The sequence below is a fragment of the Strix uralensis genome, chromosome 8 (genome assembly GCF_047716275.1).
Source record: "Strix uralensis isolate ZFMK-TIS-50842 chromosome 8, bStrUra1, whole genome shotgun sequence".
Taxonomy (NCBI): domain Eukaryota; kingdom Metazoa; phylum Chordata; class Aves; order Strigiformes; family Strigidae; genus Strix; species Strix uralensis.
The window spans coordinates 26,393,755-26,465,843 of NC_133979.1; positions in this window are offsets into that span (position 1 = coordinate 26,393,755).

Consider the following 72,089-nt stretch of genomic DNA (forward strand, 5'->3'; position numbering starts at 1 on the left):
CTGTGCTAGCACATTTTAGAGTTCAGGTGAGTCACAACGTAAACCTGAAGAAATATAAGAACAACTCAGATTACATCTGGCAAATATAATCTGCATTCAAACCCGAAAAGAAAAGATGTATTAATTCCTGACATGGCAAATTCAAATTTAGGAAGCCAGCAACATAAGGACAGTAACATTTGCAGTACTATCAATTTTTAAAAGACTTTCTGACTGCATTTATTAGCCACATAAACAGAACAAGATTTTGTATTCTTACAAATTATCAGCTAAACTGTGTTTTGTTTGCTTGTTGGTAGGTTGATTAGATTCAGCTTCCCTTCCAAGGATTCCAGAAATATTTTCCACGTATAAACTAAGAACTACTTATTCAAAATTAATTATAATAAAACTATTAGCCATGGAGTAAGGTATTTTTATATGCATAACATCCAGATGATAAATATTTTTTCAGAAGTTTTCAAAATAACATTTACCTTTAAAAAGCACACCCCGCAAATACACAGCAGTCCCGATCACTGTTTTCACATTCAGTTTTCAATCTAGAGCAATTCTAACATACTCACTGCAATTTCTGTGAGTTCACATCACAGTAACTGAAATCAGAATCTGGATCAGTTTTTCTACTACAATTGTTCGTTCAGCTGGTCACACATTTGGAAGTAATTTCTAGTGCTTTAAAATAATGCCATATCTATCCATCTTTCTTTCCTGCCTCTCACAAAATGAGATGAAAATCTCTGTAGCTCAGAAAATGTACAATCCTGCAACTTCCTGTTTATTTTCAGAGATACATTATCCATACCATTCTTTTAACAGTTGAGCACATTTTTCCTACACTCACCTTTAACCAAGATACTTATAGCAGCTACCCATTTGAAATTAGAAGAGGTCAACCGCCATAATCTTATTTAGCTTGCTTGCTCATTTTATGTGATAAGAAGATTAGTTTCTAGTATTATCCCCCAGGGTGAAACATGGCTGAAGAAAGCAGTCAAGGAATTATCATGCATCTATTTAACATATTTGTAAAAATAATTCCATAAAGATTTTACAGCTAGACTGAAGATGTGATGAAGAAACACCCTATGCAACTTATGGCTAGTTAAAATGCACAAGGAAGACATCAGTGGAAACAAAGGCTTTCTTAAAAGAAAAAAATGTGCTAAGGAGGAAGTTAACTGGAACGTGCAGCATGCATACAACATTAAAGGCTCACATCTACCCATTTACCATTGCCCCTGCACTCCTTATGTAAGGGATCTTCCTACATAAGGGATCTTAGCATCTCATTTGTGCTATTCCTGCTTTTAAGATAGCACCGAAGAGGAGCTTGGTCTCTCAACTTCATTGAGGGTCTTATTACTTATTTTTCAGAAAGACATCTGGCAGTGTTTTCATAATTACCTAAGTTACAACATGCCAGAATAAATGTCTGTATGCAACTGTGGGTCCAGCATGCTGCAGTTAAGACTTCTTATGACTACACTGGAAGTTTTTGGGAAACAGCAGGAGATTCTGCAACTGCCTTAAAGATTTACATTAACATTAATGACTAACAACAATTAACTGAAATACCACCTAATAGCCAAAAGTCAGAATCAGTAAAGTATTGCAAAGGTAAACTGAGGAACTATGAAACTAAGATGTTAAGTTACTTACCATAACTAGCATCTGGAATTTCTAGAATCCCCCACACCTAGAACCTCCCCTCCCATGCACCTAGAAACCCACCCCTGCCCCCAGCACCTCGAGAGTTCCAGTTCAGATAGGAGCCCCCATACCACTAAGTTGTTGGCATTAGTCATCTCTCAGACCTGCTCCTTAGAGTTGAGTGATACATACTGGTAAACAAAGCTTAACACGTTCAGCGCTATTTGTTCAACACTACCATGTTGCTGACAATGTATTTAGAAAAACCATGTCCCCTCACAGCTGCTTTTTCCAAAATAAGTGTTTCTTGAATATTTCTTCCTTGCCTATTTCAGCAACTCATACAGCATAATCCAACAAATGTCTTACATCTGAGGAAACAATGTTACATTACTATTTTCATTTCAGACTCTTTTCAGCCATCCCTTTCAGTGCTTTCAGGGGATCACTGTAAGCGCAATAGCAAAAAAGGTCCAACTTCCTACAAAGTTCTGTTCCACCTCTTGCAAAGGAGTTAGCAAATTCCATGTTAAACACAAAATTTGCCATGAACTGGAGCTTTACCACTTTATCCACAGGAAAATAAAAAGGAAGAAAGCCAACAACTGAAAGACACCGTTCTGCAGGAATCTTTCATGTAACATCTTTGAATTGCCCCAAGAGAATTCCAGAAATAGCAGAGTATGTTGCACCCAAAAGAATAGAAGGGGTAACAGATAATGCATTTTAGGTGACACTACTGCTCTTCACATATATACCAGGAGAAAAGCTACAATTTCTGACCCCTTCAGAAGGCACTGAGCCATCTCTAACATTGGAATACTCTTCCTGGAAACATGTGTCTCCAGTTTACGGCCATTTTACTGAAATTAAATAAGGGCAAAATGTCAACTCCAGACCTGCTTTCTGTATTAGCTGTAACAGACATAAATAACGCCATCTCAAATAGTATAATTTTAATGGTATTAAACAGGTATAAAACCTACCCAACAGGAACAGATAAAAAGAGGAGTACTTCAGAAATTGAACTTATTCACAAGTGACTGTTGCTCAAACTGATAACTTTACAGCAAGGTTGATTGTTTAAACTGTGGTATTCCCTTTACAAGCTTAAATAACAGATCATGTTATTTACAACATGTGTACAACATATCATCTAGAAGAGTTTATGGGTTTTTTTAAAAATCATGTACAATCAGCATGCAAAATTAATAAGTGTTTTCTTTAATTCCAATGAAAGATTTTCTGTGCACCAGGAATTAATTTACAGCCTTAAAATCCATTTTGACAACCGCAATCATCACATGTACAGACCCCCAAAATATCCTACAGTCTGTGTGTCTGACTACACTATCTCAATACTGGAGATATGATACTCTCATCCAACAGCACCAATATCTCTTTTTGTGGAAGAATTTTTATTACTATATTATTCACCACCTGAGATTTGATTTTGTTGTCATTATGGTGGAGGAACAAAGACTCTGCACAATTGACAGATAAAATTTTACCACAAGTAATTTTTTTCCATGTTTCAGAATCCACTAACAGTGCCCTACGGAAAAGTCCTGTGGAAGCAATGATTCATATTAATCTGGCTTTTGCTATTGCTGTTCTGAAGGATACCTCTTTCAACTAACTTTACCAATTAACTTGGCATAAAATAATGAAGCAACACCACAGACAATCACTCCAACGCATACGAGAAAGCAAAAAAAAGCCTATTGTTATTCACAATTGGTGTTCAGGCAAAAAATACGTGACAGCTCAGGTTGAAAACAGTACAAAACCTGAAAAACTCAGTAATTCAAAAGGACTTTGAAGTGAGTGAACTGCCAAGTCAGGATCTTATTCAGCAAGATACCGGAATACATGCCTAACTTCAAACATATAAGTAGGCCAGCTTGACTTTTTTGCATTATGGTACCTTTATATAAAAAAAATGCAAACGAGAATTAGATACATCTACTTCAAAGAGCCTGCTCCTGAAATTGTAGTCTGACATAGTTAAGTACATAACTGAATTCCACACACTTTTACTACATATGAAGCACTAGATAGGTACTGCCTTATACTCAAGTTCCAGGCATGGTTATTTTGCATTATTTCTTATAACCATTTACGCATTTCTGGACCTCTCAGAAGATCACAGGTTTCCGTATCACCAATGAATAAGCCCAAGTTATTGATGAAGTAATATGATATTACATTTCCACAAAGCTCTAGAACAGAAAAAAACCCCAACTAGTTAAGAAAGAGAAAGCGCAGAAAATATATACGAATAATCGTAATCACGTGCTGCTGTTTGGAAAGATGCTCGCTTTTATAAAGCACAATCTTTACATTTGACAAAAGTTTAGAAAACAATAGCAATACCTAGGATATTACGAAGCAGAGCTCCAACTGGTAAAAATTGATTTTGTGGATCTGTGCAAGTAATGCCAGCTGTTAACGTGCAACTGTGTCAAACTGCAATGAACAGGAGGATATTACTTCAGTTTACTAGAGGTTATGAATATTCGATAGAGACTGCTCCGCTATGTTAATGAGATCCTTAAGGGACACAAAAATAGATAGAAAGCTAGCTGAGGGTGGTATGTCAGCAATGCAGTCAACTTAAGCATAAGGTAGAATTTTCTCCTGAGTGCATAACAAAATGAGTTGCTTAGTACAAATAGTTCTATAAATTTGTAGACTGTTTTAAAGGATTTTGGCAGTAAGATGAGTTTACTAATGCCAGTAACTTCTGGAAAGTGTAGCATTGTAAGGTTGCTGATGGCATTACATTTCCCTCCTTTGTCACTGGCGAGGTTCTAGTGGGATTGCCTAATAAAGACTGTTGACATACAAATAACCTGATCTGGGAGTCTAGTCCATGCTTCACAGGATTTAGTAATTTCTCAGAAGTGTTGCAAGGACAGACTAGGTAATGAGAAGGTTAGAATAAATTAAAAGACAAAAGTACAAATTTCTGCATTACATAGACTGTGCATAAAAGGCAGGTAAGTTTTTGGGGAAAGACGACTGTTAATTTGAAAAAAACAACAGACTGCATGAATTACCTTACTTTGCATCCTGTTCTGCTATTTTTATAATGCTTTTACAAGTTTTACCATTCAAAAACCAATCAAAATAGTTCAGATTATAGAGTTTTATACTTGTATTTGAAAGAAATCATGTAAAATTACAACTGCCTTTCTCTTTATGCATTTTCAGTATATAAATGAACAGATGTCTTCATTTCTTTCCTGTATCACCATAACATTCCCTATATTATGTATTTGTAAGACACATACTAAACATTACAGATTTTTTTAACCATCATCATTTCTTACACTGCACATCAGGTTTTTCTTAGTCCTCCATTTATCTATCTTCCTATTCCTTCACAGTTTTCATTTATGCAGGTTTTTTTGGCACAATATAAGGGAAATTCTATCAGCCCTACAGATGCTGAGATTATACCTTTCAAAAGGGAAGTGCTTTTATTTATATTTATTTTTTTCTTTTTGTTTAAAACATAGTTCAAGTTAACATACATTTTCATTGAATGAAAATATTAACAAGGTAAAAGAACAAAAAAATACACAAGCCCAAAGAAATATCATTCCTAGAAGCCTTTGGGGAGGTTGGTATTTCAAATGAAGTGACCACAAGTGCCAGAGATGTAATTAAATTCTGTATCTAGCACACTACTGGCTGAAAATATACTGCAGGGCATTTTGCTATTCCATCAGGGGTTCACAACTTATATGTTTTCATTTCATTAGAAGCCCTCTCCGAAATGGTATTGCTGCCCAACCTTCAGACTTTTTTTGGGTTGCATTCTGGAACAGCTAACAACTTGAGCTTTGAGGTCAGGTCTGGAAGAAAAGGGGCAAATAATCACTGTTTTGATGATCAAGATGCTGATTTTCTACTGTGTATTTATAAAATATCATGAAATCTTCAGGAATTTGCTTTGATGATTAATACAAAAAGTTAAATTATGCTAAATTTGCTTCACTGAAATGTTTATTTAGTCTTTGAACTTCAAAAGCCTGTATTTGTTGTCTAATGCAAACTATATTTATGGAGAATTAGTTATGTATGGCTACTTTTAAAGAAGCTCGAGTGGAATATTCTGACTGGGTTCTGCTGTTGAATACAAGATAGAGGAAACAATAATGATGGCTGTCATATAATTGAATGAGAATGTTCAGCAGGTGGTTGTTTTGTCTGCAGTTATAACAATTCCAGGACTGAGGCCTTCAATAGCCAAAGCAGCTATAGATAAATCCTGACTTACAACAGATACAGCCTCACAATAGAGAAACCATAGATGATTGAAAATACCAGTTTCTATGTCATGAAGCTATGTTAGGCCATATTAATCACTATATATATTGTGAGACCATGTTCAGGAAGCTCAAAATTTCTGGATGTAAAAACAGAAGACACAAAACAAGATATCCTGATTGCCTCAAACCCACTATAAAAATCTGTGAACACTGCTATTAGTCCTAGATTTCAGGACATCAAGCAGCCTAGATTTCAAGCAGTCCAAGTAGAGTTGAGTCCAGAGTATGTTCTCTCCTCCCCAAGTTTATTTTTTTTTTATTTACTAGTATGCTACTTACCTTTTAAACCTGTATTCTGTTAAAACCAACTGAACTTAATGTGGAAATTATCAACAAAAAGCATCCAAACCTATTAGACAACTTCAATAGCATCTACTCTATTTTGACTTCAGGCAGATTCCAAACCCCACTCAAAGTTTTTCAAACTTTGCACAGTTGAAACAAACTTCTGAAGAGTTTGCAACAGAAGCAAGTCTCAGGATAACACAGCTCACAACCTCATTTAGAAAGTTGGGTGTTGCTGCAGGCTTGCAAGGAAACCAACACAGGCAGTGCTAAATAAAGAAGGAAGCTTGAAATACCAGTCTTACCCTTTAAGACTATGGGGAAGGGAGCAGAAATCAAGTCAAAGCCCTCTTTTTGATTAGCAAAACTAAAAGAAAAAAATCCTTAAGTCAGAAATAAGAGACAAAGCTGTATGAATTCACTATACATGTTAGGTAAGCTGAGGACATGAAATGTAATCAAACTCTTGCAAAATAAGCTCACAAATTAACCACATTATAACTGAAAAAAATGGGATGTGAGTAAGCTTTAGGGAAAGCTTCAAGTCAAACAGACTATAAAAGCAAGAAAAACACTATTTGCATGCATACACCATTCAAAATTCAATCCAGGTTAGAGGGAGCCTAAGTCATCCCTCAGCTGTCACTAACGTGAATTGCACAGCAATATTCGAAGTGTGAAAACAGCAGTATCTAGAAAGGAAAACAGCAGCAATAACCAGTATTTGCATCCATTTCACCATAAATTTTGGAAAGAAAAGGATCAGAAAGAAATACTTAGTTTCTAATGTTGAAATCCTTATAACTGAAACCTTTACAATATTGGAATACTTTTTCCCCATTCTGTTGCTTATGAGAAAACTAGGTGTTATTTGGCAATTAGAAGCAGGGGAGAGGAATTTGCTTCTTTTTCATTGGAAACCTGGAAAAATTTATAGAACCTTGAAGTTCTATAATATTTTTTGTTCTTTTAACTGACGATCTCTAGTTCAAATAATGTTATCACAATTCATGCATGGGATTAATATCTTGATGATCCTTATTAGGGCACATCATGATGCTATTTGATTGCACTACTGCCATTTTAGAACATTTGCCTAGAAGGTATGTATATCATTGCAATGTTTAGTGCTTTATAAATAGAAAATAATAAAGCTGTACTCCTATACCTTTATATATTTGTGTGCTGAGAAAGTATAACTGCCCAGCTCAACAGTAATCACATGTAACTGTTACCTCCTTCTCTCTCATTTCATTTGCACTATTATTCCAAGTGCTATTTTCTTCAGTCATCTAATGTACCTTTTTGTTCCCAATCTCAACCTTTTCTACCTGTTTGTACTGTTCTCCAGTATTAATCTTTTCTTCTCTATTTTTTGCAATGATGTTTAGACATCTGTCAGATCCCGTTCTTCTGTAATACTGCTTTGTATAGCAACAACATTTGTGCAGATTGTAGAAGAGAGGACAAGTTCTATTCTAAAGGCTGACTCACAGTCACAGAGTTAATATTTGTAGTCATATAAGGTGTTACTGATCCTGGCTCTTCATTGTTGCAAATGAGAACATGCTTTTTCATATTCTGCAGAGGTATGTGCTTTCAGTGATAGTGTGAGTTAATATGGTAAATGGAATCAGAGAAGCTGAGATACAGACATTATGCTGTCAGCCTGCTCTGTTACCACAGCAGTAACGAAGGGACAGGCTAGGCACCTGGATATTGGAACCTCTTGAATTCAGACTTGGCCATACTGGCAAGTTATATGGCTTAAGGCACCTGAAACACAATAAAGTTAGTCGAGAAACACTGGTGTAATTGACAGGAAAAGCTGGCCCAAATTCTATTTCTGCTGCCTTGTCTACCTGTAGAGATCATAAACTGTTGAATTATCACACATTTAACACTCACTGCAACTCAGAACCTTAGCATTAGTGCCATATTCTCTAGTGATATAAATGCTACAGTTCTGAGTTGACATTCAGCAACAGAACTATACCAGCTATAGACCTGTCATTTTATATCACCTCATTATGGTAAAGTTTGTTTTTAAATACCCCATGGATTGTACAAAACACGTCCACAGAGAATGTCTGGAAATAGTGAATTTCCTCCATTGCCAGCAAGAAGGCCCTACTGCAATGCAGTCCCCTTGCAACAAAAGAACTGTCAATGAACTGAAGCAAAATCTTCCTCTTTAACAATTTGTATTGCGCAAGTACTGTAAATGCAGTCTTGGGACTTTGGCTGGACTGTTGTGAACATGCCTGAGCTTCATTAAGGCTTGCAAAGAGCTGCTGCAGTGCTGTATTACTAATTCAGGTCTGGCAATAGTACTTTTGTCACTTACTTAATGTAAAGCTGCAGAGAAAAGGGACCATTCAGACTTCTGGTGGAAATGAAACAGCACCATTCAAACTTATTTCGCTTGCCGTTAACTGAGATAGTACTTCTCAAATTAGACATTAGTTAACAGAGGGTTTGTTCTGGCAGACTTTTATGACCTCAGCTCCTGCTACATACTTAAGTGTTAACTGAAACTTTGAGCACTGCTAAATACGGAACCAAACAGAAACTAGAAAGAGAAAGAACACAGGATAATGTTTAAGATCATCCTGATAGGATGGTATCGCAGTAGCATAAGATCAAGTTCAGTCAGCTAAGCCTAAAGGTTATTCTCAGGATCATTTAATAAGTGTTTGTCAAAACCTTTGATGCATCAGGATTGAAAACATTTATCACATCTTGGTAACTATTTTTATCATCATATACTTAGCCTATATTCAAACCAGAACTATGGTTGGAACAAGGAATGTGCTGTGTCATTATTCAAGAGATAATGGCTTGACCACAGTCCCACCCACTCGCACATACGTACTAAGATAAATACTACCCCAAGTTTGTACCTAACTTGGGAGGATGATAATCCGACACCAAATCGGAGGGACAGATTGACGGGTTTGTGCTCTCGCCCCCCCCACCCCCAGAAGGGATGCCTTTTGGTAAGATTTGAGCCCTCGGCTACGCCAAGTGATTACCCAGGAATTAAGTTTGTGTGATTGCAATAATTTTTCTTTTTGTGTGTAGTGTTATATAACCAACCCACAGTTTGTGCATTTATCATAGGTGATCTTAAAGAATCTGTAAATGTTGCATAAGAATAAACCGTACTATTCGTGAACCCGACGGCTTCTCCTGAATGCAACTGGACCTACAGCACATGGGCTGTTCGTGCATCTGGTGTCAGGCCTATAGTCACGGGTCCAACTCGCATACCTATTAAGAGATAAGTCCAGCTGCCCCTAGCCCCTCTGATCTCTGAGGATCAGCTAGAATGCAAGGGAATTCATCTCTTACCAAATTTAGCCTCACCTTAAACACAACAGAAGCAAAGTACCTGACTGTAAATCATAATGGCTTATTTCACACACAACTCTCCTACACAGACTCCATCACAGCTGGGCTAAATTACTGTTTCAAAAGTTGCAACTGCTAAATGATCAAGTGATCAGGCATACCAGTCCTTCATAAACAACAAAAATAGCAATCCCACCAAAGCTTTGATTGAGCTCAGAAGCCCACCTAGGTTTACATCCTAAAACTCACTTAATAAGCAGCCACTGACTACTGTTAATTAATCCTACCCTTTGCCCCAATCATTGTCAGTGATATTTTGTCCAGCAAACAAGATAAATTATCACCATTATAAGTCTACTAAACTGTTTTGCTGAATAAAATACCCATAATGGTAACTAGATTTGCTCTGTTTAAAGACACCTGACTTCTGTACACTATAAACACATTAGCTTCCAGTTTTCATTGAATATCCCTTGTTTCAATTTCAAACTATCATATTTTTAGAAAAATGTATCACAAATAAGAAAAAAAAATCTCAGTTTGCATCTACTTCTGGAATTCTATGTCTAATATATGATGTGAGTAGGAACAGGCAAGATCTTTATAAACAGATTCCCTTATATCATAATGAAACACTTATCCCATGTTAAAATCTTTCATTTATTCTCTACAGTAACAGCATGCACCAATAAATAACAGATTCTTTTTCTCTCTTATGTCAGTGTGCAAGGCAAGCACCCACAAATAGATCATCTGTTTTAATTTGATGTTTTCCTCCCTTCACATTCAGGCTACTCCTAAATATCAGAAAGGCAGGATGTAGACAAACCAAGATTTAAAGTACACTCGTGAGGCCCCGTGCAAACTGCAATGATGACTTCTGGAATAGTATTCCATAAACTCTCCTGCACCATTACCTTTCCCAGAGCATTTTGACTTTTGTTTCTGGAGACTCAGTGACACAAATAGGTGATTTCAAGCTGGCTGTTCTCACTATTACTAATGGATAATAGCAAGCTCTTAAGAAAAGAGCCTTAGGGATGAATGACAACACAGAGGTGCTGGGGTCAGTCACCAGAGTTTGCAATCTTGTCACATACAGCGGGCTGTTTTAACTCTATCCAAAACACAGTTCCTGAATATGCCAGATACAAGGAGTAGGAGTAAAACATGTTGATGAGGGCCAGAGCTTCTTTCATAACACAATGGGTGAAAGGACGCTTGATATCACGTATCTTGCAGTAAACATCTCTGCAATACAGTTTCAACATATTAAATAGAACTGAGCAAGAGCACTGTCAGAATACTCAGCAGCTATTACACTGGAGAAGATACAATAAAGAATGAACAATGCTATACTTGTTTCCTGCATCTTCCTGTACACGTAAGTCATCCTCTGCATCATCTTTTTTCTGCCTGAACCACCATCTTCCACTTTGTTTTGAGACTATCACCAGGGCCAACTCCTATTAGAGACAGCAATTTCTGCCTCCCTTTTTTGAAGGCAAAGATAAAGAAAATAAAACACACAGATTTGAGTCCCATTTCAAACTATAAGGAAGTTAAAAGTAACTATTGATGAACTAGCAAATAATGATATAGGAAAGGAAGTGGGACAATAACAAGCTGATATGTGACTTTGATATGACTGAAGCTGCTTGCATACGCATCGTATTTCATCTGTCTGCATCGAATCCAGTCCTTTAATCCTTTGGAGCATAGGAAATAAAATAGTCTGCAAAATGGCCCCACCTGCCATGCTCTGCATACTATCTTCTTCTATATGAGTGTATCATAGAATGGTTTCTGTTGGAAGGGACCTTCTGATGTTGGGGACCTTAGAGCTGGACAGAGGACTCCAGGTGGGGTCTCACGAGAGGAGAATAGAGGGGGAGAATCCCCTCCCTCAACCTGCTGGCCACACTTCTCTTGATGCAGCCCAGGATACAGTTGGCTTTTTCGGCTGCGAGTGCCCATTGCTGGCTCATAGTCAGTTTTCCATGTACTACTACTCCCAAGTCCTTCTCCACAGGCCTGCTCTCAATCCACTCCTCGCCCAGCCTGTATTTGTGCTTGGGAGAGCCTTGACCCATGTGCAGGACCCGGCACTTGGCCTTGCTGAACTTCATGAGGTTTGCATAGGCCCACCTCTCCAGCCTGTCCAGGTCCCTCTGGATGGCACATCCCTTCCCTCCAGCGTGTCGACCGCACCACACAGCTTGGTGTTGTCAGTAAACTTGCTGAGGGTGCACTCAATCCCACTGTCCATGACCCCAACAAAGATCTTAAACAGCACCGGTCCCAACACCAACCCATGAGGAACGCCACTCGTCACTGCTCTCCACTTGGACATTGAGCCATTGACCACAAGTCTTTTGAGTGTGACCATCCAGCCAATTCCTTATCCACTGAGTGGTCCATCTGTCAAATCCATGTCTCTCCAATTTACAGACAAGGATGTCATGCGGGACAGTATCAAAAGCTTTGCACAAGTCCAGGTAGATGATGTCACTTGCTCTTCCCTTATCCACCTACACTGTAACACCATCTTAGAGGGCCTCCAAATTTGTTAGGCACAATTTTCCTTTAGTGAAGCCATGTTGGCTGCCGCCAATCACTTCCTTATTTTCCATGTGCCCTAGCACAGTTTCCAGGAGGATCCGCTCCATGATCTTGCCGGGCACAGAGGTGAGACTGACTGGCCTGTAGTTCCCTGGGTCTTCCTTTCATTCCCTTTTTAATAACGGGGTTGTATTTCCCATTTTACAGTAGGTGGGAACTTCACCAGACTGTCACAACTTCTCAAATATGATGGATAGTGGCTTAGCTACTTCATCTGTTAATTTGCTCAGGATCCACGGATGCATCTCATCAGGTTCCATGGACTTGTGCACCTTCAGGTTCCTTAGATGGTCTTGAACCTGACCTTCTCCTACAGTGGGCGGTTCTTCCTTCTCCCAGTCCCAGCCTTTACCTTCTGCATCTTGGGTGGTGTGGCATTGCCAGTGAAGACAGGCAAAAAAATTGTTAGGTACCTCAGTCTTCTCTACCTCCCAGGTAACCAGGTCTCCTGTTACCATCCAGAGATGGTCCATGTTTTCTCTAGTCTTCCTTTTATCACTGACGTACCTATAGAAGCTTTTCTTGTTGCCCTTGACATCTCTGGCCAGATTTAATTCTGCCAGGGCTTTGCCCTTCCTAACCTGATCCCTGGCTACCCAGACAGTTTCTCTGTATCCCTCCCAGGCTATCTGTCCTTGCTTCCACCCTCTGTAGGCTTCCTTTTTGTGTTTGAGCCTGTGCAGGAGCTCCTTGTTCATCCATGCAGGCCTCCTGGTGGTCTTAGCAGACTTCCTCTTTGTCAGGATGCATCACTTCTGAGCTTGGAGGAGGTGATCCTTGAATATCAACCAGCTTTCTTGGACTCCTCTTCCCTCCAGGCCTTTATCCCACGCTACTCTGCCAAGCAGATTCCTGAAGAGGCCAAAGTTAGCCCATTATGTGCTATCCAATCACCCCTTCATCAAGTTCTAGCAAGATGTTAACTTCTAAAGTAAAGACAGACTAGGTAGACCCTTCCTGCAACCTCTGAGACAAAGCAGGTATTTTGTGAAACCCATCCCCAAAACCAAGATGACTCAGAGATCACCCAAAAGGGAGAGAGAGAGAAGTTAAGCTCCACCTCCTATGCATGCACCAACTGAGCTGTCTCCCAACACTCCCCTCCTCCATTCACACTCTTTATAAACTCTAGGGAAACAGGATAGCAGCATTTTCTAGAAACCGTGTGAACCAGATAAACCAGAGTCCTCCTCTCTCACACTCTAACCCAGCACTGTCTAAATAACAACTAAAATTTGTATACTGAACCCATAAGGTAAAACAGAGATTCAGGAACCCAAATTTTAAAATTTTGTACATCTTACTGACTGGCTTCAGCAGAAAGATAAAACAAAGAAGATTAAACCTGGTTTGGCACTATATATTTGAACTAGAACTGAGCAAATACATGATGGAAAATACACCAAATACACAGTTTTGAAGGACTTTTACAAAGGAAGACAGATGAAAACGATCTTGATTCTTCCTGTTGTTGCATGTTGTGGATTTTTATATTTAAATTCAATGCCTGGAAAGCAAAATGGTCAAAAAGAGTACTGTAAATGCACATGGAGAGGATAAAACTGATGAATTTTCTGTCAATCTATTTGCACATGTAACATATGGTATGCCAGGAAAATCCTGTTCAACATAATAGTCAGCTGAGCAACTATCTATGCTTTTTATCTGTTGCCTGCCATTTTATTTGTTCCCAGTTGTTATTCATCCATCTACCAGATGCATTTTGTCCGATGTTGCTCCTGGGATGATCCTTGTATCACTTTTTATTTTGCCTAGGTTTTCACCTTTACACTATTCATGTCTTGTCTCCCTGGATAATTTCTTAGAACTGCTCTAGCTGATAGTACTTACGCATGGTGATAGTGAAGACAAATCACAATATATCAATGAGTTTCATTAATGAAAAGCTTGCATTTGTTCTGTAAAGTGATTTCTGTCATATCTGGGGAAAAATATTCTCCATAACTAAAGAATGAATATTGATAGGTTGCTTATCAGAATCTTCATTTGAGAAGACTCTGCATTCAGACACTATTTCTTTCAGGATTGTGACTAAAGGCCATCTTTGAATCAAAAGAAATTCAGCACTAGAATACATAATACTCCTCAATACACAGATTCAGATGGTAAAAAGAAGTTAGCAATGGTTTAGACCACATGCTTTTTCATTGTTTCAGAGGTGTTCTAACTTGGATGTAACCAGATACAACTATCACAAACACTAGTTAACATTTAGTTGCACCATTTGAACTTCACTGTTGAAAGCTTAGAACTCTTACTGCCCTCCCCCCAAGCTCTCCCTAGTTCCTCACTTTATGAAGCAAATTAAAACTATGCACATTAATGCCTGGCATTTTGGCAAGAAAGCATTTTCACGTATCACAAACTGTTCGTGAACAAGAAGCTGTTTGTAAAGATGTCTCAACTCGAATGAGATGCCCTATGGGGGGGGAAGCGAAGCAAGCTCTGCAGAGGTAGGGTGCTGGGCCAGTTCCCTCCCCCTCCCTCCTGTTGTTGCCCAGAGACAGAACTTGCCTAACTACGCAGGTACAAGCCAGAGAAAATGGGAACCTTCTGGAACAACCTATTGCACATACGCGAGAAAAACTATATAAAGGCAATACCCCACGTGTGTCTTTGTTGACCCACCACCTATGGACCAAGCTGGCTACTCTGTTACAATGTGAGATCCAAGGGTGGTGATTTCTCCTTTTCCTATCCCCTCCTCCTCTCTTTCCTCTTTCTGCTCTCTCTCTTTCTTACATATATTCATGTGTATAAGTTTTGGAGGAGTTGAATTGCGATCGGTTGATCATTGACCGTCTCATTGTCAAAGCGCCTTTATTCATTCTCCAGACCATTATCAGTTGATTGTTGGCAAATTGTCTCCATTCACTTACTAAAGCAGTCAGTTAATAAAGTCACCAGCACAGCTGTTCCTCTGAGTCATTGTGGTGACTCAGCCCACCCTGCGGCTCTGCCGAGCAGAGACTGGCTCTTCCACGGGCATGCAGGTTCTTGGGGAATTCAAAAGATTCACACCCCTCGTAACCCACGGCCTGGGACGTGACATCATGGTAATATGGTCTATTCTTAGAAATACAAGCCACATGTATACATAATGCTTACAGACAGGGTTTTGTGGGCTTTTTGAAAACATTTATGCTTCACTGAGACCTTTCATTAAGCCTTTATCAGAAGGAAAGTGCCTAACCAAAATGCCTTTCCTATTTAGTCCACTATAAAGGTTCAACAGTCAATCATCAATAATTGCAGACATATAAAATATGATAAATTGTATTCAGCAATGTACCTCCAACTTAATAAATCTTGCAAATAATTTTGAACAGCCTTGTAAGTCTTTTGGAATGGCTGACATGATTGCACATGTTTAATGTTCATTTTTAGTATCTTCCCTTAGACTCTATTATCATTTGTCTATGCTTTCATATTTATTCAAAGAAAAGATAGGTACAAACTTTTAGGTTTTAGGTTTATGTCCAGAGATGACATCCCTGGTTTCTAACAACAAGTATGTAAGGTTTATGTCTGCCTTTTAAGTAGTGAGAAATCAGAACTCAGTGTATCTAATTTTGCCTGTGAATTTGTACACACCCTGGATGATTCTCTAAAATATGAAAACTTACTAGAAAAATGTAAAATATTTTCCTACATATAGAGCTGTAAAAATGTATTAATGCTTAGAAATGTTTGAAAAACTCATTTAAGAGTTGTACTCAAATTATTATAAACACTTTATTTAATAATTCAAACCTTCGTAAAAAGGTATTTGCATTTGACAAATGACAAATTTGAATCTGCAAAGAATGTACAGTAGAAATGCTGCAACAGTGGGATCTGAACAGCAAGGGAGATAGGCAAGGATCTACGAGGAAGAGATTGTACAGTTTTTCTTACATACTTTGTACTATAAAGTATGTACTTTTCTTACATATTATATAGGCATACAGATGTATAGCCCATTCACCAAGCAAGTTACTAGCTTATCTTAAACAGTGTAATTAATGATCTACAAAAATCAAGAAAGAAAGAACTACTAGGATGTTGTATTTAAAGAAAACCACATAAATGCATGACAGGCCTACGCGAATCAGTGGATGTTTGGTAATAGAAACATTATTGGCCAAACAACACGCCAAAAGAGAACAAAAATATGTAAGCCATAATATCATTTTATCTCTTGCTGGATTTTTGCACTCCCAACTCAGGGAGACAAGACAAAATTACTGACATGAATCCCAGGTGATTTCAATGAACTTAAATAAGAATGGCAGTGATTTACATCAACTGAGCATTTTTTCCACTGATTTGAGTAAGAGGTTAGCCAAGAGCAAACAAATCTGCCTCTTTTCAGTTAATTCATCCTTAATTAAGATGTATGAGATAGCACCTGACGGCACCCTGTATTATCCTTTCATGTGAATTTTGGCCTTAATAGTTCAGTTTTGAGTGCTGGAACAACCTATCTGATCTCCATGAGAACTCCTCTCCTCATTTGTCAAATTCAGTGCTTGTCTGACAGAACCAGCATAAGATATTCAATACACAATAATGACAAAAAGCAAACAGGTAGAGATTTATGAACATGCTATATTATTATGCTATTCTGCAAATTTGTACCTTGAATAGATTGTGCAGTCTGCCACAGCCACAAAGTCAAACCCAGAAAAAGTAAAAATTTGAATGATTAAAGGCACAGAACAGTCTCTACCGTGATCTAATCTGTATCTCTAGCTTGGAAAAAGACAACATTTTCTCGCAACAAATTTAAAACAGGGAAAAAAAATTACTTTATGCACAATTTCTCTGTAACTCATTTTGACTTAATATTCATGCAAGAACAAAAAAAACCCCACAAACAACTCTGCCTATAGCTATTAAGCACAATGATGAAAAATAAGATGCCTGATAGAGGAGGTTAGTTTGTTGGGACATGAGTGCTGTCCCCAAGGGCTCAGTTTTGGGGCCACTCCTGTTTAACATCTTTATTGATGATCTAGATGAGGGGATCGAGTGCACCCTCAGTAAGTTTGCAGATGACACCAAGCTGGGTGGGAGTGTTGATCTGCTCGAGGGTAGGGAGGCTCTGCAGAGAGACCTGGACAGGCTGGAGTGATGGGCTGAGGCCAACTCTGTGAGTTTCAATAAGGCCAAATGCCAGGTGCTGCACTTGGGCCACAACAACCCCCAGCAGCGCTACAGGCTTGAGGAGGAGTGGCTGGAGAGCTGCCAGTCAGAGAGGGACCTGGGGGTGTTGATTGACAGCCGGCTGATCATGAGCCAGCAGTGTGCCCAGGTAGCCAAGAAGGCCAATGGCATCCTGGCTTGTATCAGAAATAGTGTGGTCAGCAGGGACAGGGAAGTGATCTTACCCCTGTACTTGGCACTGGTGAGGCTGCACCTTGATTACTGTGTTCAGTTTTGGGCCCCTCACTACAAAAAGGACATTGAATTACTCGAGCGTGTCCAGAGAAGGGCAACGAAGCTGGTGAAGGGTCTGGAGCACATGTCGTACGAGGAGCGGCTGAGGGAACTGGGGGTGTTTAGTCTGGAGAAGAGGAGGCTGAGGGGAGACCTCATCACCCTCTACAACTACCTGAAAGGAGGTTGCAGAGAGCTGGGGATGAGCCTCTTTGACAAAGTAACAAGCGATAGGACAAGAGGGAATGGCCTCAAGTTGTGCCAGGGAAGGTTTAGACTGGATATTAGGAAGTATTTCTTTACAGAACGGGTTGTTGGGCGTTGAAATGGGCTGCCCAGGGAGGTGGTGGAGTCCCCATCCCTGGAGGTGTTTAAGAGTAGGGTCGACATAGCGCTGAGGGATATGGTGGAGTTGAGAACAGTGCTAGGTTAATGGTTGGACTAGATGATCTTCAAGGTCTTTTCCAACCTAGATGATTCTGTGATTCTGAGCCACATACTGTCCGAAGTAGAGAAACCAAAGCGCATTCTTGTTTATGTAACTGAAAGAAGACTTGACACAATGGACTTCCTTATATAGACTTGTTTTACACTTGATTAAATATCCAGAATAGAAAATTGAGGATTATTTTATTGACATGATCATTACATGACTATGTACCTCATTTAAAAATAATTGATTAGAGAAGATTCTTAACTGGAGTTGTTAAAAATCTCAAGAACTACCTTCCCACATACTCCTAACATTCTCACAAGTAATCTTCAAACCAACTGAGCACACCAGTTATTCAGTCTGGATATCAGCAAAGTTATGCTGGATATTACAAGGATCAGCATCTTGACTAGTGTCCAATTTGTTAGCAGTAGTACAGTTATTATTTGTAATTAACATGCATGAAGATAGATTTATTTCATTTTTACCATCCTGCAGTGCCCAAGATTCTCTCATCCATATTTTTTTTTTTTTTTTGTACAGTTTAAATCTTCAGGAAAATGTATTTTATGGATTCAGTGACAGGACTATAGAACACTATTCTGATCTTTTAGTCTAACTAAGGTTGGTCATTTTTACATTTGCAATCAATTAGTAGATGACATTTGTGCAAATACGAAGATAAAATACAAAGTCCAGTACTAGCTCTAGATAAATAAATAATTTTTCTGTTATAATACTGTCTAAAAATCTTAGCATTGTTTCCAATATTTAGCCACTATTTAAAAAGCCACCGCTTAACCGCAGATTTGGACTTTCTACTGCTGAGCTGTCTGGAAGGCTCTACACACTCATTCGTGGTTTCTGATAGACTGGGACCAATTAATAACGACTGATGGTGCTAAAAGTCTAAGAAATTCTAAAACAACTATGAAACCTTGGAGGGGTTCTTGTTATATGTAGATGTGTCAATTCTGGTTTAATTAGAATCTCTTGTTTCTGAAAATAATGGTATCGTTGATATTTTCTTGATATTTTACTATTAGTAGCTGAAAGTTTTGGTACTACTGTAAAAAGAAATAGGAAGAAATAATATTTACCTCAACTTCATCTAGAAAAAGTTGAAATTTCTTTTCCATTTAAGAGACCCTCTGCTAGCTAGCTGTAATTTTCAGATTCTACCTATTTCTATTTTATAAATAAAAAGGACCCTAGGAAACAAGGTCAGCTCTCCAGTAGTGTAGAATGAGCTGTGTTTCAAGATCATGCTAGGAAGTAGTTTCTGCTGAAACAGAAGCTTAATCAAAACGAAACCAAACTTTCCCCAATACAGTACTAAAGAAAAACCTTGTATTTACAAAACTTAAATTCTGAAATTTCACAAAAGAATGTTGAACAAGGACTTTGTTCCTACAAAAGTGCTGAAGAATATTTACCACAAGGCCATTTTTTTTTTTCATTTCAGATGTACAGACCTCATTTACTTTCTCCCATCACCACTTTAAGTGTCTTAACAAAGGTTACATCACAACCCATATTCCACAGCCCAGTGATAAAATTAATCAAGTCAAATAGAATATTTCTGTCTGGCACTTACATGAATCAAACCTGCTGCAAAACTAGTACCCCTATCCTCAAAACACATGTGAAACCTACACAGAACTCTCATCTGACTCTATGATTGCCTGTGGTTTACTTCACTTCTTTTCCCACTGAAATCAATGGCAAACAACTATTGACCATTTTGAATGCTATGAGGTTTTGGGTGTTTGGCTGTTTGTTTTTTTTGGTTGGGTTTTTTTTTTGTGTGTGTTTTTTGTTGTTTTTTTTTCTTCTCCTCCTATGACAAGTTGTTGTATTAAAAAAAAATCCCAGGTAAAGAAGTTGACAGGGTGAAGTCCATACTATTCCACTGACTAAACAGGTTTCCATTTGTTAGCATTCATAAAGCCCAACTCACCTTTTCATTTTCTGTCACTAGAATAAATTTTAAGATGTTTTGTGTGATATCCAGATATTTATTTTTCTTAATCTAATTTAAACATGCTTATATTTAGAAGGAGGGAGTATAAATATAATTTCAGGAGAGCCTGTTGTTTGTCTTGATCTAAAACGTGAAAATGTAACAGTAAGCATTATGGACATTTTGCATTGGCTACGTACTGTGCAGAAAAGGGTATCTTCTAGATATGCCATTCACTACAGCTCTGCATCTGAACTCCACTGAACTTCAAGGAATAATTCTAATAACTCCTAACTTCTTACAGGACAAAAGGCTTCCCTCTTTGTTGCAAGTTATTAGCACAGCTTTGTATAAACAGAACAAAAGCCCCTTCTTACGTACTTACCAGCTAGTGGAAGGTAACTTGACCTAATTATAAAGAGAAATCTCAACATTTTCATCAGCCATTAACGACAAAGAAGGCATCTTGGCATGATTAAAAGGAAAATTCAGCATGGCTACATTTGTAATTGTGTGCATGGACACATTTTTGGAAAATACTATACTACTGAATTTTAATAACAAACTGAGAACCAATTCCAGATTCAGGTGGCAAATATTGATCCTCTTTGACAACGAATGATACAGTAGAAAGAGTAAGTCATATTATTAGTTCATCTATAAAATAAACACGTAAAACACTAAACCCATAGAAGGGAGAAAAAGAGGAGAATAAAAGTGAATTTCTTGTACTCAAACATATTAAGATACCACTAGCAGCAGCAACTTCAGTGTAACTTGTCTCATTGAAGAATATGAATCACTGCAACTTGTCATTGCTTGATTTTGTGAGCCCAGTTACTCTCAGCTCAAGAAATGGGGGAAGACAACACACCCGTATAGAGTTATCAGTTTGATACAAAATGGTGATTTTTTTTTTCCTAACACATCAGTGATATTCATGAATTTAAACAAGGCTTTGAACTTGAGCTAGATCCAGATCTGCAACTGTGCACAGTCTTCATTCTTGTTTTCCATGCTGTGTGCATTTGTGTAACGACAGGCAAGAGTTGTACTGTTTACACAGAAGACACAGAAATAGCTTCTTCCATCACTTCATCTCTTGACCACTGCCTCCTTGCCTTCATTTCTTTCCAGGCTAGGACAATACTTTCTCTACACATCTATTTTTAAGGCCTTCTCACCAGGTTAGCAAGAACACTGGCAGAGATGCTTTTGGCCCAGTCAGTCAGGAGGATCCCATCCCTGCTCAACAGTAGTCAGCATAGACCGATGGGAATAGAATGGACAGAACACAATAGTTTCACCAAATTAAAAAGTTAATTTTAGCCTGCAAGGTACTGAATGTTCATTCTGAAGGACTATGCAACCTCTTTCATTAAGTCAAAAAGAAAAAATAAAATCATAGTTTATTGCAACACTAGTTTGCTCAGGACTGTAGTCTGATTTCCTATTAGATTTATTCAGTTTATTTCCCTTTGGCATATTCAACACAATTTTGCAAAGGAATAGAAACAATTTCCTTCAGATTCAAGGGACAGTGATGGAGGGGTAAGTAGAGGTTGGGAAACAGGAAGATTCCTATAATTTTCTGTAAGTTATCACTAAACAGCTTCGTATTTCCAATTTATTATGTTGTAAAAGAAATTCTGAGCTGTCATTTGTTATATTTTCTTGAAAACACTCAGATTTATAAGATCAGGCTGCAAATGCACCTATATTTCATTGACTAAGTCCTTCCAGCAGAGACACACAAGAGACATTTCCATGTATAAAGTTCCCAATAGTCAAACAAAGGGATAGCTGAAATAAAACCTCACTGGAATATCTTTCAACCCATAATTATAAGGATGCACTTCCAGATTATGAAGTATTCTTTAATGATGTCTGGGAGGAAGAGTGTAGGTATTGTGGACTGCTACTATTACACTGCAAGTATGGGTAGCACATACAAACTTAATTGGAAATCATTAAATGTCTAGCAAATAGATCACTAGGTACTCAACAGATTTCAGCATCTTGATAGCATCACGTAACTTGCACACAATGTAATTTGTGTAAGAATGTAGTAGAGGTGTTTTGTCTTCTAATTTTTGGTGTTTTTTCTGTGTGGTGGGTAGGAACAGCACCTTTAAAATCAACATACTCATGCAAGCAACACTGTTCTATGGATAGTATACTTTATTTCCTGTTATTGAAAGATTTATACATTTCTGTGTAGGTGTACTGGGTGTATGTGGCAAGGTTTTGGTAGCAGGGTTGGCTTTTGTGGGAAGAGGTCAGGGGCTGCCCCATGATGGACACAGCTGGCTCAAGCCAGTTCTGCAACGGGCCCGCTACAGGCCAAATGTGAGCCCATCAGCAATGTCTGTGGTGCTTCTGAAAACATATACAAGAGAAAAAATTAATAAATAAGAAAAAACCCGCTGTACAGAGAGAGGAGGGGGGAACAAAAAGAGCAAGAAACTGGAGAGGGATCACCAAGGTCAGAGAGGAGGAGGTGCTCCATAGTGCCAGAGCTTGTACACACTACAGCCTGTGGAACACCCCCCACGAAAGTATTAACTGCAGTACATAAAGGACTCCACATCAGAGCAGATAGAAGGAACTGCTATGTTGATTTGTGTAGAGGAAGAAACTTTTCAGCTTTTCCATGGTTTTCTTAAAAGTTCATGAAAAAATACCGTGCAGAGTCAAGAGGAAGGCTTCATATAACACTTACTGAAAGAAGAAATTCTCTAATTCATTAAGATGAAGACTTGTACATTCTTACAACAAACTGCATTTACCTAAAATTTTTAAGAGAAAGCTACAATAAACCAGCAAAAATTCCACAGAGTTAAACTGAGACAGGGCATTATTTTTATTAAAAAAAAAAAAAAAAAAAATCAAGCTGACCCTTGAAACTTCATTTTCTTTAATTTATTCATGTATTTGCTTCTAAACCTGTTAGAGGGCTGTTCAAACAGAACGGATTTGCTACTCAAAGGGGAATTAGTTTGGACAAGACTACCTAGCAACCCAGCAGCAGATCAGAAATAGAAGTTTTCAGGATACTATTCCTCAATTTCCACATTTAAAAATTGTTTAGTATCTTCCTTGCAAAGAGATTTAATATCTACCACCCAAACTACAACAAAAATCTATTGACACTATCATGATTAGCACTCTGGAGAACAAAAAAAAAAATTGGACTTCAGCCCTGTGTGCACCACCCAAAACTTTGATCCCTGTAGCAGAAATAAGAAAAAGTAGAGTACCTAAACTGAATGTCAAAACACTCAGACTTCTTTGGTATGTTCCTGCGCCACATGATCTACATAGGTCATCTGAACAAGTCAAGAGTCTACATATGAGACACATCAGCATTAAACCACTCTCCTACATGGCTGAAGACAGGGAGCTCTTTGCTATAGTGATTGTTTGGACATTCCAAGAATTACTTAGGACCTTGTCTGTAGTTACCATATTGTTCCTTGCTAATATGCAGGAAAAGACATAGGCCTGCCAAGGGTATTTAATGAAGACTATATATTGAAATAAACCCATAAAAGATGCTCTAGCATCCAAGGCCATGATGGTTTGCATTATCAAGTAACAACATGTTGGTGCTAAGTATTACTTTCACCTCAGTGAAACAGCTATAAAACCAAGATTTTTTTAGCATGCCTTTAAAGGGCTATTGGTATACCTAAAAGTGAGTCTGAAACTGAGTATATAACTGTGGATTTTGTACAATCTAGGACACATTAAATCACAGATTATTCTTGAGAGAGAACTGAAGGTCGTATTTCTGCCAGCTTCTTGTCTTCTGTCATTTCTGATTACCAATGCAGTATGTGTCAATGTTCAATAATGACTGTTGAAGTCTTCATGCTTGATAGTTTAGGATGTCATAATGAAAATACAAGCTTTATTAATCCTCTCATCAATAGAAGCCACAGGGTGTCTGTCACACTTCATTTATATGTGCCAAGAGTAAATAAACTGCAGCAAATGAAAACTGTGTTTATAAATACAGACAGATGTCAAGTGGTTTACATAGTTACCCATGCTGGTATTTCCTATTAAAGGTTTCCAAGCTTTATAAAAAGCTGAAAAACTGTCAGAGCTATACTTGAAGATATCTTTATTTACACAGATATTTTTATATTAATGCTGTATACAAATGAAATAAAAATACTATTAAATTAATGGCTAAGTAGGAAGAAATTAATATCTTTGTCTCAACGTTTACAAGTTATCCAGCTAGCAACTGGCTTGGGCAAATGATAACATTTTAGAATCTTCATTATTTTCAACAACAGGCACAATATGTAGACCCACCTATGAGTTAAAAAATCCAAGCACTTTATTTTAGGCACTCAGGTGAGAGATGGAAGATAGTCTGTTCAGAAATGCATCATGCAAGTTTGTACCAAGCATTTTACTTGACAAGTGATAATGACCGCTACTTTAACAGTACTGAAGAAAGTTCACTAAGATACAGAGCAGATTATACTAAAAGGCAAATTATGATTAGCTTACTTTACACATGGAAAGTTCAAAGCAAGGTGAGATGATATTAATTGCTTATATCCATGTGTTTTGCTCATGGATCAGTTTCTTGATTTGTAGCATAATGACGTTGGAAAAGCTTGTAGGAATCACTAGGGTCTTCACAGTAACAACTGATTCAGTGATAAAAACAGAAATCAAAATTGAATGTAATTGAATATTTCTAAGGTGAAGCACACAGGAAAAAGATAACTGCAATTTAATCTACACAATAACACCTGAACATTATCACTCAAAAGTGAGACTCAGGACCTGTTAGAATACATATTTCTACTGAAAAAAAGTGGTATCAGCAATAGTCAAAAAAGCAAACCAAACACTATTCACTGACACTATTTACAAAGAAACAGAGCACAAAAGAGGAGATGCAGTAATGCCATAATAAAAACCATGGAACACTTTCATTCTACCTGCTGTAGCAGCTTTGATTCTCTCACGAAAAACAAATAGTGAAAATGAAGCAGCTAAGAGAAGAATTACTTGGATGATCAGTGATAGGAAATGATTGCTATTGAATGAAAAATGAAATAAAATAGGATATTTTAGCCTGAGAAGAAATGACTGACAGAACAGCATGACAGAAATTTTATTAAAAAAAAATAAAATCGCAAATGGTCTTGGAAAAGGTTGTAAAGATTATTTGACCCCTCCCAAGTATAAGCACAAAAACAGAAGGCTGTAGATGCTGGAAGCTTAGGTGGGTTCAAAAAGTTTTTCAAGCAAACACTGAAGTGTAACCCATTGAGACCTAACATAAATATAAGAAAATCTGCTATTCACAGTCTCTAGAGACTGGGAACATTTTTTTGAAAGAATCAGTGTGTCCTACCCACATTCTTACATTTTTCACTGGGAATCATTGTTAGCACCTGCACAAGAAAGACCAGTGGGCTAGGGGAATGTTTACTTTAAAGAAGTAAGATTATTCTTATATTTAAATGCAATAAAATTTAAGATTCTTTCTGCAGGTTTCTTTAATGTTAAGAGGGATTATTAAAAAAAAAAAAAAAGTGAGAAAATGTTATAACACTTTTCAGGAAAATTCTCCCTAATAACTGAATTCCAAAAATTTTCTCAAAATCACTAGGGACAGCAAGTTTTACGCAACCCGAGTTCAACAACAATCACTTGAAGAAAACATGTTATTGGATTACTTTGTCTATGCAGAGCTAGAATCTAAATCTAGACTGAACATAGTACAAGTCCGGGAAAAGATTTCTTCATCCAAAGAACCAAGTCTTCATTCTCTTTCATGAATGTTTTTTCCTTTGTTTATACAGAAATATGCTGCTTCTGTTTTAGGTTAAAAAAATGTAAAAAGGGTGGCTTTATGATAAATACCACTCATTTGGTTGTCTCATCTCTCAGGAAACTTCTGGAGCATATAGTCTCTTACTCTTCAGTTCTTACATCCACAAAAGCAATGAGGAAAAGACAGCACATACACAAATGATGACAAGCTCACTTATATTAACACAGCCTAGAATTTGTTTCCTCTACTGATATTAAAACAGAACATAGCAGCAACCTTAAAACTGGTATTCTAGCATTCAAAAATCAAAATGAAGAGCTTTAATACACATCACATGTCTCCACATTACTGACTTATTTTCATTGGTTCAGATTGAAAAACAGTGCAGAGAAGTCTGGCAAAGAAAAACATAATGAAAAAACAGGAAGAGGAGAAGTGGACTGACAAATAAAAGAAGGAAAATATGGAAGATGGAAGTCAACTTTGCAGTATGGATCAATAAGACCTCATGAAATCAGAAAGTTCTGTCTTGTTAAGTTAAAGTCCAAGTGCTCAGTCCACAATTTGCTAAAGAAATCAGGACATAATGAAAAGGGAACCTTGGCAGATCAAGGAGGGAGATAATTCTGTGGCTCTCCGACAAAAACTAGGGCACCTGTTACTGTGACAGGGCATAAACTATACTGTAAAGCAGTTCTGTAGCTTCTCTGGGCTAGAGCCCTGCCCAAGATTCCAGTTAGTTAGTATATGCAAAATGGTCCCTGTGAAGAAAGACAGGCTGCTTACAGAAACATACTTGTCAGCTCAGACCAAATCATATGACATTGAATATGGCTGTATTTTGACTCTGCAGTGATCACATGTATTCTTAGCCAAAAGAATAAGCAGCAATCAGTGACAGTTAGCAAAAATATCACTGATATACATCCGGGCACAACAAAGCCATACATGAAACAACTGAAAAAGAAAGTTACCTTAAATGAGTAAAACATGCCACATAAAAATAATACCTATATGAATACACATTCTATTAAACTTGGGAATGTAGTATCAAATCATAGCTCAAATCCTAGTCTCATTGGTGATACAACATTGGTTTATTGATCAGATCAACACACTCCAGTGAGACTTTGTCTTACTGTCCAGCATCTCCAGTGAAGCTCAAGAAAGTGTTGTCAGGTGCAAGCGTTTGAATTTTTTGTAAGCTTTGTACTGAGATTGCCAGGCCTGCTAACAGAGGCCTCTTAGCTGTGTTTCATCTGAAATTTATTTCACCTGCCTCCTGCAGCTTTGCTTCACCTGGTCTAGCTGTAACAGCAGTTTTTCTAATTGAGCAGGTGTCTATCACTAATTTGTTTTACACTTATCTTTGTATAGTATCATGTTTTTTGATTCTTAACATTATGATGTAGTATAAAGAAATACAGTCCTGGTATGATAACAGAGGCTTTGAGAAACACAAGGAAGCATAGAGGAATACAAGCACGGGATGCCTCTAAGTGAAGCACAGGTTTGACACTGGAGGCCCAATGGCTAGAAACAACTCACATCAGTGGTTAAAGAAATGCAGAACTGAAAAAAAATGGTCTTAGGGGTAACAGAGAAAATAGTACCTAACATGTAAAAGGCATCATATAGAGTAAATTTGGATATACTATGGTGCTGCAGACCAACAAGGAAAGAGCAACATAAAAAAAGTGCATTAGCAAATGTATAAAAAGGCATATGTATATAAAGACTGAGAAAAAAAGAAATCATCAACACCATATTCCTCTCAGTGAAGGACTCCAGATACTGATGGCTTGCTCTAACACCTCCACTACCAACACCAGAATGAAACTGCTGATCTTAGGACTCAGAGGAGCAGGGCAAGGGTGCACATAACTTTAGGAGAAGGGCTAGAAAGTTACAAAATGCATATATAAAAATACCAAATGCATTAATAAGACTTTTTTTCCTGCATAGATGCATTCTCTCCCTTTCTGTAAGAGACCTAGACTAATAAATGTTTACCCTGTGAAAATTTCAGTACTAAAAAGAAATTCTTGACTTCACATATAATGAGTGTTTCCCTTTGCCTCTAAACAAGATTGAGTGTAACAGCTTATATGAAGTGAATAATTAGGAAATTATGAACAGAAGCTTAGACATTCTCTTTGTACAACAGTTAACAATTTTGATTAGCTGCTCAGAGCAACAGTTGTAAATTATCCTCATGATATCTTATTTCAGAACCATTTATTTCACAATTATCCTCAGCAGCACCTAATTAACTCCTGCTGTAGACATCTACTAAAGAGTCAACAGTTATTTGTAAATTTATATCAATTTTATGTTCTGACATCTGAAGTTTAAGAAAAATAAAAATATATTTTTACTGGAATAAACTTGGAATTAGCAATTAATTCAGGAAATCTGACACAATAAATGAGCTTTCTGCATCATTATTAATATAAATCAGACCTTTATAATATACCAAGTGACATCATCTATAAACCCATTGAAGTAAAACTTCTAAAATATTTTATGAAGTTTTGTTTACTTAAAGTGACTGCTGTTGGCATAACTACTAAGTAATTAGACTACATAAGTCAAATACAAAGATTTTAGCTTGTTTAGAACCAAGGAAAAGACAACTGTTAAAATATTTTAAATCTTACAGTAAAGATACAGAAAAGATTAGGGAAGACCAATAAAAACATTTGCAGTCAAACTTTTATTTTAAGAGCTTCTTTTGCATTCACATTCATCCTGTGTCTGTGAGATATTAAAACCAGTATTTCTGACGTCTTTAAGGAGGAGGAGAAAACCCCCAAAACATTGAAACACACAAAAGATGGCATTCCTTTTAAGAAAAAAACAAAAAAAAAAATCTAATTTAGGTGACTTTTGCTGCTGCTACTGTGCTTTTTCCAACTATCAAAAAAAATCTGTTGTGGATCTTCTCAGTCTTTTCCTACTGTGCTGTATTTTATGCCAGGCTCAGAATCTCAGACTGCATAATCTCTGATCTTTTGTATTCAGCGGATAATTGAAAAAAAAGGGCTCCTTTATAACACCTCTGTAACAGAGGAGGGTTTTTTTATACAATACATTCAAATGGTCAGTAATTTCAACAGCAGTTATATTTCAAATCTGTTGTTTCCTTGCTTTAAATGCAGACATACAGAACTAAAAAATCCTGTCTTAGACACAGCTATGTCACATAAATCACCAAATCAGAACCTGCTTTTTAACTACAGCCATTCACAAACACTCATAAGCTTTACATCTTCAGGTGGTAGCCTCTCCACCAAAGTAGTAAATATTTTTAACCCTTTCAATTTATTGATTGCTCTAGTTGTCCTAACATTAACAAAATGCTAGATGAAACTTTAATAACATGACAGAAAATCTTCTTTCACGTATTTTTAAATATACATGAGAAGACTTACCACATCAGGAAGCAGGAAAGGCAGAGCTGCTCCATAAGAAGGGACAGAGCCAGGATCTGCAGGCAACCCATGGGGCCTGGGCAGGGCAGACATCATGGGGAGCTACCAACACCCCTGGGCACAGGGAGAGGATGGAGCAGTTCAGGCAGCCTCATCCAGAGCAGCAGGAGCCAGGGTTGCAATGTGAATCTGAAGTTCACCCAGAATATGGTAGCTAGAGACAAGTATGAAGACATACCTACATACACTGTAGCTCTAGGAAAGGCTAACTGGCCAAGCACAAACATCAGTGGAGCTCCTGGCAGAGGGTGGGGCCAGGTGAGACTCATCAATATAATTAAGGTCCATTAGTGACCAGACTTACTGACTCTAGGGCTAAAAACACTCTTTTACCTTTAATTACATTTTTGTATTTCCTTTTTTTTGTTTCCTTTTAACAAGAATGGAGAATATATCTTCTCCTCACAAAATAACTTCTGTGTTAATAGAAATTATGTTGATGAATCAAAATATAACCTTACCTTACAATTATCAAGAAAAAGATCATAGTAAATCCTTAGTGAATATCAATGTGAAATCATTACACAAGCATCCACAATAAAGCATTATGATTACATCATAAAAGCATTTTAACTGTGATATTTTAATTAAAATGTACTCTAAAAATGGGGTAGATATTTCCAAGTTCCACTGTTAACACACTAGTGCCATAAATCACTTATTTCTTTAGTTGCTAACTAAAGATGTTTAAGTAGTTTTTGGGGGAATCACACACCTACTGTTTTCTAAATGTCTGGAAAATAAGAGTGTTTCAAAACCACCCAAGCTGAGAGATTTAGATATTTATTTTTGCAAAATATTTTTCCCATTTTTGTGCAACTAGGTGCAGAAATGTTTAGCATACTGACCTAGCCAGTGACGACTTGATGATATTGGACTTAGTACTATTTTTTGTCTCTATTGGCTGGACCTTGACATGTTACTTTCTCTCTCTGTTTCCTGATCTGTAAAATGGTAGAAATGGCACTAACTCTACTGTAAAACCAATAGAATGCACTCATAAACTTCCATACTGGATGTAATTATAACCTTAAATATAGATAATAACATTCTAGACCTACTGAAAGCAGTAACAAGTGTTCCACTAGCTTAAACTAAAGCCAGCATTTCATTTATCAAATCCATTATCAAATTCAGAAAAATACATATGTTTGTGTATAGATTCATCTGGACTAAATATAGTCCAGTTTTAATATTAAACCAGTTATAATACAAGACTATGAAAATAAGAGAAGTTTAACTGAAAATTATGTATAGTAGTAATTCAAAAAGCCACTTATAGATGGCATCTTTTTTCTTTAGTTAATATTCATATACTGACATAGACATACGTATACTGACAGAAGATACTAATTTTGCACAAAGACAAGAATAATCATGCTGTTGCACAATGATTTGTGTTTCTCATAATACTGAACAACAACTGTTTGTCACTGAATCTCTGTTAGGGAAACATAAGGACTCCAGTGAAAACTTGTGAACAACTAAGAGGAAATTTTACACCAAATTAGGGTCTTTCTCCCAAAAGCTAATTTATACGAGCTACACTTTCTGCCTTCAAACTGTGATTTATATGGCACTTTCAACAGGAGAATATTGTTCAAAGGAATAGATAAGATTTAGTTATGATGCTGATACTCTTTTTTCATCTTAAAAAGAATAAAATGGGAAAGATTTCTAGATAGGCATTAAAATTATGTGATTTTCACACAGGTATTACTATATTTTTCCAGGAATTCTGATTACTACAGGATATTGCATATTCAGGGCAACATTAACGAAAATCCATAGATGAAGACTAGAGTAAATCCATATATGTGCATATCTGGTGTTAGTTGGGGAGAAGCATGGTTTCTAAGACTAGAATTTATATTATTTTCCTGCTATTGTCAATTGATGTAACAGAGGGAATGGGATTGTAGACCCCTCCCTACCTCCTTTTCTGAGAGAGAAGAACGTCTGTTTTCATGCTTCTAGTAAATACACAGACAACAGTTCTTTCTGAACACCAAGAAAACAACTTAAGTCAGCACTGACTTTGTGATTAAGTCAGCTTTTCATTGACCCATGATTTAATAGGAGCTGATGTGTATGTTTGTCTTTCAGAGAGTCAGTTCTCTTCCAGACCTTTGTAACCAATCCAAATTTAATGGCTCTTTGCATATCCTTTTTATCCAGCACATTACATGTAAGATTTGTGTTTCCTTGCCTTCCAGACATATTGTTGTAATTAATAAAAGTTCAAATTAGATGCGTCTGTAATTTTAAAGGCAAGCTACATTTCAGGACAGTCTTTTCAGATTAGCTGACAATGAAAAATTTTTAGAAATACGGGATGGCTTGATAATAAACTTGAAACTAATTTTCAATTTTCTGTCCTGTCACTGATCAATTACATGACCATACAAGAATGATGTTATTTTGTATATCTTACATAATCTCATCTGAAATGGAAATTATAATACTTCCTTATTTCTTAGAATAAAGGGATAGTAGATAATTAACAGTGGTGAAGGTTTCAAGTGCTATAGCTAGGATGCAAGATCAGTCTAGATTTCTTGATTTCAATGAGAAATTGAGCAGGCTTGTCTATATCATTCCATTGAACTGGAAGCAAATTAGCCATACAAATGCATTACCAGAGTCTTAATTAGCTAAGGTATCTCACTGGGTTAATTCAACTATACTCATACAAACATATTTTTGTTTGTATTACAAATATTTCTGTATTTTGTGTTTTGTAAGAACACAGATTCAGGGATCTCTGTATCACATGCTGCACCCATATGATAGATACATCCTTTAATTTCTGTAGGACCTTCAACATGTAGAGTGATAGGACTAATGAAAATATACTCAGAATTCACAGTTCCCATACTATTATATATTTAAATAATTATAGTCTAAATTAATTTAGATATGAGACCAGCAATAAGAACAAGGACTCTTACCTACACCACATCCTACTGCAGAATGTAGTTTGCAGTGAGAACCTTATAGGATTCCCACTGAATTCAGTGAGTGCAAGATCAGGTTTTATGTGCGTGACATCTGCACAATAGAGGTATCTGCTGTGTAAACATGAATGTATGGAGAAGGAGACATTTGAAGCACTTCATCCTATTGTTTTTTTACAGAGGATTTTGTTTGGTATAATGCTAGAAAGGGTACAGTATACAAAATGGAGTAATTTATATCAAACTGCAGCATGACTGTAAGTTCCACACAGTAGGCTCCTATGTAAACTCTAATCTTAGGAACCTACTGGGATACAGGAAAAAGCTAATTAAAAAGATCAGTGTTTATCAAACTATGTCCAAATAAAGAATGTTAAGACACTGTAGACAACGAGAAGACAGCATAACAAGAGAGCTAGCTGATATGTGACTTAAACTAAAATAAAAGCAAATATGCTAATTTACATATGAATGCTGAGAACTGGGATTGATTACACTCCAGATGTTTCTGTTTTTCAGATTCAGCAGCAGAAGTCCCTGTTGCAAATGTCTTTATAACGAGCAGCACGTTACCACTCCCAAAGCAATATGTATCTTGGTCATGATGTCACAGTGTGGAAATGGAGAGTTTTTATTAGCACTCACTAGATTTGTGCACATAAACATGGAGAACCAAGAAGGGAAAACTAAACAACATTTCAGCTTCTTCTGCTGTGCATGGTCATGCAAATAATGAGCTATGGCTAGCATATACTTCACTTACAATAATCATCTTACTGTAAACAGGTTAAGGAAAAAAAAAGTTATATTTTAATATTTATTTACATTCAAATGCAATTTCTATGTGCCTCTCCTCTGGTTATGGCTTTAGTCCAGGTGTAAGATAACAGAGTACTTCATCCTGATTTTTCTTCTATGTTCAAAAGTATTATAAATAATATTAATGGTAGTAGAATTAAAATTGTATGCTGTCCTTAAATATTTCCTTTAATTTATATCAAGAAGCTAGGACTAAGTATCTTCATGTGTGCCATGCTAAACAAAAACAACAAACCACACCACCACCATCACCACTACCCACCCCCCCACCCCCTGTAAATAGTACATTAATTCATTAATCTTTAAAAGTGGACTGTCAGAATCACAGTATTTAATGCTAATTCTTAAATAATGCCAGTAATGATGGGTGAGATTTTGGATCCTGTTTTGTTCTCCGTTTTGTTACAATGCTATAAAGGGGTCTACTATTTGTAGAATGAGTATGACGAAAGGACCATTAATGAGATTTGCTCATCTTTTGGTGGTAAAAGGAGTTCTGGGCAGACAACTGCAAATAATGCCTACCTGCAGTCTACCCGCAGTGTACCTGCAGGAATATTTTAGCAGACGAGGTTAGCGAAGAAGTTAAAAAATATATTTACATATGAAACTTTCTGCATAAACTCCTATATAACAGTCCATGTACCCAGATGAGTGGCGAGGATGATCCCTGCCAAGCAAGTGAAAGAAAACACAGGAAATGGGTATAGCAAAGTATTACTACTATACTATAAGGTGAAATTAGCTTCAAAATCAGTGCTATAGAATTAAAAATACTGTATGGCACTCTAATGACATTCCTCTGCATCATAGTGAAATAAGAAAATTCTGCTTGCACTTGCACTGTTTGACTTTTGTTTTAAATAAAATCCCTCTCACTGCAGTAGTCCTCAGTGAAAGTCTATGGCAGTTTGTAGGAGTCCTTTTATTCACTTTGAAACCTTTGGCAAAGCTTATAAAACTAGTAAGTGTAGATTAGAATTATGTTAATTTGCAGTCCAAATACAAAGAGGATATGGAAGCTGTTCTAAATTTTTCTTCCTATACAGACAGGTAAGAATGATGTAGCTGTTCCACTAGTTTACCAGCCAGCAGATTTGAGCTAATGCACTAGATCAGGAAAATACACCATCAGATAGGAGACATTTGCAAATTTCTTCTCTGTCTGTACAACAGTGGAACAAAGACAGTGTAGTCCTGTATCAGAGGGGATGAACAGGATAATAATTTCACCTCTCAGAGAGGAAGTAAAACTCAAAAGAGTATTTGTGTCAGTAGTGTATACAAGCATCAAAACAAAAGCTACAGTCCCATTGCACTTTCTGCATGCTAGTTGTGGAATTTAGCGAAATTACAAAATGGACATATTCACATAGCAGGTACAAGGGAATATACAAGGGAATAAAAAAGAATATACAAGAATAAACAGGGGAATTCTACAGACCTCTCTAGATCAATAATCTCATGGCATTTTACACATGTTCATTTAACAGAAGTGACACCTCTGTAATTTTAAGCAGAGCTCTAGGTCAAGTAAATCCTTAATTTGCTATAGAGTGTTTAAACAGTAAATATTATTTTAACCCAATGGGAATATTTCCATAAACTTCAAAGAAAACAGAAAAGGAGCTCCAAAGCAGATAGGGGAAAGGGAGGTCACAGTATTAATAGAGCTGTTGTTTTGAAGTAGAAGAGGACATGTGTATGAATATACTTTTCTTTTACATTTCCTATTTTTAGTTTATTTCCACTTATAAATCAGGTTATGTTGTAATGCTATCTTTAGATGAATTAATATTTACTAAAATAAATCTCCACATATTCTTCTACTACCCCACCAACTTTTCCATATAAACTAAATCTTTATGAATTAAAGTAAGCAAGTTACTGAAATACTGTTTTTAGGCAACTACTACCAAAATTAAAAACATAGAGCGGGGGGGGTTTCTTCTTATTTTGGTGTCTTCTGCGTTTACCCAGCTCAGTGTTATTCACTCTGATCTAATAAATCTTGAAAAATTAAGCACTCTGTTAAATCATATTTCTTACAGTGAAAAATCTATAAAGCACACCCTGAAGAACTTGATTACAAGGCTAGATACAATGTCATTTCCAAAGAGGACAGCTGGAAAGCTCTGTCCAGAAATAGTGTACTGTATGATGGAAGCATCGCATTTAAAGACAGAGGCAGAAATAGACCTAGGTGTTTTACTTTTACAAGACAAAAATGTGTATCCCCTACAGCCCTGCAATTAGCCACTGTTTGACATGAATATCCTTAACGTTTTGAAATCTTTAGGACAGATCCTTGAGCAATCCCTGGAATTATCACACTCATCTCATCTCTTCCCAGAATTATAATGTGTCAGATCTTTATTCACTACAGAAAGGCAGAGGCAGTCCCTCCAGCCATCTTTCACACTAAGGGTGATGTAAGCATCTGAGTTGAAAAGAGGATTGAAGAAACATGGATCCCAGCTGGATATAACAGCTGGCCAGTACTGTACAATATGAAATTTAGAACTGAGAAAAGATGGAGCTAAGATATCAAATTGCTTGCACACTGATAATTCCCCGTGGTTAAATTACTCAGATTTTCCTTCGCAGGGGATAATTCCCTTGACATTGCACAAGGAGCGTAGCCATTTTTCTCACTCTGAGAATTTTAACCAAAAGCAGACCGCACCCAGATTCCCGTTCTAATGATCTCTATTATCGTGCCTACATATCTGGATGCAATGTGTTTATTTGTATACTCTGGATAGCACTTATCTGTTCATTACAAAACTCACTTTTCTTCCAGTCCCTTTTCTTCATCGGTCAGGGTACATTCTGCCTCTTTTTTCAAGACATTTGTAGATGCTTAGGCTGAAAAGCATACTGGTATCCTCCTAGGAAAGACACAAGTTTTTCTGTAGAAAGATTTGCTACTGTGTTATAAGCAAGGTAGGTTGCGTTTTACTTTACTAAATGTATGATTTCTGAATTAACCATTTCTATGCTCTCCTAAAACCTGGGAAAGGTCATTTAATCACCTCTAAAAAATCTTTATAGAATACTAAATAATTTTCTTCCTTCTTCTTAGACTTTATTTCTCCTTTCCTTCTGTACCAAAAACTTGGGAAGATTTTAACTTTGCCTTCCCATTTTTTCTATGTCCTTTTCCACGCCAGTGATCAAAAATTTTTTTTCTCCTTTTAACTCCCTATATCCACACACAAATCCACTACTTTTTAAGAGCTGAATTGTCCACAGGACCACACCAGTGAGAATATCTGTATCCAGATTTTAAACATAAACAAATAAAAAATCTAGCTAATTTTTGTGCCTTACTAGGTTATCTTGTGTGACACTGAGTAACAGAATACCTGTAACTGTATATATGATAAATATACATGTTTCAAATACTTTTATTTCTGCAGTCTAAGTAAATTTGAAAATTTGGGACAGAATTTAATTTTAAGTTCTGAAAAAGGGATTTTGAACTAGGAATTAATTTCATAACAGAAGTTCAAGTTTGCTGTTTTATTATTTTTTTATTTAATATAATTAATCTGTTTTGTTGGCACTGTTTTTCTATCTTGCTGGTTTGGTCACCTGATATAGCTGACAAAATCAGAGCCTAATAATGGATAGTATATAAAAATATCTGTAATATTAATTATTAATTACAGTGTGGCAGGGTTTAAAAGTTCTAGCTCTATTGCACTGGAGGCTTTATATTTTCTCATGACTTTACAGTATATGTAAATGACATATGAAATAAAACCCCCGACCGCCTAGAAAACATTAACATGGATCATAAGGAAACCAAAACACACCAAACAGCTTGCAATTCTGTATGTGTAAAAATAGCAATGTCTAGATAATGTTTCAATAATAAAAACAGGGATAAAGAAAAAGGTGTATTGCTTTACAATAAAAATAATGAAAAATATATTTGAAAGGTAAGTTACATGTTATCTTTGAAAGACATATGCATATACATATGTCTGAAAAATGGCAAATACATCATTTTCCCAGAAAATTAAGAACTAGCCAGAATCTGAGGTACTAAAATAATAAAATCTATATCACAAAGCGATACAGATTGCTTTGTGTTATTTATGCACACCCTATTTAGCAATCACAGAAGTACATATTTAACTTTATGTATATGCTTGATTTCATTCAGCTGTACAATACTTGAAGCGTATGTCACTTCAGCATCAATAAAACACACGCGTGTACCAAAAGATACCCTAAGTGTTTGCTGAGCCAAAAAAGAATTCAGATCATGCAAATGTCACATGGTCAGCATCAGAATAAAATTCACTGAACCAAGACATAGTTGGAAAAAATACAGAAATATAACGGGAATATTAAAATATGGGAATAACATACCTGTTCTACAAACTTCTCCTTCCTGATGGGCTTCTCTTCCCCATATCAAAGGATCTCTGTGCAAGCACAAGGGAAAACTTGCAAGAATAATTCTTTATTTGCAGGCTTTAGAAGATGTTGGGCATCTAGACTAGTGAATAACACCTACTAGGCTCTTCATAACTATCTAACTGAGCTATGTACCTAACTCCTCTTGGATACCAACTAATATATCGGAAACATGCTTTCATTTTGGAAAGCCCACATAAGCAGTTGTTCAGCTATTTCTGTTTGAAGAGGGTAGGCATTTGTTTCTGATAAGCATAAAAAGACGTAAATACTTATCTTCAGATTAAACCTTAGTCATCTTTATTCTTGGAGATATACTCAGTAAGAGATAAAACTTTTTGTCTTTGTTGTGTTTCATTTGATTGTTTTCTGCCTAAAGGCAGTTTTATAAAATGGTTTACATAACACTAGCTACTTGGGCAGAAATAAAAAAATAATTTTTATTTTATTTTTTTAAAGGGGTGACAAAGGGACTAAAGGAAATGGTGTGTAAATATTGTGTGTTCCCTTCCAGCATAATGCAAATGAATGATAAAAATTAATTCAGGATCTCTTGAGCTATAAAAAATGCCTAAGTATATGCATGTGAATATATAGGGATATATATTTTGTCCTGGAGTTGACTATATTAGAAAATTGCCATTTCAAATCTATTTCCTAGCCAGATTTTACAAAATAAAAATCCTGTGGTTTTTATTCCCCTCTTTTAGGATATCTTAAGTCAGAAATTATTCTACATTCCTATTCATAACAGAACTCCTGGGAGTTTTCCTTTCTAAATTCAGCATAACTGGTTGCCAGCAAAAGCCATTCAAAGATCAAAGACGAGACGCAGTCAGGACTACATCAAGCAGTTTATTTACTCCTTGAACCATTTGCAACAACAAAAGTTGGCACATACTGTAGAAGTTAGTATTGTTACATAATGCTTCTAAATTCTTTCTCTGCATGTCCTCTGTAAATCATCTGCACATTCAGATGTGGTAGCAAATTATTTTAACTGTTCTTGATGTTAAAGGGGGCATTAAAAGCTCCCTGAAAGCTTTACTTGTCAATGGCAAGTCTTAGCTCTATCAGTACAACTACATTTCTGTGAGCTAATAGAGCTTTAGACAGTACTAACCCCTCTTGAAGACTTTTGGTGTATTTTTCTTAACCTGTAGATGTGATAATTTATTTACTGTTGTAACTATTTTGAAGATTAAAAGAAGCTTTTAAAAAACACTTCTCTTTTCAGCAGTGAGTGACAGTTAACTAAGCAGACAAGTCAAAAGGAAATCAATAAAGACAACCTAAGGTCAGAAGTGAGGAAGTCAATGCTTGTACACAGTTAAAGCAACCTATCAGCAGCAGATGAAGTTAGAAGTAACACTGTAAGCAAACACTAGATTTTGCCTGTGTACTTTCTTCTTTCAAAAATACGCACAAGCAACTTGTCTGATTCACTCAGGAACAGCCAACCTTCACTGAGTAAAATCTACTCAGAAGTTAAAATATGTCCCTAAATTAACAGAGTATTATGGAAATACTTCCTTTTTTTCTGATCTAATTTCCATTAAAGTTACTGTAAAATAGAGATAAATCTGGTCGTATCAAATGAAAAATTTTTTATAATGCCATTCTTGTCTACTGCTCATTTTCAGTCATGAATATCAAGGATGTAAACTGATATTAAAAATTCAGTTTAAACAAAAAAGATATTTGTCAGAAATAGCCTGCATAGAAAAGTTTAGCTAGTTCTACCTTCTCTAAAAGAATAATGAAGGGAAAATTGGTGGAAGCAGAGCATTAGTGGGAATTTTGTCATACCTTTAATTCAGCTTTGGGTATGCTCAGTTTGCCTAAACTCCAAGAAGGTCAAGGACTAAGAATGCATGGATAGTATAGCACTAGATCCCTGTTAATTTACCCCAGATTGAAACAGATTTTACATTTGGAATTGTAGTGACACTTTTATCCTATTTAGGAAAGTGGAGAACAAACACATACCTGGTTAGAAAAAAGACATTATTATAACAACAAAAAAAGTACATATATAGTCACAGCCACTGTCTGGTCCTCTTTCAACACAGAACTAAGTGACCTGGGCTGCTTGATATTCCTAGGTGTAAATAAATTGACATCCAAAATAAGTCCAAAAATAAAGCAAAATATCTGAAAATATCAGAAATTGATATTCCAAAATAAGTCCAACAATAAAGCAAAATATCTGAAACTTTTGTGTAGTTAACATGACAAAATTCCACATAGAACTCTTCCTAATATAGGAATGGAAAGTTGCTCAAAGAGAAGATTGTTGCTTTGCTAATGTGTTTATCTTAAACAGTGGCAATACAGTTAATATTTCCAAGTCACTTTAGATTTGTTAAGAGCAAAATTCTTCAATATCAGTTTATTAAAAATTGATCGGTTGCTGAAGTTCAGGAACCATCGCAGAGAGTGGGTAGCAAAATTTCCCTTGTGCTTTACTGCCTATAAAAAAGCAATATAATTAAAATAATTTACTACTCCGTATCACCTGCAAGTGAACAGACTCTTTGGAAAGCTTTTCTTTCTGTTACTCAAAACAAATTTCCATTTGATATACACTGGTTTTCACATATTTCACTGGGACTGCCTCTAATTCATACTGATGTGAAAGTACACTTGCATTCCTTATTTGTAAAACTACATGAGGCTGGAAAACGTAAACATTTCCTATCACACACAACGTGAAGCAAATAAAGAGATGTCATTCTAATTTACACACATTACCAATGTACTACAACACTGTAAAGGTCATTACTATTTAAGCTCCCATGTTTATTTGGGTAGGGTTAGAATTAGTGAATTTCTTGGATAAGTTTTTTCATAGCCTTCCTTACTGCTGCGAGAAACAAAGTAGGAACTTGCTTCCCTTTGCCAGGTTGATTAAAGGTTTGCCCTTTCTTCATTCTGTTTCAGGTCTTGGTTACATGCCTACAGGGTGACTCCCTCAAGCAGAGCATCTTGATGCACTTACAGCATTGAGTGTACCAGAATTAGTAACTCAGATGACCCTACTGATTAAATCTGGGAACATAGATGGTTGTCATTGATTTTAGTACATCCACTATTTTATCCAAGGTCTCTATAAGCTGTCAAAAGTCTACAGCCACTGACTCAACAAAGATTAACCTATCTATTAGAAATATGAGTCTACCATAGGTGTCAAAAAAGACAAAATAAGCTAAGTTGAAGAGTTTTCCTCAAACTTTGCTTTATATATGCCATATCTTGTGATTCTCAGACCATTGGTAGGGTGTCATTCTCTTAGAGAGTTATTCTCACTAGTAAATTTCTGAGTATATATTATTGAAAAGTCTTTTGTAAAGATGTTTTTTCTAGGAAATAAAAAAGGCTATTGCAAAAGGGTACTAGTTTTAGTGACACACTTGAGCTAATGTCAAGCAGGTTAGCTAGAAGCAGCACAGTTCTCAGCAGGGCTAATTTACTTAAGCCAACCAAAGTGTCTTTTACCAAGCTAGCAAAACTATTTCTGTGTCCTCAGAGCTGGACACAGCACTGCAGGTGGGGTCTCAGGAGAGTGGAGTAGAGGGAGAGAATCCCTTCCCTCGACCTGCTGGCCACACTTCATGCAGCCCAGGATATGGTTGGCTTTCTGGGCTGTGAGCGCCCATTGCTGGCTCATGGTCAGTTTTCCATCCACCAACATCCCCAAGTCCTTCTCCACAAGGCTGCTCTCAATTCACTCCTTGCCCAGCCTGTATTTGTGTTTGGGTTTGCCCTGACCCACGTGCAGGACCTTGCACTTGGCTTTGTTGAACTTCATGAGGTTCGCACGGGCCCAGCTCTCCAGCCTGACCAAGTCCCTCTGGATGGCATCATCTGGAGGTGATCCTTGAATATTAACCAGCTTTCTTGGGTCCCTCTTCTCTCAGGTTTTTATCCCGTGCTAGTCTGCCAAGCAGGGATCTGCTTGGCATAGACCTGCTCGAGCAGGTCCAGAGGAGGCCACAAGGATGATCAGGGGACTGAAGCACCTCCCCTGTGAGGACAGGCTGAGGGAGTTGGGGTTGTTCAGCCTGGAGAAGAGAAGGCTCCAGGGAGACCTTATAGCTGCCTCCAAGTACTTAAAGGAAAGATGGGGAGGGACTCTTTATCAGGGAGTGTAGAGATAGAGACAGTTTTAAACTGAAAGGGGGTAGATTTAGATTAGACATGAGGCAGAAATTCTTTACGGTGAGGGTGGTGAGGCACTGGCACAGGTTGCCCAGAGAAGCTGTGGCTGCCCCCTCCCTGGCAGTGTTCAAGGCCAGGTTGGACGGGGCTTTGAGCAACCTGGTCTAGTGGAAGGTGTCCCTGCCCGTGGCAGGGGGGTTGGGACTAGATGAGCTTTAAGGTTGTTTCCAACCCAAACCACTCTATGATCCTCTGTGACACTACATGGGTGTGAATAAATGGATCTATAAGCAACCTGTAAAATAAAATATTTAAAGAGATAAAAAAGCCACCTTGAACTTAGCATCCAATTGTATCTGGTTTACTCTCAAATTTAAGTTAACCTTTCTGTAATTGGCAGTCATAAGTCTTATATTCCATCAGCCATTTCCCTTCATCTTAGAATTTCAGTCTGCTACCAACTATAAAGATTAAAAAAGAAATAATCTGTTGCTATTATTTCTTGTTCAATTTCAGTCCCATTTTGATTTTTAGTCATTCACAGGAGGTTTTCTAGACTTTTCTGAAACACATCTTGTAATAAATGCCCTTTTAATATTTTAATATGATAATTTGAATTCTGAAAATCTTTAACTGTTATTGTTCTGCTTTGTCTTGAAGTTAAAGAACTCTGAATCATATTTATTATAGCTGATTTTGGCAAGGTATTTCTTTCTTAAAATAGTATGTGTTCTTCCACGTAACAAAGCTATCTCAAAAATGTAGAATGACACTGTATTTTTAACAGCATCCTAATAGTAACTCCATAAACATAACTGTCAGATATTTCAAAGTGTTGGCCAGTGCTGTTTAATGTATTCCAGGTTGACAGTCAAGCTTACTGGGTAGAATATGACTTTGTACTGATAGTATAATTGCTCTGTAAGATTTGTTCAACTCTGCTTTGGTAAAGTACACATCTTGACTGAGCAAATTTAGACCAGTTCAGAAGGAAAGCTGCATTCATGGCTGAGTGCAGAAAACATGTGCTACAGCAGTACACTAGACAACCAGTGCTCTGTCACTTCATTGCATAAAGCATCAAAATTTTTTAAAGAAACAAAATGGCAAAGAATAAGAAACATGGCATTAATACATGCCTTTAAGCTGATACTTTTCTCCTTAACAACAGTATTTGATGCTTCACACCACATACAGAGATTAAAAATGAAGTGGTCAGACACATTCATTTTGAGGTCAGTAGGATTTTAATTACTCAGTATTTCCCTACATTAAGATCTAAACTTTATTCTAGCTTGCAGAGACAGGAAACAAGGTTTTCTGAATCATGTTCATCAAGAAAAGAATATACTGAAGATAATTACTGTGGATAAGACTGAAAAGATTATCCCTAACAAAAGCTCATGTAATAACCAAATTGTGAATCTCATTTTAATCTTTGGCATGTTTAATAATTTTTACTAGACTATGAAGTGACCTTGCAATCCTGTAGCTGCTGACATGGACACCCTCTGAAAAGAGAGCATTCACAAATGGAAGTAGTTATATAAAAATATATTTTACATATATTTTAAAAAATATTTTAAACTAATATTACTAATATTTTAAAAAAACTAATATTACTAATATTATTACCACTAATATTTAAACTAAACATATTTTAAACTAATAGCAATAGTATGACATTAAATTGATTTGCATTTAGAGATATCCGAAGTAAAATTCACGCTTATGCTTAGCAGTTTTTATAAATGGACACAAACTCTATAGAAACTTTCTTTACTATATTTAAATATATTCTTTTAATTCAAACAAGAATGACCATTTGAAGGAAGTGATCAGTTTTGTCTTCATTGTTATTTCTATATGTTAATCATATATTGCCTCCAAGTTTTCTTGGAACTTTAAGCTACGTAAGTTATTCTTTATCTTTTATTCTAATCTATTGCATACTTGTTGCACTGCTTAAAACTGCATGAGCAAGATATTTCTCTACCTAGACTTGTTGCAGGCAAGAAAGTCAAGAAAGTATTAGTTAATAGGCAGGTTTCTGAGCAGCAAATGCCTGATGCCATTTCTTTTTTACGGAATTTATTACCAACCATTACCTAATATGCCATGAAATCTCAGCAGTGCCCAAAATTATACTAGGAAAAATATTTTTCTTGGAGCTATGCTGAGTTAATCTACACAGCCGACGCAATAGACAGTTTGGTTACCAAAATCAGCCTTGTCTTGGCCAAATGGGAAGTCACGAAAAGACACTTTACCCTATAAGACAGCAAAACTCTCTAAACAATCCTGCATTCTGGTGCAGTGCCAATTTTCTCACTGAGCAAGAAAGCATAGCTGATTTAAAAGCCCTGAAATCAAGGCACCTGCATCAGAAATGAATTTGGATCAATATATAAATAAAAAACCTCAAGCCTCAATTCCACTTGATTTCTAATGAGATTTAGCATTAATAGACATTGAATTATTCATGCAGTGTCTTGAATCTGACTTTTGAGAACAAGAGAAATCTGCTCTCTACCTACTGCACAGAACTGCAGGAGTACTAGAATATGAGTCATTTGTCCATAGTTACAGTAAAGCATCAGCAGATTTCTAATTTCTTATTTGCAATTTTCATATGCTCAAACTTCCAACGCAAATGTAGAATCTGTCAGTGAAATTTTATTAAATAATAGCAACACAAATAAAGTTAGCACTATAAAGTGGTTTTTTTTTTTCAGATGAGGGCTACTTGTACTATCTCTGCTGCTTTCGGTACTATTTTCATCCATTCACACTGCCACTATTGCTTTGTATAGATAGCATGCTTCTTGTTCTGCAAGCATGCAACTTTATAAATACTTTCAAATCCTTTAGCAACTTTAATCTTACAACTCCAAACCCAATAGCCAGTTAGAGATTGTGTTACTTAATTTTCATATATGGTTGCTGTATTTGACACTTTCTTAGCTGAAAAGTAACAGAAAACTCTCTGTTCTAAAGCAAACAGCAAAGTAGTTTTTCATAACATTTTTTTTCACTCTTCCTCAGGCATCTGTATAATGTATGTGGCTCAAGATCAAAAACTGTCTTTTATAAAACCAAGCACTGTTATCCTCTGCTTTCCTTAACTTGATCTGGAGAAGGAAAATCTTTGTAAATTGTCCTGTTTACCTGCTGCTTCAATAATAGAATTTTCTGTTTCTGGGACACAAATACTGTGTCCACCTTTAATGACAAAGAAGCCAGATAGGAAACTACCCAATCTTCATCAGCATGACAGTGTGACAACTCATTCAGCTCAGGATCAGATGCTTGCAGAAGAATTTAAACTTTATTAAAGCTAATTAGAAAACAGATGAGTTGGTTAACAGGAGATTGTAGAGGCATGTATAAATAAGAAAGGATTTTTAAGAGCCAAGTCTTTGAACAGCATCTGAACAGAATGCATAAAGAATTAAATATTATTTAATTTTTCATACTAGGGCTAACAAGGGGCTGACAATGGCAAACTCTGATGTCTGAAAGCTGCAATGAAAAGCATAGTTTTGTCAGATTGCTTGAACTTGCTGCCTGAAGGTAAAGCATTAAAAATTCAGGGGACATTTTTGGCAAGTCACTTGCTTACGAATAACATGAACAAAAGGTGACCAAAGCCAAAACACAGGCAAGGTCTGCAGTGAAATGAGAAAGCTAACAAACAGCAGCAGAGAATATCCCTACCACAGCATCTTTTGCCTCTTAGTGAAAGCCTGGTATGTAAATCAGTGTGAGTTCAGTGATTTCAAGGACATGCCCAGACCCGCTTGATCTGAACTCAGTGTTGATCGTGCACGGAGCAGGAGGTTGGACTAGGTTGCCCAGGGGTACTGTGATTCTGTGGTTTGCACTCTACTGTGATTTAGCTGCTGACAGGGAAATGCCCAAACGTTTTTGCTTATATAAACTTGTAGTGGACACTTCTCCTAGCTAAGACTTATGGCTGATAAAGGACAGAAAAGAGAGAAAATCAGGGGATTTGGTGTTTTGTCCTCCTTACTGCTGCGGGAAAGGAATAACACAGTACAACCAACTATTGACTCAAGAGTCTACCCATCTTTGTAACACATCTGTAAGGAAGACAGTGTGGCAAAAATTTTGCTGAGTCCAGCTCACAAGGCATTTAAAATTTCTCTCCGTATTTATGCATTTTATACACATTAGGTGTGATCAAGGAGTAGTTTGGTATGTTTGTTTAATAAGGGATAGGTCTGTTTTGAGTTTCCTGGGGCAAGAATGTGCGAAGTACATCTGTGTCATAGTAATTGAGCAGTCCAATTTGCATGTAAGCATCAATATTCCTGTGGCACTTGATAATTTTTTAAGCGAATGACACTGGAAACACTCTTTCCTCTGAAATATTCCTTTACAATTGGGATTTCTTCACAAGTGACTCAAGAGAATGTGGTAATCATATAATGCTTTCATTGGGTTAATTACAATTTATTCAGTTACATTATTCAAAAGCATTATTTCAATTTTCCTCAGCAGTATAGGTTTAAAGGTGGTTCAAGCGAACTATCGTATTGTTCATCAACATTAGAAAGCAATTCACTAGATAAAGGATAATTTGATCCGCTTTTGCTTTATTCTTGACTTCTAATTACCATTACGTCAATGTCTATAAAGCTAGAAGTGAAAAAACAAACCAATAAATGCATATTTTTCCAGCTCTTGCGTAAAAGCCAGCTGTAACTAAGGGTATTCAATATTTAGTATTAAGACAAAGCATGCTATAAAGTCTGGTGTCATTAAATCACACATATTAAACTTTCTAACAAATATAGAGTGTTAAAGATGATCATATTGGTATTTCCAATGCAAAAAACCAGCACTTCTCAAGCTAAATGTTCATTTGTATCTAGGCATAATTTATAGACACAAATAACTATGCTACACAAAGGAAAAGGTTATTTTTATTTACAAAAGTATTTTGTGGGGTTTTTGGCTTGTAAAATAACCTTGAAAATGTAAAAACTGTCAATGACTACAGGGTAGGTTCATCCTTCATCTGTATCATTGCTACTGGGCCACTGGTAGAAAAACCCTGTTATCTGCTTCATTGCTATAGACCACAAAGACTCAGAACTCTGAATACACAAAACTTAGTACTCCATTATAGGTTTATTAATAAACTAAAAAATAATAATCATGATCCCCTTAGCTTTGGGACAATATCACAGGTTAAGTTAAAGTTGCCCCCTCACCAGATCCACATTTATAACCTTATTGTTGCAGCACCTCTAAACACATTTGGGCAAAAGAAGAATATTTTTGTCCAGTTTCATAAAACGACATGGATCTTTATGTTTTCGTCAAGTGTGAATAGATCAATTTAAAAGGCATAGACTGATAGAATCTGTTTTAAATCAGTTCTACAGAAATACTACTAAATCTTAAAAGTCAGTGGTGAGTGACTGAAGTTCTATGCATTAAGAACTAAGTATTTGGAAGTTTTCAGTAGCATATACGAACACACAGGCCTTAAAGCTTTTCTTACAGTGCATTTAGAGTGCTGCAGTATCACTGATTTCTGAGATAGTCCTGATTCACAAGCATGCAAGCGAGAGGAGAGGCAAGTCCAGAAAAACTTGATCCAGAAATACAGATTTGAAAAAATAGCTAAAGGCAGCTTTTCTTTCTCTTCTGTGTAGGATAACGTAATTTTGATATATTGCTTATTCTGAAGAGAGGACTTAATCCAGCAGGATTTGTTCAAGAAAAATGCCTTTTGAAAGTAGTAAACATCAATGTCTGAGTGTAAGAAGAAATCTATGTAGCTGTCACATGCAATATAAAAGGTTGGCCTTTCAATACACTCTGTATTCCTGACATGCAGATACACATTAATGTATCAGCTATAGTGCTCTAGTAAAAACATCTTTTCCAGTTCTTAATCCAGCCTCCTAGTATTGAGCTGCTAACACTAGAACCCTTCAAACAGCTTAGACTCTCAAATGGGATTTGTGTTTTATACGTACTTGTCATTGTAATGGAAAACACATTGTCCTAATGCCAGGTCCTTAAAGGAAGGAGGGACCTTTACAACAAACATAGTAATTCCACGATTTACAAAGTAATGGCAATAAGGTTTCTCTTAAGGATGGATTTTAGCTAATCATGTAAAAGGATTCCATTCTTCCTTTAAAAAACGCTACAGTTTTTAAAATACAGATAAGGATGAAATGCAATGTGTTTATAAAAGCTTGGGATGATTATGGAAATAGGCAAAATTATGCAATAGGGCTGTGAGATTATCTGGGGAATTTACATTCACAGACCTTATGGATTCCATTCAAATCTATGAACTCAGTGTATATACGCAAGACTGAAAGCTTCAGGGGAAACTTCAGTAGAAAGGTGATCATTGCTTTCTTTATTTTGTCTTGGACTACAATTCCTATGAGCTTCTGTCATGAGGCTAATAATCCCTGCTCACTGATTTCAGTGCAGTTCCACTGAACGTGTAATTATTCTAAAGCATAAGAACTTGGATTGAGGACTGGTTGTCAGGTCACTCTGGCAATGAAGTCCCCTCAAAAATGTCCGTGATAGTTTATGGAGGTTCATCAGCAAGGAAACTCCTTTTAGCCTTCTTACAACAGCTTGAACAAAGGGGCATCTACATATATCAAAAGCCTAATGGGAAAACCCCAACTCCATGAACTTTGGAAAATTATATATAATCTCAAGAAGAGGGAAAGAGCACTGCATGAGTTTAAGGAAGTCTCTAATCAGAAAGTTCATTGATATGCAACTTCTGCTCTAATCCTTAAAATCAATACTAAGGTTTAAATGCTCCACACAGCCATTTTTCTTTTTTTTTTTCAAACCTGTTTGTACATTGAAGCTAAGGTTATAAACATTAATAAGGATTAAATAGCTGAACTGATCTAATAATCCCTGCCCTTTAAAAGGAGTAATCCTTTTCTCTCATACACTTTCTTCTCTGTCCCTCTCTTAGCATGTTTATTTAGTTTTTGGAGTTAGCTTTCTGCCATTTGGATGATCTCATTTGGCTTACCAAAGAGATGAAAAAAGAGGTGAGGTCCAGATGAAGGGAGGAAACTGGAAGGAAGGAGTACATGGTCCAGAGTGAAGAAAGACTTAAGGGCGACTGGGACTGTCTTGATGGACTGTCTAACTATATCTTTTTATAAATATCTATACCTCAAGCAGCAGAGGCATTCAAGATCCTTGAGATAATAAACCAGATATATTAGCTGGACAAAAACTATATTAAAGTGACTATATGGCCTCTAATACTCAAAATATCTTTTTTAGAGGTAACTAAGGTGTGTTGAAGTGAGATGGGACTGTTAGAAATATGTTCTGTCTGTTAGCTCATGCTGCTGCTGCAGGCCACCTAGTACACCAGAATTTTCAACTTCAGCAAGGCTCTGAAAGGTTTTATTGAACATTTATCTGACAGTGGAAGTCTGACAGAGTACAAAACAAGCAATTGGACTAAATTCTAGCTCTCAGGAGGAAATGCTATACAGACAATCTCTATCTTTGAATCAAACCTAGACATTTTCCCTGGGTTCAATGGCAGTGTGTGTACTCAGTCTGAAGTCTAGAAGCTTAAAATAATTGCAACACATAAATGGTATCTGGAGACATGTCAGACAGAATGTTTGACTAGATCCAATCATAAGACAATAAAAGACCACAAGGATCCAACTATCAGACATAACAGCCTTGTTTGGTTTTTAAAATACGTATTAAAAAGCCTTTAGCAGTTTCACTGGAGCAAGACCAGCAGCCATAAGTTAATAAATGTTTCATACAAAAATAAACATCAACTTTCTATTAAAAGAGCCTGTTTCATTGCAACCACTGTAATGAATACATTCTACTAACAGAGCAGAATTCTCCACTGATCAGTGCAAATCCAAGAGGATATCATGTCTTCTTTGTAAAGGTAAAAAAGGGGCAGAGGCACCACTTAGCTATCTTAATTGACAAGTCACAATCACTAACAGCATAGCTCTGATAACAATGTGGATTCAAGGGAGCCATTACTGGTTTACACTGGAATATGCTAAAGAAGAATCAAAATCAGACCCTGGGGTTTAAGGTTGAGTGCAAAACAAGGAAGGAAAAAATCCTCTGGTGTATACAAACACAATGTGGTATAGATCCGTCGTCTGTAATGCACTGGCTTGCTTTTAACTCGCAGCCCGAAGCCAAATCAATTTCAACAGTTTGTGCTGGACAGAGAGCAATTGCTAACCTTCTTTCTCCTCTTTCCTGCTGCTTAACAGGCCTACAAATAGTGGTTTAAAATTACTCTCAAACACCTACCAACATGACTTTCAGAGCAGAAACCAAAGTAACTTAAATGATCAAAAATCATTTGCATCGTAGCATGAAATGTCTCTGAAATACACAGAAAAATAATGGGTGAAATGAATCCAGAAATATCAATGGTCTATAGTGACTGCAAGGGTGCTGTCTGGATTTGCAATCATGGAAAGAAAATTTAGGACCCAATTTTAAAACAAATTCAAAAACAGGAAAGAAAACTTCTCAGTATGTATTAATTTATCTCAGAACACGTACCATTATTCTGGCATTGCAAAACAACTATAAATCTGATCAGCTAGCCAGTTAAGCAGATTTTATACCTGATGTGCATTGCTAGAGAAACAAAACAGCTGGAGCACAATGACAATTCTGGCTGTGTGCAGATGAAGGTCTTTAACAGACAACCCTTTCTGATATTGTTATGTGAAAAACAACAACACCCCCCCAACACCCAGAAATCTACATAAAACTAATCGTGTGAACTATAAAAAATAAAAATTACAAGAGAAGCATGAAGTTAGTTCTTAAGGCCTAATTCTCAGTTTGAAGTGTATCTAAATGTTGGTACCATTTTATATGTGCTCTGCACTCACTACACACAACACTTAGCAATGCAGCCAAGTTTAGTAAAATATTTAAATATTTGCTCAGCTTCAAGACAAGAGGTCACTCATGCACCTCTTATGTACATTGTTGAAGTGAAATTTATGCCTAGGTATACAGAACACCTATAATTAGAATGTTACTCCTACTTCAGTGTTAGTGTAATGAATTATAACGCAGCTTTTAATAGTTCATCATCTCACCGAATTTCACTCATCAGGGCTGAAATTCTATCCTGCTCTTTGTGATCAGATCAGAAAAGTGATTTTGGTTGTGTTTTCACAGACATACGTGGATTTTTTTTAATTATGCCTGAGAGTTATCAGAATATTAGTTTGGCTTCCAACAGTTATTCATACATAAATGGAGCATGGATCAGCAGATGTTTCTGCTCAAACTTCTTACAGCTCCAGGAACTCTTGGGTTTTGATGATGATCCTTTATTCCCAAAAGGCCACAGATTAAGTAATAAACTCAAATCTTAAGTATACTATAAAGTTCTGTGCAGAAACAAGATACATAAAGGCAGCTGTTGGAATTCAAGACTGGACTAAATTTTCCAGATAGGCAGCCTAGAAATAAAACCTAGGGGAAAAAAAAAAAAATCTTTCACTGGACCAGTCTTAGAAAGTTAAATGTGAGTTTAATTGGTGTAACTGCCGCACCATTTACCAGTACTGTCATTTATTAATGAACTAAATTATTTACTGTACATACAAAGATACACACTGATTGTAAGAGTTACACATACATTCAGATGCTTAAAGAGACAGATAAACAATGGGGGTTTTTAAAGTTTTTTGCATCTTATAAAACTGACATTGATCAAAACCAGTTGGAAGTCTCATGATTTTGCTTCTATCACAGGAGAAAGCAGTTTTAGATGAGATTTTTTAAATGTCATTGTAAATTTTTAAGATAGACTTTCTGATGAACATAATAAGTGTGATACAGTGTTTTTAAAAAGTGACTGAAGTGCCATAGATGGTCCTTGGAGGATGTGCTTACTTGCTGAAATGTTGAAACTCAAATAAGAATCTAACAGAACAGGCCTAGAAGAAACAGTTTACTAAATATGTATTAGAAGCCTGAAAAAAAAGTTCCACAATAAGGAGTATCATCACTTTAATTACTGAAATTGCAAACTCTGTAAGGATTTGATGACCATTAGTATATTAGGCATGGATTTGCCAGGGGAAAATCACAATCACCACTGCCTGCAATAAGCTATACACCTGGATTAAAATCTCATTCTTTTCCACTCACATTATGACTATATCTAGGCCATATGAAATATATTGAATATTTATTTGGAATTTAGTCACAACATCAAGGATTTTGGCTTTTCATTAAACTCTGGTAACTGCCAATAATGTTAAATTTGTTTCATACTTCCCATAAGAAAAACATAAATGTGTGAATGATTAATGAATGCAGTAAAAAATATAATAGTGATGGTAATAATAGTAACTGATTTTTTGACCAACAAAAGAGTAAAGATTTCAAAAGAAAATCTGACAAGCTATATTGTCTAGGACAGAGGTTCTCAACCTTTCCTTCACCACGGACCCCTTTTAAATACCTTTTGTGGCCATGGACCACCAAGACTTAATTCAAGATTTAAAGCACTAGACTGCATCAAATATGTATTTCAGTTTTCTCATGAAGGGTCTTCAAATTTGGAGAGAAGGGGAAATAAGTTACACTGTTAATGCACACACCCTTATTACAATATCTGTATTGCAATGATTCCATATGAATTTAAAATAATAGCATCAACACTCTTCTTGCTCAAATGGCCCATTTTATGGTATTTTAACATACTAATTCTGATTTTGATTCCAATTTTTACATTAAAATTTGATGAAAAGTTTTTACAATTCTTCTCACCTCCCCCCTTGTTTGTCTGTGTGCAGTCACCATATATTTTTGTTTACGGGTCCAGGGTCACCACTTGGAGGAACAGACATCAGGCCCGTTGTGGCTCTAAAGAGGGCCACTGGGTTAAGAAAATTTCTTTAAGAGAAAAACTGCCTAGTTAAAACAACCATAGCACCGAATATAGTAGCGTGTCAGGGTGGGGGGGGCTTGAGTATGAGAGGAGTATTGAGGGGAGGGGGCTGTGGGAAAAGGAGGCACAGCACTTGCTGCGAGCCAGACCAAATGTTTCCAGGCTGGAAGTTCCCCACCCCTTCTTTAAGCCTTCGCGTACCCCCTGTGACAACATTGTGGCCCCCCAGGGGTCTGCAAACCACAGGTTGAGAACCACTGCTCTAGAAAATTAAAATGTTCCCTGTTTTTATCTATACAAGGCCCAATTTTCTGTTGAACTGTCACCTTATAGTTTGCAATTAACACAATGCTATGCTACACTAATAAAAGACTATTGTATTCATAAAGTAGAAGGGTAGCTTAGGTAGATAGGAACTTCCCAACCTTGTCCAATATCAGACTGAAATGAAGGGAAATTTCCTTGAGTTATATTAAATGCATAATGCAAAGAAAAAAGTCAACTCGTATTTTCAATTCTAGCTTGACTTTAGAAATACAAGGAATACTGTTGACTTCTATTGAGTTAACTTTTTATGCACTCGTATTATATGTCACTAGTTTCATTTCACTAACACATAAGACACCTTTACTAGTATCTGCTGACCAGAACCTGTAAGACAAGAAAATGTGCTAAAAGGGATTTTTGGCTTTGATAATACATAGGGTTAAATAATTTCTTACAAATATTTTCTGTGTATCTTGTCTTTTTGGAAAAGTTTGTTTTTTCCCTCTTAACGTAGGTTTTCATTACTTGCTTCGTGCTTTTGGTCAGCTGCTTACTGAAATCCATCTCTAACACAATTTTAAGTATTGTGAAACAGGGACAATATTTTTTCATCTGTGTTGTTTCATTAGACTGGGAAAAAGAATCAATAGTCCCTTATTACATGAAGACATAATGCCTTAGATTGAAACAGTGACATATTAGGTTAATCGATATGAGTCCACACAAGGATAGCTAGGAACAGAGAGGAGTGTGGAACACAAAGAATTGGCATAGCTTTGTATGAGAGCTCTGGAGAAGTTTTATGCTTGCTACTTGGCACCTAGGAAAGAACATCAGTTATGAATCTAGATTTTTATAAAATATATATTTAAAAAGCAAGTAACTGAGGCAGATTCCTTAGAAGGAAGAAACACAGGGAATGTTTAATACAGAGCAGCTTCAGGCTCACCGATTACTTATTATCATATTGTCATATATATAATTACATATAATTTATTCTTCTGGTATGCACAGTTATGTGTGCATGCGAACTGCTACGCAGTTTTGCACCAACTCATAAAAAATGTCAGAAAGGACAAATAGTATGTGCAAAAAATTTAGAACAATAACTTTAATTTCAAGTTAGTAATGAAAGCTATATTAGTAAGCTTCTGTAAGGACACTCGTGCTGTGACTGGTACATCAAATGCTTCTGGAGCCCCTCTATCTTATACAGAATTACAAGGGAATCATATCATGTCCAAATGTTAAATTTGTAAATTACGAAAAGCAGTTTTCCAAAGAGAATTAAGCACACAACAGTTTTCATCTTTTCAAAAGTTAATGAGGATCTCTAAAGGAAATCTTACTCATATATGTGCTGCAAACTACAGCAATTCATACAAATAGATCAACTTAATCTAGCTAGCTCTAACAGTGAAACTACACTACTATGGGCTATGAACTTTTTCAAAACGCAGGTAAGCAGTCAGTCCCACTAGAATCAATCAAAATTACAAGTGAATTATAGACATGCACTGAACAAGTTACCTAGATAATCTAAGGGCTCTCTACTTTCATTTCAAGTGAAATTGTAACAATCTTATTAATGTTCGCATCTATTCATAACATATTATGGTTGAAGACAAAAAAAAGACCCTCAAAAAAACATTATGGAACTTGTGGTAAAATCTCAAGAAATAGTTTACTTTACAAAAGGACAGTAAAAGATAACTAATTTACTGTAGCAAAACAAATTTTGAGACACAAATGCAAAACCAAAACATTGACATAGCAGGTATTAACAAGCCTAATTAAAAACAAAATAATCCAAAAAATAGGTAAAAATGGGCCCAAACAGGAAAGAAGCAGCCATAAACTCAAGGGACCTAGCAGTGTTGTAGTGCATATAATAAGATACTGCATACAAACCACTGTCAACCTACCCGTCATTTCTGACACATGCAGCCCACTGTTACAAACTAGAGAAAAATTCAGTTGCCAAATTGAGGACATATTTCCCTAGGAAGTATGCATGTTGTGGGGAGAGAATACCTCCTGTGCTTTAGAGAGAAGGTGCACTACAGGACATTTTTTGAGACTTGTGTCAAATACACTTCTTCACTTCCTCAGTATTATTATTTGCCAGCACATCTTCTGCTCTTGTTCTGTAACAGAAATACAGGGGTATGTGAAGTGGCTGTCTAATTATATAGGTGGAGGTATACAAGTACCATCATTTATTCATCAGTTCAACAGTTTTATATGACAAGCAGGTATTTTACATTTCAGATACTGGCCGCTTCTGCAAGAAATAGAGTATACTTAGCACTTTTCAATACTGGTGATCATATACGAAGAGGATGGAAATATCTACTGTTTTGCCCATTCAATGTTTTGGTTATGTTGTGCATACACAGTCAGAGTAGGAGGTTCAAGGTATCAAGAGAATCTGTGCAAGTGTCTGTGGAGTTTGCAGAGGCAATGGTCACAGCTGTCTCCTCTCCTCCTCTTAGAGAGCCAGAACCTGCTTCTTATGAGAAGCTCCTGATTCACTGCAAATCTGATCCAAATGTTTGAGAAACCAAAAACAGTGCTAAGCACTGATGATTTGTCTTACATTCTGAGCATGCAAGTTTAAAATAGTGTGTGAAATATGGGCTGTTATTTATCATTCATCATGCCCTACCACCATAAATACTCTTGCTTTAAGACTTCTGTGTGTGGAAAGCATAGTTTAATCAATAGCATTGCAACACTATACTACTATCATAAATCTTGGCTACTACTGTGTTGAAGAAACAAAGAGTTCTACATTTGAAACATGGACAATGCTTTGCATTTTTCTCTTGGAGACCAATACCATTAGAAAAATAGTCTTTGCTCCCGAGATCTCTCTCTCAGCTGAGTAACTAAGTCTGTTAGAAAAATGAAGGCCATCCATGTATAATATAACCCATGTCTAGTATTACAGAATAATTGCAGATATATAGTGGATCAGAACATTAGTATTGTCTTCAGCCCAAAGTAAAAGTTATTAGTTTAAGTCAGTTATGTCACGATGGAATCTTCTTCCCGTTCTTGGAGTTCATTAATTATTTAAAATTGGCATAAAAAAGCACTGGCTGTTCTGTTTGACAGTCAAACCACATATTAATTCTACTTGGGAATAACTTACATGCCTATTCTGATTACAAACAGTAGCTGGAATAAGTAGGACTACGCTGATAAATTCCTCATTGTGCTTTTCTAAAATGAAGACCAATTTACACAGAAATCACCTATATTGTGAGAAAAAAGTGGTACAGATACTCCTGCACAAATCCCAAATATATATCTACAATTTAATCTGCAAAAAACCCCATATAGATCACACAACAAAATCCTGTAATTCAGTATCTTTGAAACGAATTTCTGCATCAAAATCACATAGGTCTATTGGCCTTAACACTCCTGGCACACCTGCAGAATTAAACAGAAATAATATTTTGTTTGTAGTTCTCCCTCACACTATTAACATTTTAATAGTTACCAATTTGCATCATATACTATTAGTAATGCTAAAAAATATGGTCCAATTAAAAAACTGTTATGATGAACAGTATTTTACTTCCACCTCCCTCTCATCTTCCCCATTCAAAAATACTCTGAACTGTCAAATGTTTATAACTGCCTCATTCACTTTCTTAAAGGATGACGATGGCCTGTTTTTGGAGTGAGTCAGAAGCTTGGCAGTGTTTTAAATGTAACTAACTCATTTGTCAGGTGTTGTTGGCAGTATTGAAGGCCAAGTTTAAATACCATGGCGTTTTAACACTAACAAAGAAGCTCAAACTATTCAACCACCAACCCTTGCCTTACTGTCCATAAACCTTGGCATTAAGAAATAATTCTCACTCATAGGATATGACTATATCCTAATGAAAAATTTATTATGAAACACAAAAACACAGAACCAGTTTGTTCTCTCTATCTGTAACTGTGTATCTTTATGCATATGTGTGTGTATGAATTTAAGAAATAGGTAAAACATGGACTTTTCTCGTAGTATTGCTTTAAACCAATTTCCCATTCAGTGATTTGAATTTTTGACAAGCAGGTTTCCTTTGCACCTTACTTATTTTCCTTCATGCTGTTACATTCTGAGTAAACAGTTCTGTGCTCCAGCCCTTAACCCTAGCCCAGTGCACTTTGTGTGTTAGCATGGTGAATGTCCAGAAGACAGAGTTAAACCAGAAGAAGGGTATTCCGCTTGATCAGCTGTTTTTCATAAGGTAATTTTCTACTGGTTTAGATTCCTGTACTGACTCATTGTAGGGACAGATGAGTATCTGTGCTGGCACAAGGAAAACAGCAGAAGAATACAATTAGATGCGTGTTTATTAAATTATATTAAAATGTTTTAACAAGCATTGCACCGGCATGGTAAAATTTTGATGCTTATCTGGCTTCCTGCTATGAGGGATTTACAGCAGAGACTTTCTTTCTATTGTTATTTTTATGGTAAACTTTGGCAAAACGGTCCTGCTTAACTGGCACTTACTTTCTACTACTGTAATATGATGAAATAACCTGAAACCTCATGATAGGCAGTTGGGTGAAGTCAGAAGTAAAAGGAACAAGACAATGATCTGTTTTTTTCCCCAGTGGACTTGACATTCTGTTAAGCAGTCTTAATTAATGCATTTTTATGTCAGATTTGATGAAAGATTTGAAGACAAACATTTAAATTCCATGAAGCATTAAAATATATAGAAGGTATCAATAAATCTAGAGCCTATACTAAAAATTAATCCTTATACTGCACTCTGGTTACATTCTTCCAGCATTGGGTTATCTTTGGTTTTGAGTTCAGGTGTCTCAGAATTCACGCAGTTTCATACTTATAATCCATACAGGCTATCATAAAAAATACTAATTCTGCTTCACTTCTGCAATGTAGCCACTGCATGGCTACAGCTAGCTGATATCAACTGGATTTACAATAAAAGCATAGGCTACAGTATTTTAAAGAGATTTCTAAAATGCATACAGTAATTTCTTTTCTGCAATATTTCATACCACATCGATTGGCAACCCTTTGGAATTAATGCTCATGTCTTACTTCATAGTGCTGAAAGGTCAGGCTTGAACATGACCTCTATAGAAAAACTACAGAGCAAACTACAAAGGGTAATGCGTTAAATATTTGAGAGAAATTGGATTCATAAGCAAGCCCCTTCCTCTGTGAACCTGGAGACGTTACAGCATATTATGGCAAGCACTGTTAAAAATCAGAAATTAATTCCTTATTTATCTCTACAACAAAGACTATAGAAAGATTTGAAAAATAGAAATAAATTTTAAATGGCCAAGACATGAAGATGAATGAACATATCTTGATCTTAACTTGATTACTTAGGAAGAAAATAATAGATTCAACGTGATTATTTTCAACTGTAAGAAATATTTAATATGATTTTAACAAGTAAAAGAAATCTTGAAGCACAAGGTGAGGACAAATGTCTTTGGCAGCCTTTTATTCAGTACTAGCAGGTCATATGGTAATTAGTTTTTTAATAAGGGTATTTAACTGATGTTTTAAAGTAAAGCCTAAGCAGAATTCAAGATAAAATTTGTTGTATATAAGATAAACCTTCTTTGTAAGAAGTGGGTGGGAAATCAAAAATATGGAAGGAGTCAGAGTGGAGGAAGGAAGAGAAGCCCAAAAAACTACATGACTAAATGAAGAGTCGGGTCCAAAATAGACTACATCAGGTCTGAAAGAGATGAAAATCCTGATAATTAATTACTCATTACATGAACAATAACATCTGAAAAGTGGGTTTGTAGAAGAACTGGGAGGGGGGACAACATGGACGATGTCAAATCCTAAAAATCCTCTGCTAGAGCAAAGATACAAACCCATAAATGACATACTAAGAGATTTTTGACCTGTTCAGATTTCAGAGAACTTGCTTTTGAAATAAAGTCAATGGAAGGCACCTTTACATCAACCTGTGAAAGTTATGTGAGGAGAAAAGAGCTACACTAAAGCAGAGTGGTGAAAAAATGACAAGAATGGTATCAAGCTGCCTAGCACATGAAATAGTAAGAAAGGACAGTATTGCATGTCAGCTTTTAGTAGTTTGGTATACTTTCTAAAAATCTTCCAGTGGATAGCTTCATAAAAGTTATTAGGTGCTTAAAGGTGTAGAAAGGTAAGTAGGGGATAGACAAAAAAAAAAATGTTATGAAGCTAGGTGTCTAACCGTTTCTGATTAAACCTTGAATTGCTCACAGTCTTCCAGTGGAAATACCTAGATCTTCCCTCCACAGTAAAATCCATCAAAATATCTGAGAGTTTTTTTAATGCAGAAAAGCTTGTTTTATTTTAAATAAAAACTAGAAATGTTTTCAATATAGAGAACTCAAAACACCTACAAAGATGGAACTAGAAATGTTAGCACACAAATCACCTCCTGCCTACTATATCCTAGCTTGTGAAGACACAACTTTTTTCCACACAATGAAATGATTTTTTTAGGTGGCAGAAAATTCTGCCTAGTCTATTCCAGTCCCTAGAAAACACTTCCCATCCCTTCTGAAGCCTGGCTATCTGGCACTGGTCCTTGCTACAGTCACACAGTTTCTCTACATGAAGCGTAGGCTCCCAAATTTGTGTTATGACTCTCTTGCCCACCATATCCTCCAGTGTCTGAAACCTCTTCCCTTCAACAGGCTTTAGTGGCTCACCCATGAAAAAAGTCACTTGAGTTTCCTCATTCTTACACTTTGGCAAATATTCAGTATGGATTGAAAATGTTTTCTTCAAACTGATTAAGTAAACTGAACCTGATTAATGAAATCTGTACCTGTCAGCAAAACTACTTATGTTCAAAATTGTACTCAGTGAGGTTTTTTTACCTGCCTTTAGCCTTGCTTTTTTTTTTTTTTTCCACGCTACTATATAAAATAAAATTAAGAAGTATTGGCTTCATAAAAGTCAACTTCATATTTCCTCCAAATCCTACAAATTTTTTTCTGATATGTTATTTAAAGTTTAAACTGATACTTCCAATTCAGCATGGCAGAGTCTGAAAGTACAAGTACTTGAAAATAGGGAATATACATGTTAATTCGGAAAACTATATTGTATCGCACCCTCATAAATAGGGGAGAGCTAATCAAATCCATAACTGATTTTGGTTTAGAAGTACCCACTGGCTTGTAGATTCTGATTTATTTTAGTTAGAACAGAAATAGTGAATTTTATCGGGAGCAGTTTGACTTAGATTTTCTGCTGGAATTACTCATGGAAACAAATGAAATAACATAAAGGGTTGAGGTCTTTGCAGTATTTTTTCTTTATAGAGCCATATTTCTGTTTTAGTGTAAGACTGAAAAAAAGTTATCTAACATAACATTGTTTAGTAAGTCATTTTGTAAGTTATTGTTATCACATGAAAAAACAACAATAGTAATATTTGGAATCAATTCTTTCAAACCTCAATTTATATATTTCATCAGAGAGTTCTTCTTCCTCTGATAAGTGAAAACCAGCAACCAAAGAAAATCTGACTTAGTCCGAAGTATTCAAAATTACACTTTGATTTGTCATGTACCTATCAAAGGTGGTTATTGATTTAAAAGATCACATTGTTTAATTATATAACAAATTTAACTCAGCATTTTACTCCAAAAAATGGTTTGCCGCTTTCATCAGGTTATCTTTTGAATTGACATAAAGATGACCAATTCAGCTACCTAAACTACAGTCAAAGGCAGAACTGTAGATCATGAAGCCTTGTCTCAGCTACTGATAAAACTGAGCATAGCAATACAATGATGAACATAAGCTATGAGACTTGAGAAAAAGAACTCTGTTGTTTAGTTTGTCCAAAATTCCATAGCACTTTCCTTTTTTAAACAATGTTTTCACATCCCATTAAATCCAGGTTGACGTACTAAAGCAAAGATATTCCAAAATATGAAAAGACATGTTTGGAAATAATCTGCTTGAAGTATTCAAATGACGTGTTTATATTCCAGTGACTTCTGAATCCAAATCTTAGTCCTGCAGTGGCTATTAGTTTCCAGTTACTCAATTTACAGGTAGCTTCTTATGAACAGTACGTACATGTCTTTTTTTCTCTCAGATGATTGCATAGGCTGGGGGGCTGGTGTTAATGACTTTTTAAAAATATTTATGTATTTATCTTTTGCCTGCTTTCAAGTTGTTGTTACACCATTTATGTAAACCTAGCTGTTGAAATTTATCTTTCATTTTATTTACTGATTTGAGCTGGTGATCTCGTTTTCACTGGTAAAGAATTAGAGGACATTGAAGCCCATTTAATATATCAGTCTGCAACATTTGTTTCCTATTTGCTGGGTGAGCTGCAACCTGATATGCCTAAATTGGGAAGATGTACATGTCTCAAACTGATTTCTCTCTCATAATATGATCACCTTTTGTTAAAGAGAAAAAAATGTAGTAGTCCAAAGATCTGATAAAGTACGTTGCTTATTTTCTCATTTTGCTTTCTTACAATGCTCCAGGGAGTTCAAGGTTTTCCTGCCATGTTTCATCCTCTCTCCTTCCTTCTACCCATCAACAGCCTTCAAACTTCTAACAGGCTTTTGAAACTTTCCCATTAGAGAATAAAATGGGTTTCGATGGTCAGTTACACTATCCAATTTATTCATCAGCTTCAATGAAATTAGTGAGCAGCTCAGGCTCTTAAAGACCTTACTCCATCATTACCCTTAGCAACAAAATTAAAGGGAGAAAAAAAACCCAGATTGTATTACCAGTACTGTAATATTTGCATTACAGCTAAGCATGTTATTAGAAGTGAGGACTTTTCATTCAGTCATTAATTTTCTGTCATTTTCTGCAAGTACTGTAGTTGAAATTTCACATTCTCTGGTTTCTTCTGCATCCATGTTCTCAAAAAGTAGAGCTCCGGCAGTTTCACTGTAATCAGACTTTGCTAATAAACCATGCTGTTGTGGTTTAGGCCCTGCCAGCAACTAAGCACCATGTGGCTGCTTGCTCATTCCTCCCCCCCGCAGATGGCTGGGGAAGAGAAAATACAACATGTTTGTCGGTCAAGACAAGGACAGGGAGAGATCACTCACCAGTTAGGGTCATGGGCAAAACGGACTCGACTTATCAATTTAATTTGTTACCCATCAAATCAGAGTAAGATAACGAAAGACAAAACCAGATCTTAAAAACACCTTCCCCTCACCCCTCCTTTCTTCCCAGGCTCAGCTTTGGTCCCAATTTCTTTACCTCCTCCCTGCCAGCGGCACATGGGGACAGGGAATGGGGGTTGTGGTGAGTTCATCACCCGTTGTCTCTGCTGCTCCCTCCTCCTCAGGCGCAGGACTCCTCACACTCTTCACCTTCTCCAGCGTGGGGTCCCTCCCATGGGAGACAGTCCTCTGTGAACTTCTCCCATGTGAGTCCTTCCCACTGGCTGCAGTTCTTCACCAACTGCTCCAGCATGGGTCCCTCCCACGGGGTGCAGCCCTTCAGGAACAGACTGCTCCAGCGTGGTCTTCCCAGGGAGTCCCAGCCTCCTTCAGGCGCAGCCACCTGCTCTGGCATGGGGTTCTCCACAGGCTGCAGGTCGGCATCTCCTTCACCGGTGACCCCCATGGGCTGCAGGGGCACAGCCTGTCACCTCACCATGGGCTGCAGGGGAGTCTCTGCTCTGGCGCCTAGAGCACCTCCTCTCCCTCCTTCTTCACTGACCTTGGTGTCTGCAAAGCTGCTTCTCTCACATGCCACTCCTCTCTCCACTGCAGGTTCCCCAGCAGGTTTTTTCCCTTCTGAAATATGTTATCACAGAGGCACAGCCACTGTTGCTGATTGGCTCAGCCTTGGCCAGAGGCAGGTCCTACTTGGACACTGGGAAGCCTCTAGCAGATTCTCACAGGAGCCACCCCTGTAGCCCCTCCCATGCTAGCAAAACCCCACCACACAAACCCAGTACACATGCTTTTCATTAAATTACTAGCACCTCAATACAAGAGAGATATTGAGGTGCTGGAACAAGTGCAGAGGAGGGCAACAAAGCTGGTGAAGGGCCTGAAGAACAAATCATATGAGGACCAATTGAAGGAGCTGGGACTGTTCAGTTTGAGGAAGAGAAGGCTGAGGGGAGACCTCATCACTCTCTACAAGTACCTGAAAGGACGTTGTAGAGAGGTTGGTGCTGGTCTCTTCTCACAGGTAATTAGTGACAGAACAAGAGGAAAGGGCTTTAAACTGCAACAGGGGACATTCAGATTGGACATTAGGAAAAATATTTTCACAGAAAGAGTGGTCAGACAGTGGAATAGGCTGCCCAGGGAGGGGGTGGAGTCACCATCCCTGCATGTGTTTAAGGGTTGTTTAGATGAGATGTTGGGGGATATGGTGTAGGGGAGAACTTCGTAGAGTAGGGCTGATGGTTGGACTCAGTGATCCCAAGGGTCTTTTCCAACCTGAATGATTCTGTGATTCTGTTAAAGCTGGCATAAAATTAGGTTACACAGTATGAAATTATTTACACCAGCCCACCAAGCCCTACATCAGGGAAAGTCATAGACTCTGAGTCTGCAGAATTTATGCAGCTTGACTGTATTACATCTGGAGGTCGACAGCTGGTTATTATGTACAACTAATTTATCCAAGCAGTAAATACCACAAGTAGAGAAATCTATTCACCTAAGGCTTATGGTTCAGTTGGTTTAGTATTTTATGTTGAAATAAAATGTAGAATAAATTACGAGCAACTCTTCCCCACACTTCCTCAGCAGTGCATGGTGCACCATAGTGTAAATACACTAAATGAAATGTGTTTGATCTAATTATAAATCTGGCAATGAACTTGATTCCTGATTTTTTTCCAAAATAATTACAATAGTAATTTAAAATTTGAACAGTAATGACAAGGGTATCAGAACAGTTAAACTACAACTGAGAGCAAAGGACTACTTATGACCTACAACAGTAAGAAGGAAAAAAAAACCCAGCAAACTGACCTTTGCTAGTGTGCTACTGAAATTTAATATGGGCTAAGTCTATCACTAAGAACGCTGTATGTCAGAATACTAAAAATTAAATTCTGTCTCAGATATTATCCTCTATCATAAAAACACCTGAGACAATCTATATCCTCCACTCTTACGACATGAGATTTCTGCAGGAAGACAAAAACCAAAGTTCATGCCCCCTTCCTGAACCTTCTTAATCTATATATAAAACTGAAGGCATGCAGTTGTCTTCTTCCTGAATAACCAGAGGTTTCTTTCTTTTATGTGCTATGTACTCATTTGTAACAGCATAGGGCTTCTAAAGAAAATGCCATAGCAACAGGCCAAGGAAAAATGAGCTTCTACATAATCAGTAAAACACACATTGAAGTTGTAGCCAAGGTTTGAAAACCACATTACTAGGTTCTTGTTCAAAAAAACTCTTAAGACTCATTACCAAGTTCTCGTTCAAAACACTCTTACACATATGATTAAGTTCTTCCTTCTTCAATGCTTAAAGACTGTACACAAGTTTTATTGACTGTAGTAGTTAAAAATGCATGTTTAAATATTGTCTTAAGCAAGGATGCTTATTCATCAGAGGCTCAAGATTTGCTCCAAAACCTTATGGAATCAATAACAATTGTATAATTGACTTTAATTGTTACTAAACTAGAGCTGTAAACAGAATAATTACACACTAAGGAGAAAATATTATTCTTCAAAGATGACCCTTGTTGCAAAACTTGATAACACTGGATGTTTATAAATAGAATGCTAATGTCCAGAAACAAACCTCCAAATGCTGTCAGGGGGCAGGTGGGTGGACAGGACAGGAAGAGAGGAGAGAGAAATTTAACTAGAGAACTGAGAATATTTATGGATTCCCATTGTATTTCTTGCAAAAAAACGTGGCAGTGGTTCACCAAACAGCATTCATCTGGAATCTACAGCTTACTGTAGAGTAATAATAATAATACTTTCCATACCTATCCTAATTTCCATTCAGGTATCTCTCAACATATACAAACAGCAAATTAAACTTTAAAATGGCCTTATAAGGATATGGCCAAGCATAATTAAGTACAAGAAAGTTGACTACAGAAATAAACTGAAGAATGAGATTCTCCAGATAATCGTTTTCAATCTCACTGAAAAAGTGAAGAAAGGCAAACAATTCAAAGAAACTTTTTTGTACCTGTTTCATCTTAATGACAAAAAATATATGCATATAAAGAAATGCCAAGTAAGTTTCTGTTCAAATTACTTGCTGACATAAAAGTCAATTTCTAGCTTTATCACAATTCTCAGTGCACAAATGGATTAGTCTTTTTGGGGCTTATCAGACTTGTGCAAGAAACAGGGTATAAAAAAATCTACCAGTATATCTTTTGAAGAAGAAAGTTGATTTGCTATCACTGCCTCTTGTGGCCATGCTCTAAAGGAATATGAAAAAATAATTTTATAGAACACTTTCTAAAAATTAAAACTGCTGCTTTAAAATTAAATACTAATCTTTTCAAATTATTCAAGCTTATTTTTAATGTATCAATAACTTTGAAAACTACTTTGTTTTTAGGGGGAAATATACAACAGGTGGGTTTTTTAATATTTGGGAAGAAATATAGTAGTAAAAATTGAAAAAAAAAAAAAACCAACTTCTGGAATTACTTAGAGAATTCCTTCAACATTCAACTGCCATCAAAGGCAGGTCATTAATTTGCCAACTTGAACTCCCTGAGATTGCTAAATCATGCCATCATTTTTTATTCTATCAAACAGATGTGCTAAGAAATATAAAGATAGCCAGCCTAAAATTCCACGGCCTATTGTCACTCCATTATGCCATTAAATTTCTTGTGAATATATTTCATCTTCATGCAAGTGTTCACCCTCACGCTCAGCTTGTTGCTCTATCTCAGATATCACTTACTCAGACTGCATGTATTTATCTTCTTAATGTTACCTCATAAATCATTCCCTAAGATAAAAATTCTTGGTTTTCTTCATTCTCATTTCTCCTTTGGCTCATCTCTTTCCAAACAATTTACTTGTATTTGTTGCCATTGAATGCAAAAGTCTCAAAATCTTCATAATACATCAAAAAAAGCTGATTTTTTGGGTTGAAGAGGAAAAAAAATTCAACAATAGTATTTGCTGTAAATAAGAGCAACTGAACACTACAGTAGTTTCTGGAGAAGCTCCAAGCAATTTCTCCCGTTAGTGTAAATATTATCTCCCTATTATTGTATGTATCTGTTCCTCTGAGTTTTATTTGTACCCCTTTGACAGTATGTTTATATACAGAGAAAGGAAGGAAAACTCAGGATTCTTTGAATATAAGAGTTTTGTAGAGCATAAGCTGCTGTTTTCTTCTTAAAAATTAATGCTTCTAAATATATTTCCATTTGCTTATTGTAATTTGATAAATGGAGGAGTTACATTGATCTGAATAACTAGTTTCCTAATACTAGCAGAAATTGTTTTTAAATACACGCTTCATGGTAACATATTTAATATATATTTATATTGAGAGTAAAAATTCACAAACATAAGCAAGTGGGAGAAGTATAATCAGGCCACTTTTTGTCTTAATTTGAATCTGCAGTGTTTTCTGAAAGAATTGGTACTAGAATTGGTATCAGAGACTCTCTGCTTATTCTCCAGTCACAAGAAAGAACGGGTATAGTATTCAAAACTTGCACTACAATAACCAAGGGACAAGTAACTTATGTTCCATGGCAAGCTTAGCATTCTCTACCATTCATATATATAGTATGTATAAGAAAACATTCTCTATACAGATGTTCACGACACAATCCATGGGGAAGCTATAACATTCATTACATAAAATTCCAACCAAGAGGAAGGTCTGGTAGCTTTCCTTTGATTTACATGTGTGCTAGAAATACAACACACATAATGACATTACAGCCAGATCTCATTAGCTGTGATAACACAGATTAAGAAGAGGAGAGCCTTGCAAGATATAAAGGCAGGCAGAAATTCAGAGTTATTCAACAACTATACTGAGAGCGCAACTATCTCCTACGTAACGTACTGCATGAATAGTTCTGTGACATACTACAGATATACTGTTGCTAGTCGCCTTTAGGAATTCAGGAACTGCCTCAGGAGATGTCAAAATGAGATCCGTCAGTTAATAATTGCAATTCTATTATTTCAGAAGTATGTTGTCCTTTTGCCTATAAAGCAAATGGCATGACTTACTAGCATAGAATAGGATCTTCTATAGCTTAGGCTATAAAACCCTATAGTAGAGATAGAATGAAAAAAATCTAGAAATGGGGTCTGTCCATTTACTTATAAAGAATCTGATTCTGTACTCACTGAAGTAAAAAAGTAACTTAGACATCAAAAAGACAAAGATGAGATTTGAAGTTGAAAAGCCCTTGATGGGTCAGCATAGCTCAATCAAGACTCAGCATAGTAATACTATGTACATTAGTTGTTTTCACTAACATTATAGCATATATTGCAATATAGAAAATGTATTATATGCTATTATATATAAATTATATACATCATGTAAGCAAGAAATTATATATGCTCTATATAAACATAGATGCTATATATAGCTATAGTATATTTATAACAATAAATTAGATATATATCTAACAACACATAATATAGAAAACTTATATAAGTTATAAAATTACATATGTTACATGTTAAAACTCGCGTGTTTGTATGCAATGCAAATCTCTAGCAGAGCTCCTGATGTTTGAGAAACTTGCTATAAATTTTTATGACTTTAACAAGTTCATCCTCAAAATAACTCTCTAATTAGTCTGTTAAGACTTTGTTTTGAACTTGCCAGAATTAATGCAGTTTTCTGTTCTTATTTTCCAGAAATTATTTCCACCATTTAAACTTTACATTTATTCTTTTCCTTAACCTGCTGGATGAATTTTGCTGTCCTGTCACTCCTCTAGCATTTTTTGCTAAATTGTGGTATACATTAACTCCAATATAATATCAAATACATTGACTTTAAACAACCTCTTTGTCATCTAGAATCATCAACCTGGTTAACCAGGTTAATCTTTTATATGTTTCTTTTCATTTACCTTTAAGCAGCTTCTTGTCTTAAAAATGCTCTAGGAATAAAAATTACCTGGCTGCTTCTCTTATATAAAGATGTTAAATTTAAGTCCATTATGATCTCTAGTACATCTTGATTCAGACCTAAATTGGGTGCTACATCTTCCCTTAAAGGTTTTCTGACTGATTGCTCCAAAAAAGCACTGACTCAAATTTTAGATATGACAGAAGCAAGCATTCTGCCCTGAAATGACATTTATCCAAGATTTATGAAGTTAACTGAAGCCTCCCATTATTACTATACTTCGCAAGCTTCTTACTCCTTTGTGTCTCATGTTCTTTGTTACTTATCATCATTGCATGATAGAAAGTACAGACCTGATGTAATTCTCTTTGTATTCGGATACCACATTTAAATCCACAGAGATTCCATAGCACTGCTGAAACTGTTGCCTTAAGTATCTTATCTATGTTTTAATATATCATGCCAGTCATGAACTGTAAAATCCACCATAAAGTTACAATGAAATATCTACTTTGAAATTATTATATCAAACATTCCTATCTAGATGACTATTTTATCACTATGCTCATTTAAATGCACCCAATTTAATTGAGTCATTCAAGGAGAACAGTCTTTAGGTGTGTAGCGCTTATGCAGGAGTACACATATGCTGAAATCTATTTACATGTACATTTCGTAATTGAAACTTTGTAAAATGTTCTTTGCTATTTCCTACTCCTTTGTTTGCTTATTTATTACCTGTTCCTTCTACTTTTTTCCTAGGATACAGAGGATTTAAAACTTAATCCTGACATTGTAGACCCTCCTGTACCACATGCTATTTTGTTCCACGTATCTTCATCCAGAACTTGCTTTAAAAAGCATCTTACTGTTTAAGTATTTTCTTCTCATTTATTTACATGAAATTTACAGACCTCACCTATATGTTTCCCGAGTTCCTGATAAATCTGTATTCCTCTTCATTACAATATTTTCTCAAATATCACTGAAATTGTCTGTCTTGTTGGCACAAGGTTTTGCATCAGAGCAGGAACACAGAATATTCCAAAGACTGAATACACTGTCTTTACCTTCCAGATAGCAAGCTAAATTTTGTTTTCAAGACTACTGTGCTATTTGAACATATAGCTGGTACCAATGCACACTATGACCATTTAAGAATCTCCCTTACTAAGATCTTTCAGATCTTTTAGTTTGCTTAGCACCAAACTTCTCACTGATGTCACAAATCTAGCTGTTTATGGAGGTCCAAAAATATAATCTCTCAGTATATTCTCCATCTATCAGTTGGAATCCCTGATGCCTGACAATTATTTCTTCTTCAAGATATTATAGTGCTGTTATTTAGTACCATGAGAAGGGTGCATTGGTGAGGGTTAAAGGGAAAGGCAGAGAGCCCAGAGGATAAACCACTCCAGAACATCCACTAATACTTTGTCTGTGTACCTCTCTGTCTCCCTCAACTCTTCCAGAGCAAGAAGGTTGGTCTCAAAAAGAAACACTCTGTTCCAGAGGACTATAAATTACCTGCGCTGCATTCATGCGTACACCATCTACTGAAGTGATCGCTTTATAAAGAATTTAGGGCTTCATTCTAACCCTCCTGATAAAGTCTGAAAAAAATTCAGGGGATCATTCTGTACCACTAGATTGCCTGTTTTGACAAAAGCAGGGTCACCTGGACTCTGTAGATGTTACACAATACAGGAACTCCCTAGGAGACAGTAAAATAAAAGTCCACCGCATTTTGAAAAATTTCAAATATTCTTTCACAGAAATACAATAACACACATTTGATTTGGTATTTTCAAAAGCATTAATAGGATATTACGTACATAATATAAAATAAACATAAGATAAAAAGAACACACAGTCCACCAGTAATTTAACATAATTTCTGCTGTTAGAAGAATAAGAGAAGAAAGAGGGCAGGGGAGGGAGGGAGAGAGAGAGAGAGAGAGAGAAAATGAGAATAACTCATCCAAATCTATGATCAGCTATTCAGCAGGGCTTACAATGCATAGAAATACCACTGTTTTCCAAACTATAGTTTGTCCTTCACTGTCCTGCTTGGTCATAACCTTCTGAACATATGATAAGAAGTTATCACCATAAATAGTTATGTATAATAATATTATATAACTGCATATTATGCTAAGACCAAAGTTTTCCACACAGAATACCTAAATCTAAAAAAAAAAAAAAAAAAGGCTCACCTTTCAGGTTCCAACTTTGAACATTTTGTACCTAAGTACATTAACATCTTCTCCCTAGCATCTGATGAACCTAACACTGTCATACATATGTTGCAGCTTCAAGGTACATCAAAAAACCTGAAGTTCAAAACATTTCACATGGAAATACATAAACCTCAGGCATACACATCTCCTTTTCACCTCCCTGATGAATTTCATTACCCTCAATTTCTTTGCCTTCAGTACAGTTCTCAAATCTCTTTGTTATGACTGCATTGTTCTCTTACAGCTTTCTTTACCTAAACAGTGCCACTAGCTTCAGAAATACCCTGTTATATGAAACTATTCAGCTTAGGTAAGTGATAGTTAAAAAAAGACTTACAAAGCAAATCTAAAACATGACTGCTAGCTAAAGACATTTCAGAGATGTTTAAAAAACAAACAAAAATACCAAATAAAGCCCCACCAACAGCTCTGAAAACACTGTGTGGAAAGATCAGCTTTATTTTTTTCATTTACAAAATGTTTTTTTAACTACAGAAAATATTAATCAATTGAAATGGAAACTTCTTGTTGAAACTGATATAGACTACCAAAAATAAAACACTGAGAAAAAACTGTCTGGATCAGCAAACCAGAAAGCAAACAATCATAGAATAGTCAGACAGTTGTTCTAGAGACACTTACCTGGGGAAGTGAAAAATCAGATGCAAATCTCTGCTCTAAATCTGGCCAAATTAGCTTATATTTAATCTTTAACTTGTGGAATTTTGACTAATACAACTAGGCATACATTATTTCAGAGACACTCATGACCGTTTAAGAGAACTAAACCTGAATTTACTATTCTGGTCCCTAGAAGGTTTCATCCTTCCTGTTCCTCCATGAATTACTCACTTAATTGTACTTTTTTTGTTTCCTCTCACCTTGCAGTAGCTTATACAGTCAACTGCTGTAATGCAGGATCTTATTTCTCTTTGAGAAAGGGAAACTATAATTCACAGATATGCATTTTACATTTAAATGTTATAGCAATATCAAAGAATTCTCTTGAAAAAGTCAGTAGATGAAATAAAGTCCCTGTTTGTACACAGTTCTCTTTCACATGACATAAACAAGAATGAAGCGGTAATACCAAGCATCTGAATGTCATAAATTCTGAAGAAAATTCAGTTGGGTCACAAGTTGCAGACTGATGGTAAAGCTGATAAGTAAAGGGCACAGACTATATCACAGAGTAAAGCCAGAAATAGACTGTGTCAATAGTTTTGCAAATTTGCTGACATTCATGACGTTAGGATCAGAAAAATAAAGGTCATATTGATTGATTAGAAGGTTTGTTTGGTTTAAGTGTATTTATAGAATAAGTACAAAATATTTTGCAACTTATTTCTACTAATCACATACATTTGAGATGGTCATTTAAACACCTTTATGACTGCCCGCAGTGTGCTTACTTGACATAACATGTTCTTTTGACTTTCCCATTACGTTTGTAAGGACAGCAACAAAAAATAAAAACACATAAATTCCAAATAGCAACTACCTGTAGTTTGTTTTCCATTACACAAATTGATTTATAATGCCTGTAATATGCATTTCACTGTGGAACTGTATACTGTTTAAGCACTCAGCAGACTCATTACATGCTGCTGCTCCATTCTAGCTATAAAAGTATGTGTTTTGTTTTAGTAGCTTTTACTGTCTGTATACTTCAGCAATAGAAAGTTTACAATTATAACTCCTATAGTTTCAATCAAAATCATTAAAGTCAAACCCATGATACTGTTGTGAAACTGTTGTGAAACATAATGTCTCCGCAATTTTA